Below are 71720 nucleotides of genomic sequence, written 5' to 3' on the forward strand. Positions count from 1 at the left end.
AGTAGCGGCAGCCTTAAGTCTTAATTGATGAGAGGCAGATGAGAGGGTGAGGAAGGTCCAGGCAGAGTTCAGAGGCCTTGAAGAGGAAGGCCACAGGAAAGGAGGGGACACTGGCCACTAGAACCGGGCAATCAGGGCAGGCCTTAGCATCCAGCCGGGTGTGGCCCCAGGCTGACCCACAGGGGAAGTGGCAGCCCCTAGCTTTCTGCATTTGGGGCTTTGAGAAGAAGACTGGGTGGGGAGAGATGGTGGGAACTAGCCTCACAGGTGTGGATGGCCAGGGAGATGGTGGTGTGGAAGGGGTTGCCCAGGAGAGAAGCCCAGTGGGGGCTGCAGATGAGGGCACCCAGCTGCCTCTGGGCCTAGCTGACTGACTCCTCTTTCCAACAACCCCAAGAAAAGGAAAGAGAGAGTCCTGATGGGAGGAAGCCCGGCTTCCTGCTTTGTGGCTGCTCCCCTCTGTTGACCTTTCCCGGCCACCATCCAGACCAGGACCCCTCTCAGATCTCAGAGCATGTTTCCCATCAGTTCCAAGCTGGTTCCTCTGCCCCCTGGTTGCCATGACATTTGATGTGGATGCGGGAGTGGGCAGCTCTGGGTGTTCCTTGCTGACACTGTTCACCCGGGGTTGGGGGCGCTGAGGGCCTATCTAGGCCTGGGGCCCGAAGGGCTGAGGCACCCCGGTCTTAAGCTTGGGAGGGCTCCAGCCCTCCAGCCCTTTGGGCCTGAGTTTCTCTACCCATGCATTGAGAAGGTTTGGAAGGCCCCTCCTGCAGGTCCAAGGCCAGGTAGGTAGACAGAGGGCTCTGTTTGTCCCGGAGCCTACAGAACTGCTCCAAGACAAGGGTCTTGGGCCAAAACGGAAGAGAGGCCATGACTGCAGCCCCTGCCCCACCCAACTTGAGGGGGCAAGAGTCCCCCCAGGGCCCTCAGAGATCAAGGCAGCTGTGGTCACTGGACGGAGATAAGGTAGGAGAAAGAGCAGAGAAAGAGGAGCAAGGGGGCTCAGGCGGCCTCAAGTGTTCACTGCCAAGTACTCCCAGGGGTAGAGGCTGCAAGCAGCAGGGGCTGTCCTGGACCCTACCCAGAGCTCCGTGCTGCAGCTACTTGTGCCGAGACAGTAATGCCAAGGTGCCTGGGCCACCTTGCTGCCCCAGGTGAGCAAGAAAATCCTCCCGCACACCTCACAGCCGTACCAGTCTGAGGCTGGCGGCCTACAAGACCCGAGACATTGTGGAGTGAGGGGAGGTCCATCTACTCCACCCACCCTCCACCTCCCCAAGACCTCTGGGGTCTCAGACACCACCTGGGAGAGCTGCAAATTCAGGAAAAGCTAGCCTCAGAGAATATAGAACCTGTCCTTAGGTCTGGGGATATGGAAGATGTAGCTCTCCCTTGGGGACTGGTCTAGGGGACACAGCACTGCCCTGGGTCTGGGGGATATAGCCCTCCCTGCACTGGGGTCTGGTCTGGGGCCCCGACGATGATCATAATGGCAAACTGGTCCAGATACCCAGCTGAGCCAGAAGCCAAGCCCTTTCCTGGCCTTGACCTGGGCGACTCCCACCCTCGGGGCCTGGGGAGGGGCAGGATTCAGCCAGTGTACAGCTGGCTGGTCTGCAGGCCCTGCATTCCCAGCACCCACTGGAGCATGTCCCTGCTGCAGTCCAAGCTTCAGCTATTCAAGAAATTTCCACTCAAGGCTGGGACCCACCCTCCCGACATCCTGGACCCCAAAGTCTGCAGGGCTGAGCCCTCGCCTGACCTGCTGCTCTGGAGGGCCCTGCCACCTGGGCCCATAGCACAAAGAGGGGGACACTGTGGGGGACTGTCCCTACCAGCACACCTCCGCACAGACCCAGCCTGGGAAGGTGCGTCACTGCCACCAGATGTGGCCCCAGGATTCCACCCAGCCATGTGGGCAGGGCAGGCCACGCACCTCAGGGGGCTCTCGAAAGGCACCTCTCATGGTGCCCTCGAGCTGCATTCAGTTCTCCCTTTTAGGAGCATACAGGGGGTTGGGGGGCTGAGGGACTCTCGCAGCTGCCTCCCAACAGGAGGGCCAGCTTCCCTGGGGCCTGCCTGTCTTCTCTGAGTCTATTCTATTCAGGGTTTGAGCATGCACTCACCACCACTGTTACCGGCTCTGTCAGCCCCTCTCAGCAGGGTCAGGGAGAGCAGACGTATGGCCCCAGCTCCCTCCTGGCCCTGAGCGGGTACAGGAATCCCGCCCAACCTCAGTCACTGAGACATTCCCCTGCACGACAGATCACATACTTGGTAGAAATCAGGCCCAGGCCACAGTGGAAGACCATGTGAGCCCAGATGCCCGTTAATAAAACGTTTACAGCCTCCGTGTCGTCCTCGGTGTCATGTGTTCATCACATGTGGCCCCGGTGAGCTATTTGGCATGGAAATTGCCCTTCCCCTCGGGGCCACAGAAATCTCACTGGCTGTGGCCACCATCACCAATGACAGTGACCAATGTCCTTCCTGGCTAGGGCAGGGGCTTCTCCACTCCACCCACCTGTTGTGTGACCTTTGGTGAGCTCTCTCACCCTCTACCCACACCCCGGAAGTGAGCTCTGAGACACACGCAGGGTGGGTAGGGAGCAAACACTGTAGGAGCACCATGATTGTGGATCTGATGCTAAATCGTGGCCACAAAGAAAAACTGGTCAGGGTGACACTCAAGGCCCCGCCCCTCCAGGACCACCGCCCTACCCTGGGCAGGAGGCTTCGTGGGTTGAGTGCCAGGACTCTGAGCTGGTGGGGCTGGGTCTTCATTGCTTTCCCATGCTGGTCCACACCATCCAGCCCCTGGGTAACCCTGAGTGTGTGGCCCACAGGAGAGAGGTTCCCCAACTCCACATACCAGAAGCTTCCAGGCCCAGAACCCGTGATCTGCTAAGAAGCATTGACTTAACAGTAGCCCTGGCCCCATGTCCCCTGTCCCTCTCAGCCCCATGTCCCCGTGTCTCTGTGTCCCAGGTCCCTCTCAGCAATCTCAGCTCACTCACACAGTCACACGCACACAGTCACACATATTCTTATACACACTTACATAGTCACACATGTTCACAAGCTCAGACATCAGCCCTCTTCACCTCCCCTCCTCCTCGACTTCTCTCTCCCTCCCTCTCCCCCTCCAACAATGGGTTCCCACTGCCCCTCCCCTCCTCCTCTCCCACTTCCCCCTCTCCCCACAGCTGGGTCTTCGGGAATGCCCTCTCTCCTGCACCATCAGTTGCTCTCTCTTGCTCTCTTGTTCGCTCTCATCTAGAACATGGTGCGGGGGTGGGGGCACCCTCTCCCTGTGCTCTTGTCTCTAGGATGCTCTTACGCTGTGTTTGCTCCCACACGTGGTTATGGATATGGTTATCCTGTACCCGTTTGTGTACTGCAGTTCAGACCTTGCTCTGCACCTGAACTTTTCCTCCAGTCTGGGCTATCGGGCTCCATGGGGCAGGCTCTCTGAGGACCTGCTTGGCAAAGCACGGACCAGAGAGGCAACAACACCATTCACTCTCTGCCCCTGCAACTCCTTGCTCGCCTGAGTTGTGACCAGTATTCAGGTGTGAGTCCTGTCCTACGGTGAGCAGCAATGGGGAGGTCACTCTGCCAGGCACCTGAGCACCTCTACGCCTCACACTGCAAGCCCATTTCCTGCTGGGGGCGGGTGTTTCCTCAGGCACTGGCTGGGGCTCCTTTGTGGGCAGAAAGTGGAGACGTCTTTTCCCCTTACTCTCTTCGCAGTGGCCAGCAGAAATACTTCTCCAAATATAACCAACATCGGTGGTCTGGTTTTTCCTTATGGTTTGTGCTCTTACGGTGTGTTCATAAAGTTTTTCACATATATATTTTCCTCCATTAAGCTGAGAGTTTCAGTTCTAAAGTTTACATCCTTAATTTCAGCATCTGCATATATCAGGTGCTCAACAGGTGTTTGTGAAATGAGTGAGTGAATGATTCTTTAAACAAAAGGTCTCTGGACTGCACAACCTCTCTCTGCCCCTTCCCAGCCTGTCTCCCCAAGGGGTCTACATTCCTGTCTCACTGGTCTTCAACCTCCCCCAGAAAGCCCTCTGTGGCCTGGCCACTGACTTGCTGGGGCCAAATCCACCTGCTTGTCCTTCCTTCTTTCTCTTGGTCACCTCAGAGCATTGATGACATTGTCCGCACTTCCTTTACTTTCAGAATGACTTTTTAAAGAGGTGAAATTGATTACACCTATTTATATTTTTAAATCAAGCAAAACTAAAATGTACCATGAGAGTAAATCATTACCCCAGACTCCTTCAGTCAGAAGTAAACCTTGTTTACAGGAATTGAATTTTAATCCAGGTCTTTTCCAGGCATCACACATGGTCCAGGGATCAACACATACGCAGAAGAAAGGAGAGAGCGGGAGGGAGGGAGGAAGGAGGAAAGGAAAGAGGGAGGAGGGAGAAGCCAAGTGAGGGAATGAGATTCGAAGATTTACTTGCTGAACTTGGGATAAATGAGATACACGCATGTTTCTAAATAATCCTTCTAGGATTAAAAGAGAGAGAATATGCGAAATGAGGACATTGGACTGGTCTCCATTCAGCCAGCACTGGTATCTGAGAATGGATCTGTCCCTCCTCCTGGCCCTCTCCTCCCCCGAATCCAGGTGTGCCCTCCGCAGCCTCCGGACTTGGCAAGCTTTCTACAATTTGCTACAATCCCTTGTCTTTATTTCAGTGGGCTCAAAACTCACTCCTTCCCCTCAACCCATGCTTTCTACCAAAAACTTCCCCATTCTAAGCTCTGTACTTTAATTTGTCTTTCCAGCGGCTGGATCTAATCACAGGGAGGGGACCTGTTTTGTATTGTTTTTCATGAGGGCCCACACATCCTGAATTTCATCAATCCTGAGACATCTGCCATCTTCCTTGCACCCCACCCTATTCACACCTCTGGGGTCCCCCCGCCCCTGCCCCAGACATCCCAAGGCTTCCTCCCCACTCTCTGGGTGGAGCCCTGTTCTCTGCATCCCCTGAATTGCTCTGTGCAGCACTTCAAACAGTTTACTAGAAAGGGTGTGTAACAGAAGTGAACTTTTTGAGAACTTGCCTGCCCAGAGTGCCTCTGTTCTGGTTTTTTTATGCAAGCTTGGCTAGGCGTGGACTTCTAGGTTGGAGATGACTATCCCTTGGAGCTTGGAAGGCATGGTTCCATTTTAGTTTAGCCCCCCCCCCCCCAAACTGCTGATGATGGCCAGTATCTGTTCAATCCTCAGGGCTCTATGTGCACATGAGTTAGGAATGATCTGGGTATCAGAAAACAAAACCCAACCAGTGGAGCCTAAGCAAACAGACGTTCATTTGTTTTATTTTATTTATTTACTTTTACTTTTTATTTATTTATTTTTTGGCTGTGCCACGCGACATGCGGGATCTTAGTTCCCTGACCAGGGATTGAACCCATGCCCCCTGCAGTGGAAGCGCAAAGTCCTAACCACTGGACTGCCAGGGAATTCCCATGTTCATTTGTTTTAAATCACATGCACAGAACAGAAACAGAAGAGGCAGCATGGGATTAGAGCAAGAGCTCTACAGGGTCACTGGGGACTTAAGCCTTTTCTATTTGTGTCCCTTCATCCTTCATGTTTGGCTTCTGTACTCATGATCCCAGGATGGCTGCTGCAACTCCTCCATCACAGCCTGTGTTTGAGGCAGGAAAAGGATGGAAGGGTATACAAGTGATGAGCGAAATGGGCATTCTCTTAGCAAGCTTTACCTTTTCATTAGAGAAAGGACGCGCTCCACAGGAATTTATCACCACATCTCCTTGGCCAAAACTGTTAGGTGACCACCATAGCTGGAAGATAGCCAACAAGAAGTTGGCCTATGTTTTTCTCACTAGATTTCTTGGGCTTTATCTTTCATTTTTTTATTTAAAAACAATTCTTATTCCACCAGCCATATTTTCATTTCCAATAGTTCACTTTTGTTTTTATTGTTCATTTTCCATAGATTCTACACTTGTTTTATGTAATTCCTCCACAAATCTTTCTAATGACACTGATGAGTTTATTTAAGACTCTTTTCTGTGCCCTGAATTGTTTCTATTTCTTCCGAAGTCATTTTTTGGGAATATCTCTCTAGAGTCCCCAGAGTGACTCTCTGAGCACTTTCATTCTGTCTAAAAGCCCTAGAATCCAGAAAGCAAGGAAATCTGCATAGACTGATGGGACAGAAAAGCCAACTTGGTGGGGGCGGGGGGCGGGGCTCCTCCTAGCCAAATTTGGAAAAATGTGAACACTTGAAGAGTAACAACGTCATTGCATTGTAACATTTTGAATTAAAAAAAAGAATCTGTGTGTCCTTGGCAATGGGAAAAAGCAAACAAAAGTTGGGGAGGGACATTTTCTTCATAGAACAATGACATGTAATACATGTAGCAGAAATGATGGAATTTGGAAACTGCCCTTTCACAGGCACCAGTGCGATCACTGCTTGGAGCAGAGTATCCATGAGTCACAGGACCACTGATGGAGTAGATTTCTCACCAGTCACAGGAAGACCACGTGCCTGCATGGCACAGAGAAAGGGCAGTTACCACTTCGCCCATGACCTGCCTCGGTATCCCTGAAGGGGCAAACAGGTACATCCTTGATCGGTCCTGGATCAGAAAACAAAAACCAAAAACAGCTACGCAGTGATGTTTGTTGTTCCACTGATGTTGAATAGTCAGTGTGAAGACAATAGGGAGTTATGTGGATGAGTGCTTGTGTTGCTGGAAGATACACTGGAGAATTACGGGGCTGAAGTGTCAGGATGTCACCAACATACTCTCAAAAGGTAAACATAGATGTGTATGTTTTTAGAGAGTAAACAAAGCAAACGTGACTAAATTAACAACTGTTGAATCAGTACAGGATACATGGGAGCGTGGTGGGTAGACTACCAGATGTCCCCAGGACCCCTGGCCCTGTGGCTTTAAACCACAACTCTGGATAATCTGTTATGCAACGATACATGACTGATGCGCATCGTAGGATGGTCACAAATTCTCTTTCAAAGTTGGGGAGAAAATCATGTGGCTATGCACAGCTGCCCCTGTGATAAAATCCGCACTGAGGTCTTGTTGGCTGGTCCCGGCCAGTGCTGCCCCCAGGACCTCGCCCCACTCTAGGCCTTGACCCTGCCAGTCCAGGTTTGGGACATCCCGGCACTTCCCACACAGGCTATGAGGGCTGTTCCACCTGCCTGGTGTGCTGCTCCTGTCTTCTCATCCCCCATGGCATCAGGGCCTCCCACTGTCCACCCCAGTATCATGAAACCCCAACTGTCCCTATGTTCCTCCTCTGGCCTCCTGCATCCCCTCCCCCACCTTCTCGTTCCCTTCCCCTCCCCCAACCTTCTTCCTCCTCTGCCTTCCTCCCTCTTCTCCCTCCCCTTGCTTCCCACCCATCTCCTCTCCCCTCTCAGCTTCTCCTCTCCCTTCCTCTTCTTTTTCATCTCTCTCCTCCCCTCTCTCCTCCTTTCTCCACTCCCCTTCTCTCCCCGCTCTGGAAGGTGGGCCTCTGGCTGCCCAGCTAATAACCACAGCAGGAGCCTCCCGGCTCCACTCCCCAGCTCCAGCCGTTTCCATGGACGAGGGCCCACACAAACACAGGATGCTGCAGCTCCCCCTGCCAGCCCAGGACCCCCCGCAGCACAGGGTTGGTGGCAGATGAGGTCATTGCCACAGGGGCCCCACAGGCCTGTTGGGGGGGACTATTTGTTTGGCCTTGTTTCTGTGGCAACCTGCTAGACCCCTCCTTCACTCCATCCACGGGGGTGTTTGCTGGTGCAAGGGACGAAGCTGTCCCTGAGCCCCCAGCTCCACCTCCAAGGTATGCATAGGGAAACTGAGGCGCAAGAGCCAGGCAGAGGCAAGCCCCTGCAGGGTCAGGACGCTTGTCCCCAGACCGGGGTCTCCCTCTGCCCGGGAACTCAGGCGAACATAGGCCAAGTGGGTCCGAGGCACACAGCCCGTCACCCAGAGCAGGGGTCCTGGCTCTGCCCAGCATCTGTCCTGCCCAGGGATCAGGACCCTGACCTATGTGCTGGACAGTGGGCCGAGAGGGTCCTGTCTCAAGAGAGGAGGCCCTGGGCAGGGAGCGAGGAGGGGCTCAGAGGGCAGGGCAGTTTCCAGAAGAGGCATTGTGGCCAGGCACTGGGGAGGAAACCACGGGCAGCCCAGGTGGGGAGGAAAGAGGCACAGTCACAGGCTGGGGTGGCTCTAAGAAGAGGGGGGTGGAGACAGGAAGCTGGAGGAGGAGCTGAGAAGCAGGAGGGCAGGTCGAGGCAAGGCTGTGTGTTCAGGGCACCAGCACATAAGCCCACGGCATGCTGTTGCCACTGTCCCGTCTGTCCAGTGGCCTTTGCAGCAGTCAAGAGCCTCCTTAGATGGGGGCAGTCCCAGGAGGGGTGGCGTAGGCTAGGCCAAGGGCATCAAGACGCCCAGAGCAGGGCCAGGAATGGGGGCTGTGTGCTCACAGTAGTGGGGTCCAGGTGGCCCTGGCCCGCCCACAGCCTCCCAGCTTTCCGTACGTCAGTGCTCTGGGCCTTCAGCCCTCCTGGGCAGCCTCCTTCTCACACCCCTCGTGGGCTGCCCCCAGAGCACCTGCTGTGCATGGCCTGGCCAAGCCCTAACAGAGCAGCAAGTGCCACTTCCTGTGGTTCCTACGGTCCCGGGGCCTGCAGGGTCTCACAGCAAGAGGCAACAGGCCCACCGTGGCCTGTCTGAGCTCTCGGGCCATGGTGAATTGGCCTCACTTTTTCCACCCTTTCCCTCCCCCTCATCTTCCTCTCCCTCCTCCCCTTTCTCCAACTCCTCCCTCCTCCCCTCCCCCTTCATCTTCCTCTCCACCTCATCCTGTCTCTGAAGTCATCCTGGAAGGCAGGTGGGATCCAGCTGAATACCTTCCCAAAGTGCAGGCCCGTCTGGGACGTTACCTAACCGCACCTTCTTACCTAATCCCCCAGCCATCTCCTGCTTCCTGCGCCTGCCCCCACCCCAGCAGGGCCAACCTGGGCTCGAGCCCAGACTTGCCTCTGGCCACCTGTGGTCTTGGGCTGCCTCCCCAGGATGTGGTCCTACAGGGCAGGCCTTCCCCTGCCTCAGATTCTGGGCGGGCCAGCACGAGCTTGTCAGCGGGAGGAGGCCAGAGACAGGGGCAGGAGAGACTACAGTCACTGGGCAAAACGGGTAGCTGGAAAGGAGAGTGACAGCCTGGCACTTTGTCCTCACAGTGCGCACATTCACACATACACACGCACAGACACGTGGACCCAGCGCCCCCACATGTTTGCACACAGGCACACAGACACAGACACATGCAACGTTAGCCAGGTGCACAGAGCTTATCCACTGCATATGGAACCCAGGATCGAGGGGAGACCTGGGTGCCCAGATAGGGATCCTCGGCAGGGGGCTGAGTGCCCAAGTAGGAGGAGGTTGGCCCTGGCAGGAGGCTGTGCATAGTGACCTGTCCAGCCTGTCCTGCCTGGCTGGCCCCTTCTCTCCTCTGCAGCCCCCACCCGCTTGCAGCCCTCAGCCTGCACCTGGGTTGGTTTCAGCTACAGTTTCAGCCACCCGTCACCCAGGAAGAATGGCCGCATTCAGGCTGCCTGCTCTCTAACCCAGGCAGCTCGCAACCCTCTCGCACCCGGGGCACAGAGGCCTGAGCCCTCTGCCTGCCCCTCCATAGCGGTGCCGGGCAGGTGGTCTCCGTTTTCACAACATGCGAAGATGGGGAGTTGCCCCCACGGGCCCCCCACGTGGCGAGAGGGCCCTCAGTCCCCCTCTGCCCTGTTGCCACCCACCCCCATCCCTCACCTGTGGATCCCGGTGCCTGGCTGAGGGGCCTCTTGGAGCTGCCAGGTCACCTTCGGCCTGGCAGAGGGTCTGGCCTCAGGAGGAACCATTTGGTCTCCAGTGGCAGTGTTCAGGAGGGCAGAGAGGGGGTACTGTAACCCTTCCGCCTGAGTACAGTGATTAGGCAGATAATTCCACGTTCCTCGTGCAGCAGCTCCTCTCCTGGGTATGCAGGGGGACTTGGACAAGACCCGAGGTGTCAGGGAGGTGACCTCCCAGGAGAGGGACCACCAGGGGTCCAGCAGGGCACATCACAGCTGTGGGGGAGGAGGACACACGAGATGGGCTCGAGGGAAGACAGAGGCCAGCAGGGAGGGTGGAAGGGCTAGGGACTGGGGACAAACTCGGTGGAAGGGGGTTGTGTTGGGCCCAGAGGGCCCCAGACTCAGAGCAGGTGGACGGACAGATGGACAGGCTGTGTCAGGGACTCAGTGCTGGGATGAGGCACAAGGAACCTGCTTCTGGAAGAGGTTGCAGGCTTAGAGTGAGGGAGAGAAAACTGGGGGTCGAGCAGGCATCCTGAGAGGAGGCAGAAGGCGCCCTCTGGCTAGCCAAGGGCCCCCACACACATGGGGGGTCACATGCCCCCGTGAGATAGGGAGAAGGTGGCCAACACAGGGGCCTAATTCATGTACTGCGGGATGGGCTGAACCTTCAGCCGCTCTCTGCAGGAAACAGGCCTTGAGGTGATGAGGGAAGAATTGCCAAGAAAGAGAAAGTCTTCTTTCCTAACTGAGCAAGAGAAGGAGATGTGCTCTGTCCTGTCCACCACAGCGCCTGGGCCCACCCTTGCTCCACACTCCTTTCCCTGCTCAGGGACCAGGTCCCAGGTCTCCTGGACTGCAGTGGTTGGGGCTCTGTCCCCCAAAGTTCACATCCACCTGAACTTCAGGATACGACTTTATTTGGGAAAGGGTCTTTGCAGATTATACTTAGTTACTTGAGTCAATGATTTCAAGATCAGAGCATCCTGGACTGTCTAGGTGGGCCCTATGTTCCATGGCAGATGTCCTCCTAAGAGACAGAGGGGAGAAGACAAAGAAGACACGGAGATGGCCACGTGAAGATGGAAGCAGGGACGGGAGTGATGTGGCCACAAGCCCAGGAATGCCTGGAAGAGGCAGGAAGGGTCATCCTCTAGAGCCTCCCGAGAGAGCTCAGCCTGCCCACTTCTGGCCTCCACAGCCGGGAGAGAACAAATTCCTGTTGCTGTAAGTCGTGCCCCTCACCCTGTTTGTGGTCATTTGTTATGATTGCCCCTTCACTAATACAGGGGACAAAGCCCCCCAGCAGTCCCCACACTCCTGCTCCAGAGGAGAGAGTGAAACAGGGCCTCAGCAGGCACTCTGGTGGAGATGAGGGTTTGGAGGCTCACTGAGAGCACTGCTTGAGGGTGTGCTGGGACAGAGGCCAAGCTCGAAGGAGCTGGGCATGTGGTCCTCCAGTGCCAGCCTATGAGAGGATCCATGGGGCCACTGAGTGACAGGGGACCTGGGATATGGTCCCTGCACATGAGAGCTGCTGCATCTCCAGGTGCTAACAGGGAACTACCACCCCCTCCCACCTCTGGGGAGGGCTGGGCTGGACTTGGTCTGTGAGAGGTCTGTAAACCCTCTCGTCTCCCTGGGCCCTCCTCCCTCAGGCCTCCTCCTCACACAGGCCCTTCTCCCCAGGACCACTGGAACCCCGCTGAAGGCAGCCAATGAGATGAGGTTATAATTTAAAAATACATTTATTTAGTGTTTCCATTTGTTTCTGTTCTGTTACACAAGGCCATTAAATAAATACATTCTCCAAGTCACTCGAGTACACACCTACTCGCTATACAGATGAGGTAGAGAAATCAACAGGCTCACACAAGACTTCTCTCGTGTGTGAATGCCCCTCTCCTCCCGCCCGCCTGGACCTGGCCTAACCAAGCTCGGAGTCACGTCTGTGCATGCTGAGAAGAGAGCAGGTGGCCGGGACCCGCCTGGCCCTCAGCATGGCTCTGCCCCTGCGGCCCTGGGGGGGTCGGGGGATCTGGACCCCGCCACAGAACATGTTTTCTTTTAGAGATCCTCTGCTGCACAGAGAGAAGCATGTTAATGAGAGGCTCCGTCAGCGGGAGTTGTTTCTTTGCTTAGCAAGACATTTTGATATATATTTATGTATAAACAAACCAGCCAGCAGACGTTTTCAATCTGCCTTGTTTAAAAAAATACTTTTCTTAATATCTATGACATAGAGCTAAATGTGGTATTTGATTAAAAAAAATCCTTCCTCTGACTTGCCGCCTTTCCAGACCCAGTAGTGACCGAGCTACAGTCTTGTCATAGAAGCATGGCCAGGTCTGCGTGCAGGTGGGAATGCTTGGGGACAACCGGGATGCACCCCAGCCTATCCTCACCCTCTCCAGCCAGGCGTGAAGGAGACTGAGGGGCAGACCCACATCGTCCACTGTCCCCTCCCAGGGGACGTGCCTTGGCTGCACCACTCTGTCAGCATGCACTTATTCATGGGGCTGTTCTCTGAACCACAGGAGAATAAACTTTACTATTTACACTATAAAACAGGGACAAAGAGACCCACATCCACATAAATAGGTTTTCTTTTAAAAACACAGTCCCCAGGGTTCCTGAAGCCCCCCTGGACTCCAAGGAATCCCTTCACTCAGTAGTTCCCGTGTCCACGCTGCCACCCAGCTCTGCGCTTGCCCAAACCCCAGTGCACACCCTCGGGGCACAGTCATAGAGCTGAGCAGGATGGGCCCAGGGCTGGAGGCCCCACCAACATGGGAAGTAGAGCTCCACACTTAGGAAGGGCACAGGGCAGAGGCCACACCCCAACCAACCACTGACCACAACCCAACACAGTGTGCATGATCACACATACCACACACATGCAGACATGCTTACGCACATGCGTGCACGCACACACGTATGCTCACACATGCACACGCAAAGCACAGACACCACACATGCACAAACATGTGCACATGGTCACACGCATACATGCATCCGTGTACGTACATGCACACCCATGCGCAGATGTGCTCATTCTCATGCGTGAACACATACCACATGCAGATAATATACGTGCTCACGCACATGCACTTATGCATACACACATCACATACTCACACACATGTACACTCATGCATGCACACAAACATGCTCATGCACACACACCACACACTCACGCATGCATACACACATGCACACATGTGTGCACACACCCTCAAACCAAATCAGGTCAGCGCTGGCCATCCTTTTCCCTTCCCTGCAAAATCAACAGCATGGCCAAGGAGAACGGCCTTCCATTTGCCACATCCTAACCTAGACTCTCTCCACCCATGTCTGTCCCCGCCCTGCCTCCCCCACAGTGACAGAGAGCAAGCTGTGCCTTCCTCATGAAATGAACCTCCAAGGGGCTGGCCCTGCCCCTCTGCCCATGCCCACCTCTGGGGGAGAACAGGCCACCTTCTGCCACCCCCAGCCCCAGAATCTGCATTGAGGAGGCTAGAGTGTGGAGCCACGTGCCCACAGGGTGCAGAGCAGGGCCCGTCCACTTCCCAGGTCAGCCTTGCTATGGGTAGCCGGCCTGGACCATGGGACCTGGCTTCCAGAAACCCTGAGGGTGGTGGCCAGACACAGCCTGCTTTACTTCTTCAAAAACAACGACAGCATGTCTCTCTGGATTTAGTGGTTTCAAACGACAAAGCAGATCAGGCGAACAGTTTAGGAGGGGGGGTGGAGGGGAGGGAGAAAGGGGCCCCTCCAGGCGAGGCTCTGCTGAGAGGGGGAGGAGCCACAGCCTAGGAGACTGCAGGGATGGAGAAAATAATAATTATATATTAGTTAAATAAAAATAACTTAAAAGTCACTGATATCACTCCAAAGAGAAGTACTTGATGTCAGAGGGGGCCGGCAGTAGAACCCCCGCACCTGGGCAGCCAGGCATCTGCTCTCTACCCTAGTGGTTTGACTCTAAGCCAGTGCTGGTGCAGGACAGGCCACAGGCAGCTCACACAGAGGCCGTGTGGTCACGAAGGTGTGCCCACTGCTCCTCAGAGGGCACCCAGCGCAGGAGGGCCACCTGGTGACTCAGGGGGACACAGCTTGGAAAGCATCTGTGCAAAGCTCTCAGGTCATGGGGAGGGACAAACAGAGGGGATGCAGAGGTCAGACTAGGCCTTTGAGATGGGGAGATAAAAGGGCAGAGATGGCCAACCCAGCCAACTCCCTGGCCTCTGCCCCTGCCTTGTAACCAAGTATACTGGGGGCGCCCGGGTCAAGGACTCAGCCCCTGCAGGTCTAGACCCCTCACATGGCACACACCACCTGTACCCCTGCAACAGCCTGGCCAGGCCCAGGGGCTCAGCCCCTGCAGGTGTACACCCCTCACATTGCACACACTGCCTGCACCCCTGCAGCAGCCTGGCCAGGCACAGGGGCTCAGCCCTTGCAGGTGTAGACTTCCTCGCGCTGGGTGCACTGCCTGCACTCCACATAGCAGCACCAGCGCACCTGGCACTGGCAAGGCCGGGTCACCACCCGACTCTGTGTGTTGTGACCACGCCCGCAGCAGATACTCTCGCAGTTCTTCTCACGGTGGCACCTGCGGCCGGCAGTGCCTGGGGAGAAGCGGCCGGCCAGGCAGAAGCTGGGTGAGTCGTCCAGGTGCACTAGCTCCGGAGTGCGGGGCAGTGGGTCGCCACCACCCGTCCCTGTGGCCCGGCCCCGCGGTGGTGAGATGGCGCCGGCCTCGCCGGTGGCCTCATTGGTGGTGCTGCCCACCTTGAGCGCTGTCTCGTACTTGTGCTTCAGGCGCTTGCCCACCTCATGGAAAGGCGCCAGCTGCCGCCAGCACGTCCGCACGGTGCACGAGCCTGACACGCCGTGGCACTTGCATGTGGTCTCCACCCCAGCCTTGATCACCTGGGAGGGAGGTGGGCATAAGGGCCACTCTGAGCAGATTGGAGACCAGTCCCCAAGGACAACCCTCAGAGGGGCTGGAACTGCCATTCACCCCAGGGCCAGATCTCATGGCCCCCCAGACCCGGGCCCAGGCAAAGGGGGTCACCACTGCTCATCACCCAGGCCCCCTGGTACCCACACATGTCCCTCCCTCTCCAAGTCATGAACCACCCAGGACAGAAACCCCATAGCCAGCACCACACCTTCAGAGAGGCCACTGCAGCACCCTGAACCTACCTCCTGCACCATCATGGTCCTCCCTTCCCATCCCTGCATCCCAGGCTGCCCTCTGCAAGGCAGGGCACACCTCCCCACTAGCCCTCCTGTCAGCACCCCCCAGGACCACACAGTCTGTCCTCAGCAGTCTGCTCCTTGAAAAAGTAAGGACAAGCAAGTTAGCTTGCCTAGTGGACAGAACTGGCCATGCCCCTGCCTGAGCACAGGGATCAGATGCTACTGCATGTGCAGGCACCATCCCCCACCCTGCTACTTGGAAAGTGGGAGAAAGCCTCCAGAGAGGTCCAGATGGGAGGGGGCTGCACCCACCACACACATGCAGGCAGGAGCAGGCATGGCCCAGCACCCACACTCCGCTTGGGATCTGGGAAGCTGCCCAAGACCCAGGCTGGGCCCTTCCCCTCCCAGGACTTGGGTCCAACCTGCAAAGCCGTGGAGTCAGCCCAGCTGTCCCACGGGGCCTCCTGCCTGACTTTCCACACTGGGGTCCCTAGAGGGACACGGGGAAGAAGAACGGCAGGGGAAGGGGAGGTCCCTCTCCAGTGGGCCCCAAGCCAGGCCTGAGCTCCCACACTGCCCCCAGGGAGAGTCGGCTCAAGGGGGATTAAGAAACATAGCTGCCCTCCAGCCAGGCAACAGAAGAGTCACATTTAATGATACTTTGCTGAGAAACCCGGACAAATTTAATTAAAACGAGGCTTACCCAGGACCAGTGGAGCTAATGGAGCACTTTCATATTCTGACTTTTCATTAATAGCTTACAAAAGAGCGAGTGCAGAGGAAAAGAAAGGGCCTCCCATGGGGGATTTAATCAGCCTGCACCCCTCCCCAGAGGGTGGAAGGAGAGGCAGAGCTCCTGTGGAATAGGGGGAAATTGATTCTTTAATAAGCCCACACCTCAGAACTCTGGCTTCTCAATAAAGAGGGGCTCAGAGTGAGGCTGGCATTAATTACCTCACGCCCCCCTCCAGCCCCTAGGCTGGGGCTCCATATCGCAAGGGCTGCCCAGCAAGCACGCAGCTCCCCCTCCCAGCCCCTGACTATCCCCCAGCTCAGGCTGGGCCTTGGGAGGCGTTTGACTGGCCAGCCTGTGCAGGGACTAAGAGGGTGGGGTGTTCTGTCCACAGTGAAGGTGGTGGGACCCGATGCCTCCTCCAGTGGCGTGGAGCCAAGGGGCTGGCGGGTGGGTAGAGAGTGGCTGCGGAGCCAGGTCCCCCCAGGTCCAGCCATGCCTGCAGCCAGCAGCTCCCAGAAGGGCCCAGCAAGAGAGCTGAAACAGTCCTTTTCACCTTGAGTCTTTTGTTTCAAGTTTCCTTGGAACAGTCCTGGCCACAGACAGGGTCCCTGAGGTAGCAGCCGCCTCCCCAGCTTGAGCCAGCCACACCCCCAGCTTTTCCCCGGGACCCCTGGACCACACACTTACCCGTTTGCTGTCCACCTAGGTCCCTGGTGACAGGACCACCCACCCCTCAGCCCTGGCGGGTAGGGACCAGTCCATTGTCTTCCTGGTTAGATGGTGCCCAGCAGGGAGACCCTCCCTGTGGCCTTGACCAGCCAGGACCCACCTGCCTGTTCACCAGCCAGCAGCAAGTAGGCCTTCTGGTTCCACCCAACCATGGGAGACCACGGGGCACCCCTCCATGGAGTTCCCCACCATGACAACTAGTATCCCTGCCCATCTGGTAAGTAATGAGCCTTATAAGCAGAAGGACTGGAGGCCCTGGCTGTCACCAGTGGCTGGAACAGAGCCCCAGAGGCAGCCGACTTCACCTCCTCCCAGCCCTCTCCACCACCAATGCCCCTCCCTCAGCCCCTGCACCCCAGCCCTTAAACACATATGCACCCTGCCCACCCCTCTGCACTTTCCCGCCCTGCTCCCCAACTCACGCCACCTGCAAGCCCACACCCACCCCATGCCCTGCCCTGTGCCCTGTGCGCCCCCCACCCTGCACCGTTTCCCACTCCGCACCCCACCCCGCTTGCCTTCACACCCACGAGGTTGTTGTGGAAATCCACACGGGCTCGCAGATCCTTGCTAGACCGCCGACCCAGGAACTCCTTGACGAACTTGCTGCTGTACTTGAGATTGTCCCCGCAGCCACCCCACTGCCAGGCCTCTCGGTTCTCCAAGTCAGGGGCCTCATCACAAGTGCAGCGCTCCATGCGGCCTGCACTGCACGCCTTGGCCAGTGCATGCGTCAGGCCAGCAGAGGAGATGGCGTAAAGGAAGGCTGTCTCCTTGAAGCCTGGGGTGGTGGGGGCAGGGGCAGGTCAGCAGGCCACAGCGGCCCCCGTCTCCCTCAGGTGCAGCCAAATCATGGCATCCCCAGGCACACATTCCGTATAGAGCAGGGTCTGCGGGAAGGATCCTTCCTGGTGTGTTCCATGCAGGGAGGGGCGTACCTGCCTGGGCTGCCATGTGCACCTGGGGACAGGAGGTGCTCCCTCGTGCCCCAGACATAGGACTGGTCAGGGGCAGGAGAGAACCCAGAGTGTACTGGGCCACAGGTGTGCCCAGCAATCGGAGACCCTATCCATCTGGGTCTCCAACCTACTAGACTGGCCAGGGCCCTCTGTGAGCCTTGCCATGCCCTGGGCCTCAGGTCCCTAGTTTTGTTTTTTTTTTAACATCTTTATTGGAGTATAATTGCTTTACAATGGTGTGTTAGTTTCTGCTTTATAACAAAGGGAATCAGCTATACATATACATATATCCCCATATCTCCTCCCTCTTGCATCTCCCTCCCTCCCACCCTCCCTATCCCACCCCTCTAGGTGGTCACAAACCACCGAGCTGATCTCCCTGTGCTATGCGGCTGCTTCCCACTAGCTATCTATTTTACATTTAGTAGTGTATATATGTTCATGCCACTCTCTCACTTCGTCCCAGCTTACCCTTCCCCCGTGTCCCCTAGTTTTTAAAACAACGCTGTTGAGAGACTCAGATGAGAGTCCCCCTCGGCACCCTCATGCAGAAGGAGACACAAGAGAGGAGGCTCCGTGCTCTGGGCTGGGGCACCAGCTGGACCCCTGCTCCTGTGCCCAGGCACCAGGCCTCAGCCACTGCCATGTGGCAAGAGCCATCAGAGCTGCCTCAGGCCTTGTCACAGCTGACCACATGTGCCTTGTGCCACCAGCAACTGTTTCATGCAGGTGTGAGAAGGGACCGGGCATGGGGGAGAGGGCAGGAGGCAGGGGAAGGGGGGATCGGGGGGGTCAGATCCCACCCACCGCCCAGTCACCTGGAACTCAGCTGAGGTGCTGCACTAGGGGCGCACACCAGGGCCAGGAGGTCCTGCCTCCCTGCTCCGGCCCAGTGTCCCAGCACACTCACCTCGCTTGAGCAGACTGGCCCGGTAGCGACCCTCCAACGTACAGTTCCAGCGCTCAAACCGGAACTGGTACTGGCACTCGAGAGCACTCATGCTGACCGCTTCCACCAGCGTCTCAGCCACACCGGGGTCCCGGCGGCACATGCGCCGCTGCTTGCGCTCCAGCTTCAGCCGGTCGCAGGCCTTGTAGTGTGCCTGGGCAGCTGCTTCCGGCTCCAGGGTCAGCGGGAGGATGGTCAGGGGCTCACTGCCCGTCAGCCTGGGCACAGAGAGGCCAGAGTGAGCCCTGCCCCAGAGGCAGAAGGTGTGCGCTGGGCGAGGGCTGCAGATGCTGGGGCAGCAGAAGAACCTGCTCGGCCGGAAAGCATGGTGGCAACTGGATAGGAGCCCCAGTGGGCCCACCTGGGGGACAGAAGGGGCAGCAGGCCCAGGGACGGTATAGAAAGGCCACAGAGAACCTGGCAGCGGAGGGTGGTGAGAAGGCCATGGGACCCTTGCCCACCAGGCATCCTCTCTGCACCCGCTTGCCCCCATATCCACTCACGCCCTGCCCTGCCAACTGCTTGTGGACCCCTGCCTGGCCCCCTGCACGCCCTGGGTTCTCACACTGACTGCCCAGTGAGCATAACTCAGGTATCCACACGGATGCTGACCACTCCCCAACAAGTCCCTTCAGGGAGTCACACCCCAGCTGTCACCAGCCTCACTGCCCAGGTCTGATGACAGGGGAAGGAACACACAGCTAGAAACTCATACACACACACCTGGGAAGACTGCCCAGCCCAGGGTATTGGCCAAGGGCAGACAACCAAGGCAGGGAGCGGGCACAGTTGCCTCAGGCCGCATGAGACGTACATCTACTGTACCCTCCCCGACCCACTCCCATGTCTGCTTACCCAGCTTGCTCTAGGACCCCCACACTCTGCCATCCCCAGCTAGGGGTGCCCCCCACGGCCCTGTGGTCCCTTGAGGATGGCCCTGGCTCACTCCCTGTCCTGCAGCCTGTGCAGATGGCCCCCATGGTTCCAATGGGGTCTCCTGGAATATGTGCACCAGAAGGCGCCTCTCGTCCCAGGACCCAGGTGCCACCCGGGAAGTGGGCTCCTGGTCCTTGTGCAACTCCACCCCTTCTCTTGGCTGAGCCAAGGCCCTGGCCTGGGTCCGTCTTCCTCTGTCTGGCCTGCCTGCCCTAACTCCTTACCAGCTGCTCCATCCAGGGACTGACTGGCTCTGGCCTTCTGCCTGCTCTGTGCTCAGAACCATGGGCCTCAGTGTCCCCAGACAGACAACTGCACATCTGGGCTCCAGGAACGTCCAGGCCCAGCCCCACCCAGACCTTCAGCCCTCAGGAGGGAGAGGTGCCCACCTGGACGTGAATGGGGCTCAGAGCCCACCACTAGAAACAAGCCCCAGCCCCCACCTCTCACCTCAGCCAACCCCAGGAACCAGGGGTATCAGGAGTTCACAGATACTGGAGCCCCACACCATGCCCCATCCCATTTCTTGCTGTCCTTCCAAAGCCCCCTCAGGGGTACGGTGACCACTGGGCTGACAAGGAGAGCTGCAGCTTTCTGCAGGGGAAGGGATGTGGGCAGGGCCTTCTAGAACCCCATCCTCTAACAGACTCCAGCAGTAATGCTGCAGGTTGAGGTTCCCCTGGGGACAACCTCGGGTACCACATTTTGTAGCTGCATGCACACACCCCCCAGCATGCCCTGCCCTGCCTAGTGGAGAGGGGAGTCGCTGCATATCCACCCTGGTAAGGGTGGGGCCCGTGCAAAGCAGAATCGGCCCTACCCTGAGGCCTCTGGATCCCGGTCCCTGAAGGAGTTGCCCCTGTCTCACCCTTGCTGATCAGCTCCCTGAGAACAGCAAAGCAGGATGCTGAGGCTTGGGAACCAGGCTGACAGGAGGCCCAGGCAGCATTGGGCAAGGAGGCTACCGGAACACCAGAGCTGACTGGTCAGGCCTAGGGGTGCAGAGCAGAAAGGACCACTACCCCCCACCTCTGCACACTTAGGTGCAGCATGAGTGAGGCCATGGTGGGCACCCTGAGAAGACCCACCCCAGGCCTTGGCCCTGCTCTCCACAGTGCTCAGAGCTAGTGTACCGGTGAGCTGTGGGAGAGCAGAGGTGGCAACTGCTCCCAACCCTGAGATCAAGGGCGTGGGTGAGCAGAGCCCACAGAGGCATCCCTGCCAGCTCAAGTCTGTGCAGACGTTGCTGAAAGACCCGTGCCCCTCTCCATAAGCAACACTCTGAATCAGGAGGCCCCTGGGTGTGCTGTGGGAGGCCAGCATGGGTGCTGGCTAGAGGAGAAGCTCCAAAGGTCCCTGAGACACGGACAGATCCTTCGTGGGCCACTGAGCTGTGGGGATGCAGAGGCAGTAAGACCTTTGGGGAGAAGACACGTGAGCTTGGAGCTGGGACGATGCATTGGAGGGGTAGCAGCACACGGCAGCCCCAGTTACCTGCACCCCTTATCTAGCATTAGGACTTCATGCCTAAGGACATGGGGATGTGGCAGAGGCTGACGTCAGGGGGCAGTTTTGTGGACTTCCAGGCCCCTGCCTGAGGACAGCTGCTGCACTGGGGCAGGGTGAGCAGGCAGGGGCCCGAGGACCCTGGGCTGGAGGCCGGAAGAGCCATACTCCTCACACAAAGACAGCTCACACAGTGGAGACTTGTCCCCAGACAGGAATGTCAACAGCTGTGCCCAGAACTGCGTGCCACATGGCTAAAGCACTGTAGCCTCCAACCAGCACATCCCCCAGGCAGGATTCAGATTAACCAAGCTCCCACCGCTGCCAAAACATTCCAGCATCCAAGAAGACCCCTACTGTAAGGCCATCCTGGGGGGACCTGGGGCCAGGCTGGAAACGGACGAGGAGAGGGAGACAAATGGCAGGTGATGCTGCCTTCCAGTCTTCCAGGAGGCATTGGGGGTGCCTGTGTCCAAACTCTGCACATGAGCACTGAGGACAGGGCCCCCCCGACCTGGTGCCAGCCTGTGTCCACACTGCACATGAGGAGCTAACTCAGGGGTCCCCCACACCCAGGGCCAGTCTACATAGCTACAGGTAGTTTCACTCCCACCTGGCCTCAGCATGTCCACCAGGGTATCAGAGGCAGCTCCATAAACACAGCCACAGGCAAGCTGACACTCTCCTGAGGCCAGGTGGGGTCTACATCTGTTCTGGGCAGAAGGATGTTGAGGAAGGGTCAGCTCAAGTCCAGGAATGGCCATCTGAAAATCGTGTGGCCACATGGCTGAGGCCTGAGGCCCAAGGGCCAGGCCTTTCCCCTGAGCCATCATCCAGCTCCCATGGTAGGCATGAGGCTGAAACCCAAGGGGGCAGCACTGCTCTACCCCCCGGCGTCCCTCATCCCAAGATGGCACATCCCCACCTCCCTTTATTGGGGGCCCAGCTGGCCCCTGCCCAGGCCCCCTTAACAGTCAGTGTGGACTCAGTGCAGCCAGCCTGTGAACTTATGGCCCGGAGTGCAGCAACAGAGGACAAACCCTCACGGAGGTGCAGGGGTGAGACAATGCATGGGGTACAGGGAAGAGGGTGGCCATCAGGTGGGTCCGGGCTCAGTGGAGAAGGTCCCAGGGGCAAGAGGCAGAAACGACAACACAACGAGGAACCCACAGAAGTGCTGGAGGAAAGATGAGAGGTTCATAAAACATTCTTAGAATCAGGGAGGCTTTTGTCAGAGTGACTCAGAATCCAAAATGCCTTTAAAATTTAATAAATTAGACTATCTAAATGTACAAGAGTCTCTGCACAGCAAAAAGTAGCATAGAACCCCAAGGCCAACAGAGGGAACGCTGCAGTTCAGATCCCAGGCCAAGGACCAAGTTTCTTTGCTTGTGTGTGGGCATGTGCATATGGGCACATGTGCATGTGCTGCATGTACATATGTGGACACAGGCATATCTTTTCCTCTAGATCAATAACAAAGGAATCAACTGTTAATTGGATACAGGATATGAAAATACAGTTCAAGGGAAGGGAATATAGCTGGCTGTTAAAAACTTATTTGCATTTCACTCAAAAAAATGCAAAATAAAACTATATTGAGGGCTTCCCTGGTGGCGCAGTGGTTGAGAGTCCGCCTGCCGATGCAGGGGACACGGGTTCGTGCCCCGGTCAGGGAAGACCCCACATGCCGTGGAGCGGCTGGGCCCGTGAGCCATGGCTGCTAAGCCTGTGCGTCCGGAGCCTGTGCTCCGCAACGGGAGAGGCCACAACAGTGAGAGGCCCGTGTACAGCAAAAACAAAAACAAAAAACTATATTGATAGGTTATTTTTCATTCATCAGAGGAGTACAAATCAATGTCTGATAGGATTATTGTCAAGGACACAGGGAAGGAGGTGTTCCTCCTTGGCTGGAATTCTGGACTGACATATCTATAAAAATTCACCCACCAATTCTCTTTCTAGAAATACAGACTACAGATATGTTATCTTAAAACATATAAGCAAAAAAAAAAAATTTAATGTCAGCAGCAAGAAAAAACGTACAAGTGTATGTCACTCACATGTTACCCAATGCAATGCTGTCGTGCAAAAACACTGGAAGCACTGTTTGGTATTCAAAAAGACTGGAGATTGGCTGAATAAATGGGCTCCATCCACTCCAGTATTCAGCAGGCCTCAGAAATGCCGCAGCCCACCTGCTGTGTACACTCAGTGCAAGGCACAGGCCTACCTCTGCAGAGTACCTGCGTGCACACCTGTGGATGCACGGGGCAACCCAGGATAAAGGCAGCCTGGGGCAGAGGAAACACGTTCTTCTCCCTTATGGCGTGTGAGCCACTCACACGTTGTCCCATGCACTTGTGGCCCATTCAAAATGACAAAGTTCAACATACAGCCAGTGGCATGGAGAAGTCCCTCACAGGCTCTCAGCCCTGTATGCCAGCCTGGAGCAATGAGCCTCTGCCCACACAGCCTATCTCCAGGGGCTGCGCCTTCCAGCCCAGAAAGCGCCCAGGCCACCCGGCACAGCACAGACCCTCCAACCACCCAGCTGCCCACACCAGTGCACCTGCCACTGTGCTCAACACAGCTGCCCCTCCCTCTCTGTGGGCATCTGGTCTGAGACAGGCGGGTCGATGGGCACATAAGCCTGCCCAGGAAGCCCATGGAGGACTTGAGTCCAGGTTGGCTGCCCTTGCTCCACCTGGCTGTCCTCTCCCAGCGCTGGACCCATTTCCTGGGAAGAAACGAGACCTAAATGTTGGTCTGGTACTTTACAACACTCAGGTATCTTCAAAAGATATAATACACACATGGAAGTGAGCAGCACAACTGGGAAACACAGCTCTCACCCAGCTCAAGAAACAGCCTTGTGCCCAGGCACTCTCAACTGCCACCACTAATGTCATAAACAATCTCCTAAACATCTTCCAAAAGCTTCCCCATCTTGCTGTGCACATCCAGCTCTCCATCCAGCTGACACCAACATCTGCCCATGAAGTATGGTGGGGCCAGCATCCCTCCCTCAGGATCCCAAAGGTTCCATCTCCTCGCTGCTCTGTGATGTCACAGCAGCCTCACATGTGGCTCATTTCCAGGCTCCACCCTGGGCTAGTGTCACGAGCTCCTGACGTTTTACTGGGATTCCGTCAGGAGCTCCTTCCAACAGATTCCAAGGGCACACGTTGGCTCTGCATTTGCACACACGTGACAGGGTTTGCTGGGGTGGTCATGACTGCTCTGTGCAATTTTTTAAAATAAATTTATTTATATATTTTTGGCTGCATTGGGTCTTCTTTGCAGTGTGCGGGCTTTCTCTAGTTGTGGCGAGTGGGGCTACTCGCAGAGCACGGGCTCTAGGCGCGTGGGCTCAGTAGTTGTGGTGCACAGGCTTAGTTGCTCTGCAGCATGTGGGATCTTCCCGGAGCAGGGATCGAACCCGTGACCCCTGCACTGGTAGGCAGATGCTTAACCACTGCGCCACCAGGGAAGTCCCCTGTGTGTGTAATTTTGAATCTCTCCATTGGTGAGAACAGCATCTCTCTCCATTTACTCAGGATTCCTTCCTGCCTCTCTCTGAAGTCTTACACGTTCCCCCACTGAAGTCTGAAGTCTTACAGCCTCCCACAGGGCTGGCCTGTATTAGAGTCAGTCTGTGTTCCAGAGTGATAGTGTATAAAAATAAAATAACTTTATAAAGTCAGTCTTCCCTCTGTTGCTGACCTACAAAAGTCCAACTGACCCTATGCTGATTTAGTATTTGGTGACCTTGCTATGTGTTGTAATTCATCTCTGATGATTTTCAGATGCTCTGTGTACAATCATGCAGTCTGCAGAGACACCAGTCTATTTTCTTACTATGCGGTTCTTCCTGCCTTGCTACACTGGCTAGGGCCATCAGCATAATCGTGCAGAATCTGCCAGCTACCCTCTGGGACCCAGCCTCCTGACCCCCAGCTCCACAGCCACCAGCCAGCACAGAGCATGTGTGGCCATGAAGTGAAGGAGAGAACTGTGGGCACCACCACCAGAAAGTGGGGACCCTCATCCTTGCTCATCTCTGCTACCCAGACCCACCCCTCCAGACGCAAGGGTGCCCTAAAGACTGGCACTACAAGGCGAGAGACCAGGAGTCAATGCACTCACAGAGCCAGAACGTGATTGCTACATGAGAGAAACGACTCCCATCATGCTTGAGGGTCTGTTAAGACAATTGGCATCACCCAGATTTAGACAACGGTGACGACAGGCATCCCTGTCTGACTCTTGGTTTTAAAAGGGAAGCTTTTGCCATTTCACCGTTAAGCATGAGGTTTGCTGTGTGTTTTTCTGGACACCCTGTATCAAGTTAAAGAAGTTCTCTTCTGCTTTTAGTTTGCTATGAATGTTTTTAAAATCACAAATGGATGTTGAACTTTATCAAATGTCATCCCTGCATCTTTTGATGTGTGATTTTTCTCCTTTAATCTGCTAAATTGAGGAATTTCACTAATTGATTTTTCTAATGTTAGACATTAAGCATTCCTGGAATAAACCCAGTTGGCCACGATGGGTTTTATCCTTTCTCTGTTTTGCTGATGTAACTTGATGATGTTTTGTCTAGGATGTTTGCATCCGTGCTTGTAATTTTCTTCTCCCATGCTCTTCCTGCTGAGTTTCAGCGCCTTAGCAGGAGTTTTTTTTTTTTTTTTTTTTTTTTAATTTCCTAGAAGAGTTGTGTCAGATTAGAATCGTGTCTTCTTGACTGTTTGGTGGAACTTGCCATGAAGCCATGCAGGCTGACCTTTTCTTGGTGGAAACATTTCTTTTCTGCTCCAATTTCTTTTTCTTTTCTTTTAGAACACCTTTATATATCAAGATATAATTCACTTACCATAAACTTTGCCCATTTAAAGTATATAATTCAGCATTTTGTAGTATATTTGCAGATATATGCAAACACCACCACAGTCAATTTTAGGATATTTTCATCACTGCAAAAAGAAACTACTTAGCGTACTCTTTAGCTATTACCTCCCTATTCCCCTCCCCCAACTCCTGGCAACCACTAATCTACCTTCTGCCTCTGTGGGTCTGCCTGATCTGGACATTTCCTATAAAAGGAATCAAACAACGTGTGGCCTTTTCTGACTGGCTTCTTTCACTTAGCACAATGTTTTCAAGGTCCCTCCGTGTGGTAGCATGTAATAATATCCCCTTGTATGGATATACCACATTCTATTTTTCTACTCCTCAGGTGATGGACGTTTGAGCTGTTCAGTCTTTTTATTTATTTTATTGATTTAATTTATTTTTTGGCTGCGTCCTGCGGCATGAGGGATCTTAGTTCTCTGACCAGGGATGGAACCCGTACCCTTGGCATTGGGAGCGCAGAGTCTTAACCACTGGACTGCCAGGGAAGTCCCTGAGTTGTTCACTCTTCAGCTATTGTTCATAATGCCACTATGACCACTCATGTACACATATTTTTGTGAACATATGTTTTCATTTCTCATGGGTATAAACCCAGGAGTGGAACTGCTAGGTCATAGAGGAATTCCATATTTAATTGTTTGAGGAACTGTCAGATTGTTTGCAACAGTGACTATACCACTTTACATTCCCAATGACCCAATTTCTTTGCTTACTATAGTGTTAGTCAGTATTTCTATATCTTGAATCTGTTTCTGTTACTTTTTTGGTTTTCTCCATTTCCTCTGAATTTGCAGATTTATCAGCATGGAACTGTTCATTACATTCCCTTGTTTTTGTTTGCAGAATCTGTGATGATGTTCCCCGTAGCTGGACACTAGCACTCTGAGCCTCCTCTTCACTGGGTTAGTCTCCTCAGGTGTTTCTAAGACCTTCCCAGAGAGGGATCTGTTCATCTCTAATGCACCTTTTTTTGTTGATTTCTGCACTACTTCTACTTTCTTTCGGTTTACCTTACTTCTCTTCCTCACTTTTGTGATGGACACTTGCTGAGTGCTTTCAAGTGTCTCTCCACTTCTAAAATATGCATTTAAGCTACCACTGTGGCTGCTTCAGCCTCTCCGAAGCTGCAGCCTCAGGGCACCAGACTGAGCCTGACACAGCCCCAGGTCACTGACTAAAACAGTCACAGCTCAGATCACTGTGCTGAGTCTGAGTCTCTCTCTACTCTCATTTCCCTCTTTACCTTATGGCCCATTGAGCTGGTGTGTTCTCTCTCCATCCTCTTATGTTCTCTATCCTTACATCGTGTGTCTCTCACCCAGAGCCTATAATTAGACTCAGGACGTGACCACAACCCCAATCACCTCAGCCTTATGCCTGGAACATTTCATCCACTGGGGTCCTGGGGTCTCAGTTTATCCTTTCTGCTGGCCATGCCTCTTCTTTTTCTTTTCTCCTCTCCTGCCTTCTTTTGGGTTATTTTCATTATTCTCCTTTTCCTTTTGTTAATTTGAAGTCATATATTTCCATTATTTTCATGGTTACCCTCAAAATTACAACATGAGTCTATAAGTTACCCATGTTCAATGTTGGTCAATACCACCCCCTTCTCAGTAATATGAGGCCTGAGAACACAACCTTGCTGACTCCCTGGAATTATATGCTGTTGTGTATTTTAGTTCTACATTTAGGACCCAACAGGAAGTTGTTCAATGCTCCCTCATCCCTCCTTCCCTGTGACCTTCTCCTTGCTGTTCACTCCTTTTTGTGTCTGGAACACAGCAGGGCCATTTCCCATGCCTAAGCTGCGGCGTCAACATTTCCTCCAGAGCAACTCTCAATTTGTCTGAAAATGTCTTTATTTCACCCTCATTTTACAGTAATCTTCACCGAGCGTAGAGTTCTTGGCTGGCAGTTATTTTCTTTTCATGCACCAAGGGGATGGTCCCACCACCTCCTGGCTTTGCTCTCAGTTCTGAACTTAGCTGTCAGCCTGACAATCCTTGGAAGGTAATCTGTATTTTGTTTTTTGGGATTGCTTTGGTGTTTTGCAGTTGCAATCTGTCATGTTCTGGCATGAGCTTTTTTTTTTTTTTTTTTCCTGCTTAGAAAGACACTGGGCCTCTTGAATCTTCTTGATTGTTCTGATCAGTTTCAGAAAAACTCTCAGCCATTCTCTCCATGTATCACCCCATCAGTTTCTCTTCTCTTCTACCTCTGGGCCTCTGGTGGAGCATGTGGGACCTCCTCACTGTGTCCCCAGGTTTCTCACCCTCTCTGCTTTCTGTGTATCTGCCTTCCCATGCCACACTCTGTGTAATTTCTCTTGACCCATCTTACAGTTTGCTAATTCTCTTCAACTGTTTATAATCTGCTTTCAAATCAGTCTACTACTTAAAATTTTTCCCAGTTCTATTTGGTTTTTCCAAACTTGCTGGGTCAGTTTTTGTGGCTTCTCATTCCTTACAGATATCCCAAGCTTATCTTGCTCCTGCAAGCACAGTGAGAGTTGTTTTATTCAGTGTGGGATGCTCTGTTTACTGGTCTGCTGCCATCATTTCTGCAAGTCCTTTGGCTGCATTTCCCTGCACACCAAGCTATCTCTGACCATATGCTGGTCGCCGTATTTGAGAAACTGTTTGCAGGAATAATCTGAAGCACAGGATAAAGGTCCCCAAATTCACAGCCACCTGGAACCTCAGAATGTGCCTTCTTTGGAATAAGGCTCTTTGCAGAAGTAATCAAGGTAAGGATCTTGAGACCAGATCATCCTGGATTAGGTCCCACGTTGCTGACGGCTCACCCCGCTGACGAGCTCTGCAGAGAGCACACTCCAGCCCTGGGGCAGCAGGAAAGAACCTAGGACAGACAGAGCCAAGTCCGGGGATGCCCAACCCCCTCTGTGGACCAGGCCTGAGGCTGTCATGCCTGACTGCTTGGGGACTACTAGCGCAGCCCCTCTGAGCACCCAGCCAGTCACACATCCTCACATCTGCCCCAAGGACAGCCAGGTAGCGGGACGGGCATTGTCGGAAGAGGGTGGGTGCAGGTTTGGCCCACGCTGGTACTGGAGCCATCCTTGTCCCACATCACTCAGCCCCTAGAACACCTCACCCCTTCTCACTCACAGTTGGGGGTAGGGGAACAGATTTCGATTGCCCTTCCTCCTGCCTACAGGCCCAGCCACCACAAGGGCCACCCTGCCCGCAAACCCAGCTCCCCGGGCATGGGGAGCTGAGACCCTGGGCTGGGCGGAAGGAGAAGAGGCCGGAGTTCCAGAAGCCACAGCGCCCTGCCAAGGAAACCTCAGCCCCACCAGACGGCGTTTAATTTCTGTGTGAATCAAATTCAAAACAAATTCCAGTGCTGAGAACTGGTTCTGAGATTAACCCTCCATCCTCCCGTGGCCTGCAGCCTCCCACCCAAGCAGGCGGGTGTGGGGTGGGCATAGACGCCACCAGAGCCTGGGGCTCCCCGAGAGCTCCACCATCACTTGGTGCCCTGCCGTGCCAAGGAGGAGGTGAGGGCCAAGGGATGGGGCTGAGCAGGGCGGGAGGGCAGCTCCCCGCATACAGGTCACACTGTGGCAGAGACCTTGTGTCTGTGACAGCTGTCACCTCCATCAGCTGTGAGAACTGCCAGGCCCCGACTTCCCCACCTCATGGGCCCCGAAGATTCCAGGGCACGAAGAGCTCTTGGTCAGTCCGCAGATCCATCACTGTCCAGGGGATTGCCTAGCTAAGGCCTGGCCACCCTGGGGGTCAGCTGGCAGACACAGGACTCAGTAAACTCCACTACACTGGGACCCACAGCACTGCCCACCAGGCCTGGCACCCCCAAGCCTAACAGAAAGGTCCTCATCCACACGAGGCCCCTGAAGCGAGCAGAACTCGTGGGACCCCCAGACTCTGAGGGCCACCAGCCAACTGCCCCCTTTCCAGAGCAGGACGATGGAGCCCAGATTGGACAGTGGCATGCCGAAAGCCCCCAGGAAGGTGGCTGAGGCTGCACTGGACCCCCAGATTCACTGACTGCCGCAAGGAGAAGACGGGCTGCAGTGGCTTCATGGAGGAACCAGAGTGACCAGGCCACCTCTGTGCCCTGGTCACCACACCCCCAGGCCTCAGAGATGGCTGTGGACCCACGACGGGGCTGCCACAAAGGACAAGATGCAGGGCAGGTGCTCGGAGAGCCACCGGACCCCACCACCACCGCCGCCACTACCAGCATCACTTTGATATCTGGTTTCCTTCCTGGAGCTGGCCTCCCAGGGGCCTAGCACCACGCCAGACACAGATGGGGAACACTGGGACAGCCTCAATCAACACCCCACCCTGGGGTGGCCTGAGGCAGCCACTGCTGCTCCCTCTGTCCAAGAGGGAGCCAGGTCTGGTGTGCTCTGGTCTGGGAGCCCCTGGCAGCCTCTACTCTCGGGCCAGACCACTTCCCTGGCCACGTCTACCTCAGGTATCGCTAAGAAAAACAAACGCAGCTTGAGGCTTGCCTTTTTCCATTCCCTCGTCCGGCTGCCGGTCTCGAGGTGCAGGGCCTGCCAGCTGGGCGGCCGGGTTTCCTCCTGTGGCTAGGGGCACCAGGCCAGCCAGGAACCTCACTGGGAGGAGCAGGGGAGCATGGCGGGCTGTGCCCGCAGGTCACAGAGCCAGATGGCCAGCACACCACCCAGGTTGATACTGTCCTGAGTGGGGCTGCCCTCCTCTGGAGACCCTGGACCAGCCCACAGATGTCCGTTAATGATTAGTCCCTGCAGGAAAACAGGCTGGTCATCGTCCAGCCCATGCTACCAAGCCCCACTCCAGAGGCCTGCTCAGACCTGCTATGCACCGTGGGCAGCCACCTGCTCCCACTTCCCCGACCCTCGCTCAGTGGGGTCCTCAACCCCCACCTCCCACCCTGGGAGCTCCAGCAGAGCCCTCTCCCCTCAGCATGGCACCACAGCAAAAACGCCCGCAAAGCCTCTGTCCAACATCTAGGCCCCATTGTCTTGTGTCTGCTGCACCTGGCCCACCATCCCTGCGCTGGAAGGTGTAATGGCCCAGTCAGCAAGTGTGGGTGCAGCGTGGTGGAGGTTAGGGCCAGGGGTGAGCAGGGGGCTGGGCCACCTGGTGAACGAGCACCTCAGACCCCACACCAGGCTCCTGGGTGCAGAGCCAGGAAGCGGAGGGGCCCCCTCACAGGCCTCAGAAGAGCCAGCCCAGCGCAGTTTGGAGGAGACACCACAAGGGAACCTCCTGGTTTCCCCAGAGGTGAGCTACAGGTAAGGAGTGATACTTCTGGGCTATGCTCTGGCTTCCTGGAAGAGGCAACAGCTGAGGCAGACCCAGGAGGATGGGTAGCCCCATGAGGACAGTGGCCCTGTTCCCCACCCACCAGAGGCTGACCTTCAAGCAGGGGCCTGGCCTCACCCACTTCCCAGACAACTGCGCCTCCTCTGAAACCTCCTGCAGTCTGCTGAGCCAGGGTGGGCACTGCAGGGGCACCCCCACCTCTGGGACAATACACAAAGGGAGCCGGGTGCCCCCCAGGCTGGGATTAAGGGGGCTGAGTGCCGGCCCTGCTGACAGGTGTCATTTTTCTACAGCCAGGAAAGCCAAGCCAGGCCCCTTATCAGCTCATCGCTCCTCCCCGAATTCAGGGCCCACAGCCCCCCGGGAGGAATCGTGTGTGTGCATTCTTTTCCAGGAGAAAAAATACCCACACACTTCTATTGTCCTCTATATCACAAGGCCCCTGGGGTGGGTGGTGGGTGCCACCCTCAGTCTGGGGCCACCCTGAGAGCCTGGGCAGGATCATGCTAGTGCCCATGGCTCTGGAGTCAGGTCCTGGACCACAGCGGCAAGGACGGGGGTGAGATTAGGCCAGCTGTCCTCCCGTCCAGACGGCCGCCGGCTGTGGCAGAACATCTGCTCACACAGCTGAGGGGAGCCAGATGGCGGCGGCTTCCTCCTCACCTCAGACCCCACCAAGAGGCCACCGGACTCCACAGCCTGTGTGCATGAGATTCCCAGCCCAGAGGCCCAGTCCTGGCCTGATGCTCCCACCTGCCTCTATCTGGTCTCTGTATTAGGGGGCCAGGGCAGGGCCCCCCCAGGAGCCTATGGAAGGGGACAATAGGCCAGGCAGGGGCCAACGGTTTGGGAGTCCACAGCCCCCCAGAGAAGACTGGCCAGGAGAAGGGGGGAGGCAGGAGGGACTCTGGAGACGAGAGATGCAAGGGGCAGTGAGCTCCCCAAGGGATCCCCTCTGCCTCCCCATGTCTGCCCTGGACCCATAGGCTGGGAACCTGGAACACCTAGGTCCCTCTACTGGCCACAGAGGTCCTGGACCATAGTCTAAGAAGAATCCCCCCTCCTTTGCAGGCAGGAAGCCCAGGCCCCTCCACACCCACCCCTCTATCCTCTCCTGTCCCTGGAGCTCCCTTCCCTGACCTGAAGCCCTCCCCACATCCCCAGGCACCTTCCCTCAGCCTGCTGCCCCTGCCCTGCATCCCTCGTCACCTGCTGTTCTGAGGTCTCACCCATAGGGCTTCCAAGGGGCCTCAGCAATCTCCCTGCCAGCCCCTCAGCTGCCCTGGACACTGTGGATAGGGCCCCATCGCCTGGGCCCTCCCCCACCTCAGCTGCCAGTGCAGGCCTACCCTCTCCTGACCCTCTGAAGCACACTGCTCTCCATGGCCTCTCCCTCAAACACCAGACCTGAGGCCTTGCAGGACTGTTTCGGGCATGTCTGTCCAGAGGTGGGTCTCCATGGGTAGCACCTGCCCTGTTGCCCAAACCCACGTGACTCCCCACGCTCCTGCCTGCTTAGCTCACAGCACCACCACCCCTGGCCGGGGAATCCCCTGGGACACCTCTCCCTCTGTCAGCCCCTCCCTAGCCCCAGTGGACTCTGGGTCTCCCCAGCCTTTCCCCTACAGGTGAGCCCCAGCCCTCAGCCCCATACACAAGCCCGCCCAGCCCCTGTCAGAGCTGTATCGTTCTCTCAGCAGGGCTCCATCTTACCCCTTGCCCACTCACAGGCTCACCGTACAGCCTTGTCATTCTACCACCCTACCATTAGGCTCGCTCCTGCTGCCCAGGAAATCTTCCCTCCTTCTTCCTACTCTAGGGACCAGCTGGGAGCCCCTCCTCCAAGCAGCCAGCAGGCACGTGGCCACACAGGACTGCCAGCTGAGCCCCAGGCTCAGTATTCAGAGAAGCAGAGGAGATGCCCTCACCTCCTGGCACTGGGCAGTCGACCCTCCCTGACCCGCACTCAGAGCCCTCCCTCACCCCAGTGACAGCAGCCCCTCTGGGGCAGACCTCGAGCACAGTGCCAGGGCCCCCAGCTAGCCCCAACCCCAGACCAGGCTCCAGCAAATGAACAGCCACCTGCGCCCTGGCCCCCCACATAGTCCACTGGGGGCCAAGCAGGGGGAAGATCTGTTGTGAAGACCCATGGGTGCAGCCCCTGTATGAAGGGGTGAGAGCATGCCAGCTTACAGGTCAAGAAAAAAGGTTTTCCTCAGTCCAAGAATAGATCTAGAACATTTAAAGAGCTCTTACAACTCGACAGAAAGACAAACAACTGAGCCAAAAAGTAGGTAAAGAAACTCAATAGACATTTCCCCAAAATAAAACATTATAAATAGCCACTGTGCACATGAAAAGATGCTCAACATCACTAGTCATCAGGGAAATGTAAATCAAAACTACAACGAGACACCACCTCAAATCGACCAGGGTGGCCAGAATTTAAAAACAAACAAAAAAATATGTTTTCTTTAAAATCAGAGAATTAACAAGCATTGGCGAGGAGTGGAGAAATTGGAACCCTCGTGCATTACTGATGGGAATGTAAAATGATGCTGTGGAAAACAGTTTGGTGGCTTCTCAAAAGGTTAAACGTAGCATTACTATATGATCCAACAATTCTACTTCTAGGTATGTACCGAGAAAAACTAAAAACATACAGCCAAAAAAAACGTGTACACCAATTTTCACAGGAGCATTATCCACGATAGCCAAAAGGTTGAAACTACCCAAGCGTCTATCAACAAATGAATAGGTGGAAGAAAACTGCCCTATGTCCAGCTAGTCAAATATTATTTAGTCACAAAAAGGAATGATGTACTGATTCTTGCTACAAAGGTGAATAAATCGTGGAAACAGTATGCTCGGTGAAAAGAGCCAGACGCGAAAGGCCACATATGGTATGATTCCATTTATATGAAATGTCCAGAATAGGCAAATCCACAGAAACAGAAAGTGGATTAGTGGTTGCCAGGGGCTGGGGGAGGGGGGGACGGGATATGAGGTTTCTGGGGTGATGAAAATGTTCTGGAATTAGATAGCGGTGCTGGCTGCACAGCCTTGTGGGTATATTAAAAACCACTGAACTGTATACTTCAACTAAGTAAATTTACAGGATGTGAGTTACGTTTCAATAACAAAAAGACCTTTGGCCCTAAGGCCAATTGCCCTCCCCCATGTGCAATGGTCCAGAGCACCTCAGCTGCCTTTCAAACTGGCTCCCAGCACCCCTCATGGGCTAGGGAAGCCCTTAGTGTCACGCCTGGTGCTGCCTCTTCCATGCAGGCCTCCAGGCTACTTGGACCAGAGAGTTGGGACGAGCCCAGACCTCACAGCAGTGCCCCACTCCCCCACATCACCCTGCAAATGCTTCCTGTATAATGTGGAGTGCTGAAGCCAACACCACGAAAGAGCCTCAGGGCTCACCGTGCCCCTTCTTACTTCTATAGAAGATTAATCACGTTGGAAGCCTCAGGCCTCCGCTGGCCTGTGCAGCCCCTGGATGCCTGTCTAGCAGTTTCCCCAGGGGCCTCTGCAGGGGGCTGGCTCAGCACACACACGGGACCTCTAAGAAAGAGGCAGCAAGGTGCTGGGGAGCCCAGACCCTGCTCTGGCAAGCACAGATCCCCCACATCCCCAGATCCAGCCCCTGGCTCCAGGCTCAGGGGAGCACAAGGGTGGCTTGCCCCAGGGCCTGGGGCATCCCTTCCTGAGCAGGTTTCAGCACACAAGGCCCACCCTTTAGCTCTATATTCTCACCTGAGGATAACGCCAAGAGAGGAGCAAAGTATGGGAGAGCCCACCCAGATCTATGGGGTGGGGCAGGGGGCTTGGTGGTTGGCAGCAGGGAGGGGTGTCCAAGTTTGTATCTCAAACTTGCCACAAGACCTTGGGACAGTCTTTTCCTCCTTAGAGCCAGGCTCCACTTCCTTCCAAGAGAGCATCAGGCCAGCTGTCTAGGCCCCCAGAGCAGAGACATCTCTGTAGCCCCAGGAGAACCAGATGGAAACACCACCTGCTAATCACACCAAAAAGAATGGTCAGGCCAGGGAGGAAGAGAGGAGAGCCCCTTTCCCATGGCAGGCAGGTGAACTAGAGGGCCCTGCCTGGTGGCCAGAGGCTGAGCAGGACAGCAGGAGCAGGGCGGGTTGGGTTGCAGCCTGGGGGGGGGGGGGGGGGGGGGGGGGGGAGGGCTCCCACCACCCACGTGATCCTCCCCCAGGCCAGCCTCTCTGGGTTTCTGGGCTGTAACTGGAGCTGCCCTGCCTGTGAGCCTCTGTGCCAGGCAGAGCTTTCAGAGTGGGGGAAGGGAGAGGAGGGCTGGATCCCAGCTCCTTCCCCCTGTTCCCTCTGTACTTGGGGTGGGGAGGGAAGCCCCAGCACAAGGCACAGAGAGGCCCCCTGGCTCTGGCCCAGCCCTGCCTGGCCCTGCCTGCCTTGGGCCATCTCCTCCTCCCCCTCTCCTCTGGCTCCTGCCCCTTTATTAAGCCTGGAGAAAGGGCCCCAGACCCAGGCTCAGCCAGTCACTGCTAGCCAGAGGCTGGGCCTCCATGCCTGGTGCTATCCTGAGTGGACTCCAGCACCAGGTCCCTTACCTTCTCTGCCTGTGGGGCTGGCACAGAGCCTGCCATCCTCCAGGACCTCCATCCACCAAGCTGAGTCTTGTCTCTCTTGTCTGGTGGCAGGGGGAGGGGGGAAGTGGGGTGTACCCCCAGCAGAGGCAGCAGAACTGCTTTCTATGCTACCCACGGGGCAGGACTTGGGAAGCCTCATTTGAGGGGGCCTTTGGGATTAAAGAGCAGGGCCAGAAGGGCTAGCTGGAGAAGCCACAGGGGCTCCAAGCCCTCCTGACTTGCCACACAGCCACTGGCCACACTTCCCTGAAGGTAACAAAGTGCAGAGAAAACACGGAGAAAAAGAGGGATGCTACAGGGGTTGGGATGGAGGGCGGGAGCCAGGACCCTGAACGCCACCCTGTGGGTCTGATCTTCCCAGAGAGAAAAGGCCAGCAGCAGGGAGACTCCAAGCAGAGCACAGCGTGGCGCACACAAGCCTAGGGTGTGTCTGAAGCCTGGTGAGCAGACCCATGGCTAAGCCCGGACAGCGAGAAGGCACAGCTGGCTGACAGGCCATCGTGACTCACCGTGGACCTGCAGCCAGACAGCCAGCCTCTGACCCTCCCTCTGCCCGAGAGGGTGAGGCAAAGGCTGCACAGATGGCATGCAGGGGCGTGCCAGCCTCTGCACAGCCTGGGCCCCAGGCGGGCCAAACCCACAGCCACAGCTCTGGCTGCGGGGTGGGGTCTCCAGGGTAAGGAGACAGGGAGCTGACCCTGGAAGACAACCCAGGAAAAAAGAACAGGAGAAGGGGGAGGGGGGAGAAAAACACAAAGGGAAAGTTTCCCATGAAAATATTTTATTTTCTTTGAGAACAGGATACACCTGCAGGGCTTCTCGCCCAGTCGGCCTCTCCCCGCCCTGGCAGTGCCACATTTCTGGACCAACGGGGCCCTCTGCCGGCCAGGACGCTGCGCGCCGGCGCCTGGTCCAGGGGAGAGGGAACAGGTGACGACGGGTGGAGGGCGGCAGCCCGGGAACGGCCGCAGGGCACGCAGGACAGGGACTGGGCAGGACGCGAGGGTGGCCTCGGCTCCAGGAGTGGCACGGGGTAAGGAGGCGGGGAGACTGGGGAGATCCGGAGGGCTGCCCACACGATGCCACCCAGACCCCGGTGTGCCCATCTGCAGAGTACAGCGAGGGTCCCCAAAGCTCGCCCGTCTGGACATCCCAGATCTGGGAGCGAGGAACGAGGAAGGGCAGGAAGGAACGTCGGAGAGAGACGAGCCCAAACCACACTAACTGCTGCTGCGGAGAAGCGCGCAGGACAGCGACCCTGGAGGCGGCGGGAGGCAGCATTCACGGCTGGGCTGGGCCCTGCGCACCGGAGAGGTCCCACAGACGCGCTCCCGCGGGCCGGGGCCCGAGCGAACGTCAGAAGCAAAGCGCAAGAAAAATAAAATTCCTCCAGTCTGGAGTTTTTTTTTTCCCTTTGGGGCTCAGAGCAAGGAACATCTGGATTTTGTACGTATTTTTTTGTTGTTGTTAAATTAACTTCTCGAGGAGAGAAAGGAGGGGGAAACTGCAAGGGGGGGTGGGTGTGCAGGGGCCAGGGAGGCTCCAGACGTTTGGCAAGAAATCCTGGCCTAAGGGAGCCGATAACCAGAGCTTGGTCCCGGAGCTCCAGGGAGCCTCACGCACGGCCGCGGGAGCGGCCGCAGCGACTACGGCTCCGGGGTCACGGAGGACCGGGGCCTCACGCCAGCCCGTCGGGTACGCCGGCCCCTCTCCGCGCTCCGCGCCACGGGGACACCGACTCGCGGACCCAGCGACGCGGGCTCCGCAAACAAACAGCTCCAGGCAACCCGGGGGCCCTCGCTAGCCCGGGCACCGCGCCCCGCGCACCTGGGTCGCCCCCGCCCTCGCGCCCGCGCCGGCCTCGGGCACGGCCCGCCCGCCCCGCCCGCCGGGCTGCCGAGGCACCTACCCGAAGTAGGCGGCCGAGGGGCGCAGCGCGGCGAGCAGCAGCGTCAGCGCGAAGGCCGCGGCCAGCCAGCGCGCCAGCAGGGGCCCATCCAGCATCTTGCCGCGCCGCGGCGGCTGACCATCGCGCTCCCGACCCCGCGCTGGGCGCCCCGCAGCCGCCGCCCTCTTATAGCGCCCGGAGCGCCAGGCCGGGGGCGGGGCGCCGGCCAGCTGGCCCGGCCCCGCCCGCGCCCGGGGAGGGGTCACGCCGGCGCCGGGGGCGGGCCGAAACCCGAGCCAGCGCCCCGCCCAGCCTCGTTGCTGCCCGGCCACTCGGGTCTCAGGGCGCGCCTCGCGCGTGGGAAGGGAGGCACGCGAGGGGGCGGGTGGGAACCGGGGCGGCCGGAAGGGGCGGGAGCGTGGCGGGGGCCGGGGGAAGGGAACGAGCCCCGGGGCGGCTGTGGGGGTGGAGCCAAGACGGAGCGTTGGTGGCCTGGGGCAAGACGGCGGGGCCGGCGTTGGGCGGCTAGCCGGGTGGGAGCAAGCGGGTGGGAGCGTTGGGGGACCTGGGGGTGGGGGACTTGGGGCGGCCGCGGGGGCGGGGTGTGGCCTGGGGCGGGGCCAAGGCGGAGTTCTTGGCTGCGAGGCAAGGGGTAGTGCCGCAGGGGACTCCGGTGTCAGTCCGGAGCTGGAGCGCGCGCGTCGGCTCCCGGAGGAGTTTGCATGAAAGGGGAGACAAGCCAGCAGGTGATGCCCCTGCCTTTTGCGAAGACTGACAGTTCAGGAAGCGAGGCCAGAGGGGCTCTGCTCCCTGGTTTGTTGTCCTGGGAATGAGGCGACCTGATGAGGGATGGTGCGGGCCGGGTCGCTCAACATTTTGGGACCTCTCTCTTCCTATCCTTAAATCAAGGGAGGTGAACTAGAGGCTGAGGTCACTGCCAGCGCTGATCCTCGGGTGACCTCCTTCTCAGAACCTCTGTACTGTGAGAACTGGACAAAGGAGTCTTGGCGCTGCTAGAGGCAAGAGGAGTTGCCAGGGACACGGAGGAGAGATGACGCAGAGCCACTGCTAAAGCAAGTCAGTGTCCGAGAACCGAAAACCAAAATTAAAACAGGTAACACGAATTACCAGACACAGGATGGGGTCAAGGAGAAACCTTAGAAACCCCTGAGCCAAGGGTTCTCCATGTCAACAGCCACAGACCAGGGAGGAGAGCACTGCTCTGGGGTCCAGGCTGTGGGATAAGTGTCCACGAAATGCCAGCCTGCGGATGACACTAGAAGCTCCATGGGCCCACTAGGCCAGGGCTGCCAGAGCCCTCAAGTCCTGGGCCTGAAGGGGAGAGCCCAGCTCCCTATCAGACATCTGTACTCAGAGTTGCTGCTTCTGGGCACAATGACCCAGAGTCTGGGAGTCTGAGCACCCCCCAAAGGCTGGGCTAGTGGGCTCTGAGGATCTACTGCTTTGTGACCTGTGTCAGGACAGTGCTGCGACGCAAAACAGGAGGGCCAAAGATGTACCCTGACAGTGGCCCGTAGAGCAGGACATATCCTTGGGCTCTCACCTCTCTTAAAAGGCCACCCAGGTGAGCATACCCCATCTTTCCTGGGGACCTGGGTGCTTGGCTGGGTGAGAAGAGGGTGGGGAGAAGATGGGGCCTGAGCAAATCACTTCCTCTCTGGGCCTCAGTTTCCCCATCTGAGACCCATCCAACTCCAGGGAGTCGTGTTTCTAAGTTGTAATGTCACACTGTAGAAACCTCTGCCCATAGTTCTGCCTCTCTGTGGGTGTGACCAGCCTCACATCATTCCCCACTCCGGGGACTCTTCCTGTGGGAGGGGGCCCTCCAATGCCCTCATCTGCTCACACCACACTCGGCCACCTCACCAACAGGGCTGGCACAGCAAAGAGAACACCAACCAAAGCAGCCCCAGCCCACCTGGACTGCAGGGCTTGGGGACACCCTGTCATCCCCACCTCCGAGGGCCTCAACACAGCCCCCAGGGCCTCCACCTGAAGGGCTGGCTCCCACACCCGGGAAGTGTGAGGCATGGGGTGAGGGGACGCAAAGTGATGACATGTTTAAAGGCACAGAGATTACGTCCAAAAAAATGAAGTGTGAGATTGTAAATGTGTGTCTGGAAGGCGCTGTAGGCCTTATAGAGTTCCATTCTGTGGGGAGTGGAGGGTTCTCTTCTGGCCACCCAGAAAGTCCCAAGGAAAGAGGCAGCCAGCTGAGGTTCCAGCCAGTGACTGGCAGGGCTATAGTTGGCAAAAAGGGGACTGGAGAGATGAGCACCATCTGTGGAAGGGGAAGGAAGACTGGGGTTCTGCTTTCACTGGGGGCTGTCAGCTCATAGCAGCTTGGGGGGCTATCCCAGCCAGACTGAGTGGCCCTATGGCACCTGATTTTGAGTGCTAAGCCTCCCCCAGGTATCAGCAGGGGAGGAATTCTGAGAGACCCCTTCAGTCCAGGGAGTGAGAACCAAGGTCTATAGGAGGACCAGACTTTGCCGGTCCATGCAACATGGGAGTGGAGTGGAGGGGGGGTTGGGGGGGGCAGTGCCCGGTGCAGAGTGACGTTGGGAATACCCCTGAGGGTCTGGGAGAGGCTGCCCTTGCCCCCTGTGCCTGGGGTGACGGCAGCAACTGAGGTGGTGCCACCAGCTACCCCCACCCCAGCTGGACCTGGGGACACAGGTTCCCTCACCCAGGAGTCTCCCAGGCCTCATACCTCCCCATCAGGTCTGACCTCCTCACCCCGCCCCTGCCTGCATTCCCATCTCCTCCATGGCCAAGGTGGCCCTACTGCCTACAGACCTCAAGGCGCCCATGCAGTCTGGACCTCTTTGGAGGGGGCCAGGTGCTTCCCACCTCTGTGTCCACAACTCCTGCCTCCCCCACACCCAGCCCCAGCCCACCTTTGCAGCTTCTGGTCACCTGCAACACCTCCCCTGGCCATCCCACGTTGGCCTCGCCTCACTGTGTCTGCCCAGCGTGGAGAAGGAAGGTAAATTAACGTGGAACAGCCACTGACAGACCAGCACCTGGTTCAGTTGACCCTGGATGGTAAACTGAGGCCTAGAGAACTCGGCAAATTAGCTCAAAGGACACAAAGCAAGTGGGGGTGGGGCAGTGGCAAACACATGATCCCAGTCTCCTGCTTTCACCAGCTAAGCCACCTCCAGATAATCTTGCTGGCCTCAGCACAGCATGAGGAGGGTGTGTTATCCAAGGAGGTCAGAGCTTTTTCTTCCAGCATAGCATGCTCTGGCCAATGGCAAAGTGGCCCCGTGTTTCTGTTAGAGAAACCTCGGCTTGGGGCTTTTTTTATTCCCCCTGCCATGGCCACCCAAGCCTGCTTGGCACAGGCCAGCTTTCTGGGAAAGGACATCCAGAGTATGAGGCAGGACAAGCTGACACTAATAAGGGGGCTGCAGCCACCCTGTGCAGCATGAGGGAAAGCAAGGAGTGGTCCAGGCTGGGCTGCGTCTCTACCCTGTACATGTTCCTAACCAGAGTTATGGCAGTGCTCTCCAAGGGGCTGATGGGCACAGCTCCAAGAGGACCTCATCAGCGCCAGGGAGGGGTGTGTACTGTGAAACAAAGCCCACCCCGAGACAGGAAAGACAAGGGTGGTAGGTTGTGACGGCTCACTGGCACTTTTGCAAACATCCAACTTCATGGAGACCTTGGCGCTGTGAACTGCCAGAATCATGCACAGCAGTGGGTCCTGAGAATGTTGACACCCAGCCATGCAGAGGGGGCTACCCAGGTCTCAGCAGAACAGCAAACTCCTGCAAAGCTGGGGGTGCCCACCATGACCCCAAGCTGGGCAAGGGCAGCCCACCTCCCTGGGCCAGGCCCACCCGACATCTTTAAGGCCTAGTTTGGATGCAGAAGCAAGGCCTCAATTGTCAATTCAGTGGCTTTCTCAGTCGCCTCCTCCCAGGGCCAGAGACAGAGACCGAACGCACAGAGGACCGCCTTCCCAGCTGATGCCCACCCACTCTTCAGCCACTCAGGCCTCAGTTGCCCAGCCAACAGCATGATGAGAATGAGGTTTGGGGAGGATCTAGGAGGGCCAGACTGGGGAGCTTGCGCTGCCCAGATGCTGCCCAGAACAGGGAGTGGTTCTCTCAGGTGGTCTGGAAGGAGTGGGTGAGCAGCTGCTTATCAGAAAACATTGCCTAATTGGGGCCTAATTGGGAAGGTTTATGGTGCCAGTAAGGGGGGCTCCTTGGGGAGATGGTGAAAGCCACTCATGAGTCATTTGAAACTGAGCCGGACAAAGAGCTCAAGGAGAAATGATCCCACCCAGCCTGCTAGCCATGGGTAGAATGAGCTCATGGGCTCTGGGATGCACATGCGTGCATGTGTGTGCACGTGTGTGTGTGTGAGAGAGAGAGAGAGAGAGGGAGGGGAGGGGAGGAGAAGAGAGGAGCTGGTACTCATACAGCTGGTACTCAGAAGCTGAGCCCTGCAGAGCCTCCACTGTGGGCCCCATCACTGCATGGCCAGACTGCCCCCTCCAGGTCGGGGAGGGAAGGGCCCAGTATCTCAGCCAGCGTCCTGGCTTAGCATCCTCACCCAGCATCCAGGCCAGCATAAACATACCTTCTCTGCAGTGCCCAGCACAGGACCTGTCCTGGGACAGATGCCAAATGGACATGGAGCTTATTCTTCACAGTGGGACACCATCTGTTCACACCACTTCATCCTCTGTGAGATGTGTGTTGGAGACTTGGATGCATAATAAACATTTTAACATGTTTATTCAAATGTTTAAAACTTGTTTTGAAAGAAATGTAGATTCACATGCAGTTGTGAAAAATAATAAGAGACTCTTTGTACCCTTCACCGGGCTTCCCCTAATGGACAATATGACAGCCAGGAAACTGACATTGACAAAATGCATCGACCTTGCTACATGAACTCATCTGTGGCATGTGTGTTTAGTTCTATGCACTTTTATCACACATGGAAGTTCATTTGTCCACCACAGTCACACTGAACATCTCCATCACTCATGGAGATCCCTTATGCTGCCCTGTTATAGCCACACACCCCTGGCGTCTACTAATCCACTCTCCATCTATCATTTTGTCAGGTCAGGAATGCTATATACACGGAATCATACAGTAACCTTTGGGGATTGGCTTTTGCACTAAGCAAAATTTCCTGGAGATCCATTCAGGTTGTCAAGTGTATCAACAGCCCCTTCCTTTTGATTGCTTCATAGGATTCTACTGTATGGATATACCATTCACACACTGAGGGACATCTGGGCTGTGTCCAGTTTCTGGTTATTATGAATAAAACTGCTGTTAACATTTGTGTACAGGTTTTATGTGAACATAAGTTTTATTCGTCTGAGATAAATGCTCGGGAGAGCAATGGCTGGGTCATATGGTAGCTGCATGTTTAGTCTTGTAAGAAAATGCCAAACTGTTTTCCGGAGTGGCTGCACTGTTTTACATTCCCACCAGCAATGTACAAGAGATCTAGTTTCTCCACATTCTCACCAGTATTTGGGGTTGTCACTGTCTTTTTATTTTAGTTGTTCTTATAAGCATGCAGTGGCATCTCATTGTGGCTTTAATTTGCATCTCCCTAATGGCTAATAATGTTGAACATTAATGGATTTTATTGCCTCTTTGGTGAAATGTCTATTCATCTTTTGCCCATTTTCTAATTGAATTTTTTAACATTGAGTTTTGAATGTTCTTTATATATTGTAGGTATGGTTTCTTTTGTCAGATGCTGGTTTGCAAATATTCTCCCAGTCTGTAGTTTGTCTTTTCATCCTCCTCACCTGGGCTTTTTCAGAGCAAAACCTTAATTTAGTATTTCCTTTTATGGTCATGCTTTTGGAGTTATGCCTAAACTCTTTGCCTAAGCCAAGATTCTGAAGATTTCTTCTATTTTTTAAATAAAAGTTTTATAGTTTTACAGTTTACCTTTAAGTCCATGATCCATTTTGAGTTTTTATATAAAGTGTGAGGTTTAGGTTGAGGTTCATTTTTTTGTCTATGGACATCCAGTTGCTTCAGCACCGTTTGTTATAAAGGCTTCTTCCTCCATTGAACTGCTTTTGTACATATTTGAGCGCAGCTATTTCTGGATTCACTGTTCTGTTCATGTATGTGTCTAACCCTCTGCTGATACCACACTGTCTTGATTTCTGGAACTATATAGCAAGTCTTAACGTTGGATAGGGTGATTCTTCCACTTTGTTCTTCTTTTTCAAGACTGTTTTAGGTATTCTAAGGCCTGCACCTTTTCATATAAGTTTTAGAATAAGCTTGTGTGTGCCTACCAAAAAAAAAAAAAACCTTACTGGGATTCTGATAAGAATTACATTAAACCTATAGACAAATTTGGAGAGAATTGGCATATTTGCTATGTTGGGTCTTCTAATCCGTGAATACAAAATGTGTATTTATTTAGGTTTTCTTTGACTCCTTAAAATCATCATTTTGTAATTTCAGCATAAAGATCCTGCACGTTTTGTCAAGTTTATAACTGAGTATTTCATTTTCTTTGGAGTGATTATGAACAATACTGTGTTTTACATTTCAGTTTCCACATGGTTGTTGTAAGTATATGGAAATGTGATTGACTTTTGTGTGTTGATCTTACATACAACCATACAGAGCTTACTTAGTGCTAGAAGGTTTGGCTTTTTTCTTTTGAAAGGTTCATTGGGATTTCCTACATACAATAGATAATTGTGTCATCTGCCAATAGAACTTCCAATACTATGTTGAAAAAGAGTGGTGAGAACAGACATCATTGTTCTCGAACATTAGGGGGAAAGCTTTCATCTTTCACCTTTAAGTATGATGTTAGGTGTAGGGGGGTTTTTTAGGTGTTATTTATCAGTAGGGAAAATTCTCCTCACTTCCTAGTTTGATGAGAGTTTTTTTCATAAGTGGATGGGTTTTTTCAAACGCTTTTTCTATATCAGTATAAGCATATGATTTCTCTTCTTTAGCCTGTTGATGTGATGGATTACATTGATGGATTTTCAACGGTTGACCAAGACTTACATATCTGGAATGAATCCCACTTGGCCATAGTATTTAATTCATTTTATACATTGCTAAGTTCATTTTGTTAATATTTTGTTGAGAATTTTTATTTCTAAGTTCATAAGTGATATTAGTCTGTAGTTCTCTCCAGCTCTGTCTCTATCTCTGCCTCCCTGTCTCTCTCTATCTCTATCTCTCTTTGGTACTGTCTTTGCCTGTTTTGGGTATCACACAGGGTAATACTAACTTCCTAACATCAGTTGGGATCTATTCCCATCTCTTCTATTTCCTAGAAGAAATTGTATAAAATTGGTGTAATTTCTTCTGGTCATGGGGATTTCTTTGTGGGGGTGCTTTTTATTTACACCAATTTTTGAAATGGTTATAGGACTATTCAGGTAGCTTATTTCATCTTGGTTGAGTCTTGGTAGTTTATAGTTTGTGAGGAATTGATTCATCTCTTCTAAGTTGTTGGATTTATAAGTATAAAGTTGTTCATAGCTTGCTTTATTATCTTTGTAATGTCCCAGGGTCTGTAGTGATGTCCCCTGTTTCATCCTGATTTTGGTGATTTGTGTCTTCTCTCTTTTTACATTCTTCAGTCCTGCAAGAGTTTATAAACAATTTTAAAGACTAGCTTTTAAAAATTGATTCCTCTATTGTTTTCTGTTTTTTATTTCTTACTTCTTGCTTTGGTTTTATTTTGCTTCTCTTTCTAGTCTCTTGAGACAGGAACTTAGAATGTTGACTTGAGACCTGTCCCCTTTTCTAATGTAGGCATTCAGTGTTATAAATTTTCCTCTCAGCACTGTTTAGCTGCATCCCACGTATTGTGACATGTCGCACTTTCATTTTAATTTCCAAATATGTACACAACAAACAACAGAGCCTCAAAATCCATGAATTGAAAACTGATAGAGCTGAAAGGAGATGTAGACAAATCCACAATTATAGTTGGAGACGTCAACACCCCTGTCAGCAATTGATAGAACTACTAGACAGAAAATTAGCAAAGACATTTAAGAACTCAACAACCCATTGACCAAGAGAGTTTGATAGACGCCACCCAAAGTACATTCTTTACAAACACCCATGGAACATTTGCCAAGATGGACCATACCTCATGGTGTGAAATAAACCCCAACAAGTTGAAAAGAATTGTAATCATACAGGGTGTGTTCTCTGACCACAGTGGCATTAAACTAGAAATCAGTGCCACAAAAGACATCTGGAAATCCTCTAAACACTCTGAAACTAGACAACACACTTCTAAATAATCTATGGGTCAAAGAGAGTCTCAATGGAAATCTTTAAATATGTTTTTAAAATTTTTAATTAAAGCAGAAATAATCTACCCCCTATTTGGAGAAAAGGTTTCATTTCTATAATCTACTCCAAACCAACTTTCTGAATGGTCTCTTTTCCTCCCTTGGTTTATCCACAGCTAACAGGGACAGTGCCACTCCAGAGACACTCTCACATCTGTAGGGCAGACAGAGAAAAGGGGAAGGCACTCAGACTGAGACACCATTCCACCTGGACCACAGGTTGGGACTCGGTGGAAGGGGAGCTATTTGTACTTAGGGGTTATACTGGAGTATGCCAGGTGCAGGGCCAGTGTCCCATTTTTGAAGTCCCATCCTCATGGCTGGGACTCCCGCCCAGCCTGCAGTCTCCCTGTTGGGGCTAGGGAGCACGAATCCTGCATCCAGGCTTTTCCTGGCCCCTTGCACCCATGCATTCCTACCCCCCCAGGGAACAGCCTCACTCTCCCATCCAGGCCTGGGTGGAGTTCTGACGCCAAGACCATCATATTCAGTCAGGTGCCCAGATAAGATGCCCTGAAAGGTGTTCCTGTTCCATGGGGCTCACTGGCCTCCCCGGTGGTTAGCATGTTCCCCAGTGCCTGGCCCCAGAATTAGGAACTCACCCCAACAATTTCAGGTTCCTCTGAGGCCGCAGGGATGACTGTTAGGCTCAGCAACAGGTTCCAGACTCTGCTAGCTGCCACTTCATCTCTTGGAGCCCTGACTGCCAAATATCACCATTTGCCAGGTTGGACCTGCATTTCCCATGGCTTCTTCCTGAAGATTCAGGCAGCCTGGACACCCCAGGAACATTTTGTGTGGGATTTGGAACGAGTAAGTGGAGGAGAGCTATGTGCTTTTGTGCCCAAGGGGTGGATGCCAGGCCTGGGTGCTCCCCTGTGGTCAGTGAGGCCCTCCAGCTCATGCTGGACCTCCTGGATTGGCCAGGGTGTGCTTACCACAGTACAAAGGGCAATAGCACATCCTGCTAAGACACCTCCATCTGTCTCCATTCCCTCCTGGATTTCCAAATGAACAGCTTCATAGAGACTGTGTAACCATCTCCAAAACTGCATGAGGTCAAATCTTTGTCATGAATATGAACGCATCTCTGAACAGTTTACGTCTGTGCTCAGACCCTACAGTTTGATGACAAAGACTTCCTGAGATGCCAGTTAACTTGGTGGCTGGTAAAGGTGCTATTTCAGTGTCAGTGAGGGAGGCTGCTGGTGTCATAGTAGGGCTGCCAGGGAACAGCAGTCATCCTTGAGAGTCCAGGCCCAGAAGCTGGTCCCACCCTGTCTGTGTCCCTCCCAAATGCCAGGGCCAGCCCTAAGCCCAGTGTGAGGATGGAAGAAAGCATAAATGTCCAGCAGGGTTGAAAACTGATTTAACAAGAACTAATGAACTATTTGAAAAAGAAAAAGAAAGTCACACCCTAGCTTTGCCATAAATAATTTTCAGAGGGATCAGAGACTTTAAAATAATGAAAATATAGGACACCTTTTCATTGAAGGGTTAGAATGATTTTTGTAAGCATAAGTAGAAAACATTGGTAAAATGATGCACCTTTTTAGGCCACCTGGCAATATATCTGAAAAGTTTTAACACTGTCAAAACTTTGACCCAGTCTCTGGGCTTTTATGCTAGAAAAGGAACAGAGATTCACAAACATTCTGGGAGGGGATAGGGATCAAAGCATCATTTTTAATAGTACGAAATTACAAACATTATAAATGTCTTCCAGAGGAGATCTGTTTCCAGGAATGTTTAACTGCTTAAAGATACAAGAAAATTTCTGGTTAAAGATGGCTGTTGGGGCTTCCCTGGTGGCACAGTGGTTGAGAGGCCACCTGCCGATGCAGGGCACATGGGTTCGTGCCCTGGTCCAGGAAGATCCCACATGCCCTGGAGCGGCTGGGCCCGTGAGCCATGGCCGCTGAGCCTGCACGTCTGGAGCCTATGCTCCGCAACAGGAGAGGCCACAACAGTGAGAGGCCCGTGTACCGCAAAAAAAAAAAAAAAAAAAAAAAGTTGGCTGTTGGATGTTTTTTCAAAATGGCGGAGGAATAGGAGAATGTGGAGTTTATCTCTCTTCACAAATGCATCAGGAATATACCTACAGATGGAACAATTCACACAGAGCACTGGCTGAACACTAGCAGAAGACCGTGAACACCGGAAAGGACAGGAAAGATCCCTTCATAACCAGATAGGATGAAAGAAAGAGAAGGGGAAAAGAAGAGGAGAGGAAGCGGGATGGGACCTGTGCCCCTGGTGGGGAGCTGAGGAAGAGGAGAGGTTTCCACATCCGGGGAAGCCCGCTCATCAACAGGGAAATCAGTTGGAACAGAAGGAGCATCTGAGGCTGTCAGAGGAGGGTGAAACAGCTGGTCTGTGGCAGACAGGACAGAGTGTGACCTACACAGATGGTTCATGCCACAGCCCTGTGGGCCCCAGACTGGGATGTGTGTCTGCCAGTGTATAAGGGCTGGGAGCTGGAAGGTGGAGATTGGAGAGCAAAGCCGGGGAGAAGACTGCCATTGGCTGCGAGGAGACAGCCTTAGGGGACAGGAGGGAGGTAATCCAGAAATGGGAATGCTTATGGAGGAAATCCAGACTGCCACAGAACCAAGGTGACACTGTTGAGTGATGTGCAGGGGGTGGAGCCACAATTGCAGCCTCTCTCTTCCCACGTGCCAGCCTCTGCCCCCACCAGGCACTAAGAAAAGGCCTCTGCCAAGGCTGGCACACACGTGCCTGCCTCCAGGTGCTAGGAAAAGCCCCTTCCAGGGCTGGCCTTCTCATGCCTGTTGCTGGGCAATAGGAAAGGCCTCCACCAAGGCTGGCACACACGTTCCTGCTGCCAGGCACTAGGAAAAACCCCTACTAGGGCTGACCTTCTCGCACATGCTCCTGGGTACTAGGAAATGTCCTGCAAAGGCTGGCGCACACAAGCCTACTGCCAGGCGCCAGGAAAAGCCCTTACCAGGGCTGGCCTTCTTGTGCCTGCTGTCAGGCATTAGGTAAGGCTCCCGCCAGGGCTGATCCTCTCACAACAGATGCCGAGTGCTAGGAAAGGCTCCCACCAGGGCTGGATCTCTCGCACCCGTAGCTACCAGTTTCCCCGCAGACCTCCTCACCATCCAGATGGATCTCTCGCAGCCGCCAATCCCCCACCCACCAACGCACCTGTTGCCACTGGGGCTCCTGTGACCCCAGAAGTCATGCCACCTCTGTGTCCTGTCCTCACCAGGGCAGACCGACACACAGAGGTGGGGCTAAAACCACAGCTGAGCTCCACGGGCGGGGCAGCTAAGGAAGAGGAACGAAAATCTTTCTGTGCAGCTGCACAAGCCATGGATTAAATTCCCACGATCAGCTTGGTAAACCCTGCATTTATGGAATATCTGAATGGACAACCAGTGTTCCCACAACAGAGGCTGGTCTATGGGGGTAAGTACATGCGAGAGTTGGGCCAGGTCACAGTCTGAGCTGCCCCCACAGTGCCCACAGTGGGTCCAGAGACCTACCTAGAGGTATTAGAGGGCCTCCTGGGGAGGCGGAGGTTGGCCGTGACTCATGGTGAGGGAAAGGACACTGACAGCTGAGACCCCAGGAAAATATTATTATTACTAATATTTTTAATCTGTTGTTCTGTTCTTATTTATTATTATTTTATTTTTTAATTAAAAAATTTTAATGGTCTTAATTTTTTATTGTTATTTTTTATTTTTCTATTTTTACTTTTTCATTGTTTTGTGTTTTTTCCTTGTTATGTTTTGTTTTTAATTTTTTAAATCATTTTTGTGCATCTTTTTTATCTTTTCTTTGCTTTTTTTTGTTTGCATTCTGCTTCTGTTTTGTTTCTTGTTTTTTGTTAGTTTTGGTTTAAATTGTTTGATTTTATTTTGGCATTCTTTTCTTTGTCTGGTTGTTCTCTGGTTCTTTGTTTTCTTTGTTTTTGTTTCTTTTGTATGTGTGTGTTTCTTTGTTAGTTTTTGTTTGTTTTTGCTTTTACCATTTGTCTTGGGTTTTATTTGTCTGTCCATTTGGTTTCTTTTTTTCTTTTTTTTTTTAACTGTTGTTACTGTTTTTTGTCTTTGTCTTTGCTATTTGTCTTGGGTTTCATTTGTCTGTTTGTTTTCTTCCCCTTCCCTTTTTTTTTTTTTTGCCACACCATGTGGCTTGCAGGGTCTTGGTTCCCCAGCGGGTGGTTGGCCTGAGGCTCTGGGATGGGAGTGCAGAGTCCAGGATGCTGGATCGCCAGAGAATTCCCAGCCCCGGGAAATATTAATCAGCAAGAGCTTCCAAGGAAGTCTCCATCTCAACTCCACCCAACTGGCCCCACCCAACTGCCTGCAGGCTCCAGTGCTGGAAGCCTCACACCAAACAACAAGCATGACAGGAACACAAACCCACCCATCAGCAGACAGGCTGCCTAAAGTCATACTAAACTCACAGACACCCCAAAACATATCACCTGACGTGGCCCTGCCCATCAGAAGGACAAGATCCAGCTCCACCCACAAGAGCACAGGTACCAGTCCCTCCCAGCAGGAAACCTACACAAGCCACTGGACCAAGCTCACCCACCAGGGGCAGACACCAGGAACAAGAAGAACAATGACCCTGCAGCCTGTGGAAAGGAGAACTCAAACACACTAAGTTGGACAAAATGAGAAGACAGAGAAATATGTTGCAGGTGAAGGAGCAAGATAAAAACCCACAAGACCAAATAAATGAAGAGGAAATAGGCAATCCACCTGAAAAAGAATTCACAGTAATGATAGTAAAGATGATCCAAAATCTTGGAAATAGATTGGAGGCATGGATCGAGAAAATACAAGAAATGTTTAACAAGGACCTAGAAGAAATAAAGAACAAACAAACAGTGATGAACAACAAAATAACTGAAATGAAAAATACACTAGAAGGAATCAATGCCAGAATAACTCAGGCAAAAGAACGGATAAGTGAGCTGGAAGATAGAATGGTGGAAATAACAGCCACAGAGCAGAATAAAGAAAAAAGAATGAAAAGAAATGAAGGCAGTCTCAGAGACCTCTGGGACAAAGTTAAATGCACCAACATTCGAATTATAGGGGTCCCAGAAAGAGAAGAGAAAATATCTGAAGAGATTATAGTTGAAAAGCTCCCTAATATGGGAAAGGAAATAGCCACCCAAGTCCAGGAAGCACAGAGAGTCCCATACAGGAAAAACCCAAGGAGAAACACACCAAGACACGTATTAATCAAACTAACAAATTAAATACAAATAAAAAATATTGAAATATTGAAAGCAGCAAGGGAAAAACAACAAATAATATACAAGGGAATCCCCATGAGGTTATCAGCTGATTTTTCAGCAGAAATTCTGCAGACCAGAAGGGAGTGACAGGATATATTTAAAGTGATGAAAGGGAAAAACCTACAGCAAAGATTACTCTACCCAGCAAGGCCCTCATTGAGATTCAATGGAGAAATCAAAAGCTTTAGAGACAAGCAAAAGCTAAGCAAATTCAGCACCACTAAACCAGCTTTACAACAAATGCTAAAGGGAATTCTTTAGGCAGGAAACACAAGAGAAGAAAAAAGACCTACAGAAACAAACCCAAAATAATTAAGAAGATGGTAATAGGAATATACATATTGATAATTACCTTGAATGTAAATGGATTAAGTGCTCTAACCAAAAGACACAGACTGGGGTCTTCCCTAGTGGTGCAGGGGTTGAGAATCTGCCTGCCAATGCAGGGGACACGGGTTCGAGCCCTGGTCTGGGAAAATCCCACATACCATGGAACAACTAGGCCCGTGAGCCACAACTACTGAGACTGCGCATCTGGAGCTTTTGCACCACAACAAGAGAGGCCGTGACAGTGAGAGACCCGTGCACCGTGATGAAGAGTGGTCCCCACTCACCGCAACTAGAGAAAGCCCAAACACAGAAACGAACACCCAACACAGCCATAAATAAATAAATAAATAAATAAATAAATAAATAAATAAATAAAAGACACAGACTGGCTGAATGGATACAAATACAAGACCCATATATATGCTGTCTACAAGACACCCACTTCAGACCTAGGGACAAATACAGACTGAAAGTGAGGGGATGTAAAAAGATATTCCATGCAAAGGGAAATCAAAAGAAAACTGGAGTAACAATACTCATTTCAGACAAAATAGACTTTAAAATAAAGACTTCAAAGAGACAAGGAAGGTCACTACATAATGATCAAGGGATCAATCCAAGAAGAAGATATAACAGTTGTAAATATATATGCACCAAACATAGGAGCACCTCAAGACATAAGGCAAATGCTAACAGCCATCAAAGGGAAAATCGACAGTAACACAATAACAGTCGGGGACTTTAACATCCCACTTATACCAACAGAGAGATCATCCAGACAGAAAATAAATTAGGAAACCCAAGCCTTAAGTGACACATTAGAACAGATAGACTTAACTGATATTTATGGGACATTCCATCCAAAAGCAGCAGAATACACTTTCTTCTCAAGTGCACATGGAACATTCTCCAGGATAGATCACATCTTTGGTCACAAATCAAGCCTCAGGAAATTTTAAAAAATTGAAATCGTATCAAGTATCTTTTCCATCCACAACGCTATGAGATTAGAAATCAATTACAGGAAAAAAACAACCTGAAAAATGTAAACACATGCAGACTAAACAATATGCTACTAAGTAACAAAGAAATCACTGAAGAAATCAAAGAGGAAATCAATAAATACCTATAAACAATTGACAACAAAAACACGATGACCCAAAACCTATGGGATGCAGCAAAATAAGTTCTAAGAGGGAAGTTTGTAGCAATACAATCCTACCTCAAGAAATAAGAAAAATCTCAAATAAACATCCTTACCTTACACATAAAACAACTAGAGAAAGAAGAACCAAAAAACCCCCAAAGTTAGCAGAAGGAAAGAAATCATAAAAATCAGAGCAGAAATAAATGAAATAGAGATGAAGAAAACAATAGCAAAGATCAATAAAACTAAGAGCTGGTTCTTTGAGAAGATAACCAAAATTGATAAACCTTTAGCCAGACTCATCAAGAAAAAAAGGGAGATGACTCAAATCAATAAAATTAGAAATGATAGAGGAGAAGTTAAAACAGACACCACAGAAATACAAAGGATCATAAGAGACTACTACAAGCAACTATATGCCAATAAATGGATAACCTGGATGAAATGGACAAATTCTTAGAAAAGTACAACCTTCCAAGACTGAACCGGGAGAGAATAGAAAATATGAGCAGACCAATCACAAGTAATGAAACTGAAACTGTGATTAAAAGTCTTCCAACAAACAAAAGTCCAGGACCAGATGGCTTCACAGACAAATTCTATCAAACATTTACAGAACAGTTAACACCTATCCATCTCAAACTCTTCCAAAAAATTGCAGAGGGAGGAACACTTCCAACTCATTCTACGAGGCCACCATTACACTGATGCCAAACCCAAAATATCACAAAAAAAGAAAATTACAGGCCAATATCACTGATGAATATAGATGCAAAAATCCTCAACAAAATACTAGCAAACCAAATCCAAAAGCACATTAAAAGCATGATACACCATGATCAAGTGGGATTTTTCCCAGGGATGCAAGGATTCTTCAGTATATACAAATCAATCAATGTGATACACCATATTAACAAATTGAAGGAGAAAAACCATACGATCATCTCAATAGATGCAGAAAAAGCTTTTGACAAAATTCAACACACATTTATGATAAAAACTCTCCAGAAAGTGGGCATGGGGGGAACCTATCTCAACATAATAAAAACCATGTATGACAAAGCCACAGCAAACATTATTCTCAATGGTGAAAAGCTGAAAGCATTTCCTCTAAGATCAGGAACAAGACAAGGGTGTCTACTCTTGCCACTATTATTGAACATAGTCTTGAAAGTCCTAGCCATGGTAATCAGAGAAGAAAAAGAAATAAAAGGAATCCAAATTGGAAAAGAAGAAGTAAAACTGTCACTGTTTGCCGATGACATGATACTATACACAGAAAATCCTAAAGATGCCACTAGGAAACTACTAGAGCTAATCAATGAATTTGGTAAAGTTGCAGGGTAGAAAATTAATACACAGAAATCTCTTGCATTCCTATACACTAACAATGAAAGGTCAGAAATATAAATTAAGGAAACACTCCCATTTACCATTGCAACAAAAGGAATAAAATACCTAGAAATAAACCTACCTAAGGAGGCAATAGACCTGTACGCAGAAAATTATAAGATGCTGATTAAAGAAATCAAAGATGACACAAACAGATCGAGAGATATACCATGTTCTTGGACTGAAAGAATCAATATTGCCAAAATGACTATACTACCCAAAGCAATCTACAGATTCAATGCAATCCCTATCAAATTACCAATGGCATTTTTCACAGAACTAGAACAGAAAATTTTACAATTTGTATGGAAACACAAAAGACCCTGACTAGCCAAAGCAATCTTGAGAAAGAAAAAAGGAGCTGGAGGTATCAGGCTCCCAGACTTCAGACTATACTACAAAGCTACAGTAATCAAGACAGTATGGTACTGGCACAAAAACAGAAATATAGACCAATTGAACAGGATAGGAAGATAAACTCACGCACATATGGTCGCCTAATCTATGACAAAGAAGGCAAGAATATACAAATGGAGAAAAGACAGCCTCTTCAATGAGTGGTGCTGGAAAAACTGGACAGCAACGTGTAAAAGAATCACACCATACACAAGAATAAACTCAAAATGGCTCAAAGACCTGAATGTAAGGCCAGACACTATAAAACTCTTAGAGGAAAACATAGGCAGAACACTCTATGACATAAATCACAGCAAGATCCTTTTTGACCCACCTCCTAGAGAAATGGAAATAAAAACAAAAATAAACAAATGGGACCTAATGAAACATAAGCTTTTGCACAGCAAAGGAAAACATAAACGGGATGAAAAGACAACCCTCAGAATGGGAGAAAATATTTGCAAACGAAGCAACTGACAAAGGATTAATTTCCTAAATTTACGAGCAGCTCACGCAGCTCAATATCAAAAAACAAACAAACAACCCAATCAAAAAATGGGCGGAAGACCTGAATAGACATTTCTCCAAAGAAGACATACAGATGGCCAACAAACACATGAAAAGATGTTCAACATCACTAATTATTAGAGAAATGCAAATCAATACTACAATGAGGTATCACCTCACACCAGTCAGAATGGCCATCATTTAAAAATATACAAACAATAAATTCTGGAGAGGGTGTGGAGAAAAGGGGACACTCTTGCACTGTTGGTGGGAATATAAATTGATACAGCCACTATGGAGAACAGTATGGAGGTTCCTTAATAAACTAAAAATAGAACTACCATATGACCCAGCAATTCCACTAGTGGGCATATACCCAGAGAAAACCATAGTTCAAAAAGACACATACACCCCAATGTTTATTGCAGCACTATTTACAATAGCCAGGACATGGAAGCAACCTAACTGTCCATCGACAGAGGAATGGATAAAGAAGATGTGGCACATATATACAATGGAATATTACTGAGCCATAAAAAGAAACAAAATTGCACTATTTGTAGTGAGGTGGATGAACTTAGAGACTGTCACACAGAGTGAAGTAAGTCAGAAGGAGAAAAACAAATAGCATATATTAATGCATATATGTGGAATCTAGAAAAATGGTATAGAATGATCTTATTTGCAAAACAGAAATAGAGACACAGACATAGAGAACAAACGTATGGATCCCAAGGGGGTAAAGGAGGGGTGAGATTAATTGAGAGAATGGGATTGATATATATACACTATTGATACTATGTATAAAATAGATAACTGGGACCTCCCCAGTGGCGCAGTGGTTAAGAATCCACCTGCCAATGCAAGGGACACGGGTTCGAGCCCTAGTCCAGGAAGATCTCACATGCCATGGAGCAACTAAGCCCGTGCACCACAACTACTGAGCCTGCACTCTAGAGCCCGCGAGTCACAACTACTGAGCCCGTGTGCCACAACTACTGAAGCCCACGCACCTAGAGCCCATGCTCTGCAACAAGAGAAGCCACTGCAATGAGAAGCCCGTGCACCGCAATGAAAAGTAGCCCCCGCTCGCCACAACTACAGAAAGCCTGTGCGTAGTAACGAAGGCCCAATGCAGCCAAAAATAAATTTTAAAAATACATAAATTTATCTAAATAAATAAATAGGTAACTAATGAGAACCTACTGTATAGCTCAGGGAACTCTACGCAGTGCTCTGTGGTGACCTCAATGGGAAGGAAATCAAAAAAAGAGGGGATATGTAAATATGTATAGCTGATTCACTTTGCTGTACGGTAGAAACTAGCACAACATTGTAAAGCAACTATACTCCAATAAAAATTAATTAATTAAAAAAAAGAGAAGAGGGCTGTTGATCCCACATATTGATTTCTTCTTCCTCCTAAGACCACACTAAAATGATAATAAGTGAATAAAAAGACATGAGGCCCATGGAACAAAGTGATCCAGAGAAGCCAATGAGGGATTACAACAAATTTTTGAAGGAAAGAAAACAGGTGGGTAAGCCTGGGTTTGCGGAGTGTAGTATAGGTTGGGGTCCAGCAGACCCCCAACTGAGAAGACAGCTGGAGTCCAGGGAGGCTGTTATGGGCTAAATTGTGTCCCTCCCCACTCCCCGTTCAAATATTGCCCCAACCCTCAGGACCTCAGAGTGGCTGTATTTGGATGTAAGACATTTAAAGAGGTGAAGAAAGTAAAATGAGGCCATCAGGGTGTCCCTAATCCAAGGGAGGAAGTGGAGATGAGAGCAGGGACCACGCAGGATGAGAACGGAGGAGGGGGACAGGGCGGGATGGAGGGTCCTGTCCAGGGCATACCACTCTGCTACATCTGCAGGCAAGTCTTAGCCTTCCCAGGCCTCAATTTGTCCACCTGTAAGGTATGAGGGCTCGTATTTGAACTGACATTCTGCTATTCTCTGTTACATAGCATGGCCTGGCAGGGTAAGAAAGGTTAGAGGTGAGAAATTGGCATCTATCTTCTCTATGTCATGATTTTTTACCAGGATCAGCAACAGGTGGAGACTGCTGCTATCTGAGTCACCTTTGACATAACCGGGCTTCTGGGGCCCAGGGCCCAGGTGACCTGCGGTGGGCCTTCTGTTAACTTCAGGGTCTTCCTCAACCAGGCCAAAGTGAGGCCCATCCTGGACAGCTGAGCTCCCCACTGTGGTTTTCCTGTCTGGCCAAAGCAAGCTGAGATGCCTGGAGGTCAGTGAGTGAGGGCCGGGGATGGGGGGAGGGTGAGTCAGACAGACACCAGGAAAGAAGATCATTCAGGGTCTTGCACTGAGCAAGTGGTCACACAAGTCTGGAGCCCAAGGCTCCCGAGTCCCTTGGGCTGCTGCGCTATCAGACTGCGGGCAAACAGAAGAAGGAACCAGGTGAGAGAAGCATGTGCTTAGATCAGAGAGCTGGTAGTGGTGGGGCAGGCTCTGGCCATCCCTGCAGGGAGAACTGACAGGCCTCTCAACACTCCTGTGGGTGTACGAGGAAAAGAAGAGCCAGACAGCTCCAACGGTGGGCTGCTATCAGCTCAGATGGGAGGACTAAGGGACCAGCAGTTTCGGGGACACAGTAAGTGTGAGGTGTCAAGTTGATTATCGACATCAAGGTTAGAATTGAGGGAAGGTGGTCATCAGCGTATCAAAGGCATTTAAGGGAACAGATTTGAGATTCCTGTCACACTGGTAAGTTAGAACAAGCTGCATCCCCCATCTTACAAATTCAGCCCTGTATTCCAGGGACCTAGCACATCTGCAACAAAGCAATCAACAACAAACTGCATAGCAGCTACAGAAACTCCACCAGCACCTTGGACACCTGAAAACAGCTGTGGAATTGCACTTGGTGGAAGCAAGTCCAAGGTGGCAGGGAAAGGCCATTGTGAGCCTGTGGACACTGCATGTCCATCAGCATAAGGACTTGCTTTGAGAAGACTTTCCCCAAACTCATAGACAATGAGGATTTTGCTACCTGAAACCACAATGGTGAGAGTCACACAGCCCATTCTTTCTTGAGAGATAGGAGTCCCATGGATCACTCTGACATGGACAAGCAGTGTTAGTTTCCAAACCTGGTGTGGCAGGCAGGGTTCTAGGGTGCCCCCCAAGATTCCCACCCACAGGTGTTCACACCTTGCCTAAGCCCCAACCCTTGAGTGGGAATGAATCCATGATTGTGATGGGGTCTTGCTACTGACCAGTTGGCTTTGAAAAGGCTGAGTATCTAGGTAGGCCTGACCTAATCTGGTGAACCTGTAGATGGGACTGGTCCTCTCTGAGGTCACAGAGGTTGGAGGTGTGAGTGGGCCCAGGGAGGGCCAGAAGATGAGAATGATCCTTAGCTGCTGAGAGCAGTCCCCAGCCAACAGCAGTGAGACAACAGGGACCTCAGCCCTAGAACCACAAGAACACAGGTTTTGCCAACGACCCACAGGTGTTGGGGTAGCTCTTTTCCTGGTCCAACCCCCAAGTGAGAACACAGCCTGCCTGCCCCTTGATTTCAGCTTGGTGATACCCTGCTCAGAGGCCACACTGCATCCAGATTCGATCTATAGACTGAGATGATACATGAGTCTTAAGTGCTGACCCCGTGCTAATTTGTTATGTGGCAAAAGAAAACTAACTCAACTGTTACAAAGCTTAGATCAAGGGGTTTCTTCCGACATGACTTTCTACAACAATCTCAACTTATGGGTTCCAGCAGGTGAAGGCCATTTGAGCAACATTTCTCCCCAGACAGTGCCATCCATTCCCAAGTGACCGTTACTTGCTAACCTCTCCTTCTCTCCAGCCCCTATCCTGCCCCACCCCCACAAATACCACTGGGAGCCCCAGTTGCTGACAGCACACAGACCAGAGCTGACCCTGATCTCCCAGACCCTCTCAGAATCACTCAACACAACACCAGACCCTTTAAAAGGCCCCTCCTCCTCCCTAGGACACTTCGAGACTCCCCTTGGCATGAGGCCTCCCCAGCAAGTCAATGCACTCAATGTGGCTTCATTACAAGGGTGCCCCTGGTGGTCTTTACCTACCAGGCTTTATCAGCAGGTAGGAGGAGCACTTTGAATGTTCTGATCTTGTTTTCTCCCACCACCTAAATCTGTCCCTTGGACACAGAGATCAGTCATTCATCCTGTTCCTTGGTTCTTCTGTCCCTAGATAAACTAATCCCAGGGCCATGCAAAAGCCCTGCGGGGGGTTGTGGGGGAGGATTAAAACCAGATTACATCTCTAGGCAGGTAGAGGCAGCTTCTTCCAGTCCTGTGTTTCCCTGAGTGTCAGGTGCCTTCCGTGCCACCAGAGCATGGAATGACAGCAACTGCAAATGTTCACAGCGGCTTTTGGGGGTCTGGACCCTTTGTTCTGGAGCTCATCCTATGCCACCTTCTTAAAATCATGAATTGACCCAGACCACGTCTGCCTCTGGCCCTTCTCAACTCACACTACTCGGCAGAAAGCTGGAACCACCAGAGGACAAAGAGCTGAAAATGCCAGCCATCTCAGGATAAAGGTCACTGGACACCATTCACCATCTGAAGCAGAAGTAGCATGATGCCATTACCTAAGGAGATAACATGAATCATGAACAGGAAATTAGTTCCAAAAGGATCAAGTGAGACAAAAAGACTTGAGAGGTGGAAAGAAGACAGCCCACCTGTGGCCTTGGGATCTGAGAAAAGATGCAGAAGTGGGTCTCATGGTTTTCTTTTTGCCTCCCAGTTCCCAGCCTGGGTGCTGGAGAGGCCAGAAACCCAAACACAACAAAGGGTGCATACCAAAAAAGCCCTAAGAAAATCTGCTTGTCTCTAGCAAGAGGACCAAGAAAAGACACCTTAACAAGATAAGACATTTTAGATGGTAATTGCTCAATCCCAGCCAGACACCATGGGAGAAAACATGCCCACCACACCCCTGCCATCAAGGTGGGACCCTTGACCTCCTCCTCACCCAGACATAGTGACACTCTCTTTCCCACTCACCAGGGTGGTGTGAGAGAAGGCCCTCGATGGGAAGCCAGGTGAACACCACCTTCCAGGGGTTACAGGCTCCTACCTCATCCTTCTGGTGTTGGTGGAAGCCTGATGAGGAGCCATACACTGGCAGTAATAAAGCAGTGCCTCTCCTTCTCCACTGATCAGTATCAGAGGAGGCCCGCTAAAACAGACTTAAATGTAATACCCTACATTCATGGTACCAACACCCAGTAAAACCTCAACCTAAATGACAGAGACAATCAACAGATACTGACACCAAGATGACACAGATGTTGAATTTATCTGACAAGGAATTTAAAGAAGCCATCAGAAAAATGCTTCAACAAGCAATTACAAATGCACTTGAAATAAATGAAAATATAGAAATTCTCAGCAGAGAAACAGAAGATATAAAAAATAACCAGGGACTTCCCTGATGGTGCAGTGGTTAAGAATCCGCCTGCCAATGCAGGGGACACGGGTTCAATCCCTGATCCAGGAAGCTCCCATGGAGCAACTAAGCCCGTGCGCCAAAACTACTGAGCTGAGCCTACTCTTTAGAGCCTGCAAGCCACAACTATTGAGCCCTCATGCCACAACAACTGAAGCCTGCATGCCTAGAGCTCGTGCTCCACAACAAGAGAAGCCACTGCAATGAGAAGCCTGCACACCTCAATGAAGAGTAGCCCCCGCTCGCCGCAACTAGAGAAAGACAACATGTGGCAATGAAGAACCAACACAGCCAAAAATAAATAAATAATTAATTAATTAAGAAAAAGAATGACCAAATGGAAATTTTAGAACTAAAAATGCAATTTAAAAAACTCAATGGATGGGCTCAACCACAATTCTAAGTGAAAAGAATCAGTGAACTTGAAGATAGAATATTAGAAACCACCCAATCTGAACAACAGAAAGAAAACAGACTGTGAAAAAAATGAGCAGAACCAAGGAAACTGTGGGACTATAACAAAAGATCTATTTGTGTCATTGGGCTCCTGGAAGGAGAGGAGAAAGAGGGCAAAGCTGAGAAAATTTTCCCAAAGTTGGTAAATGACATAAACCTACAGATTTGAGAAGCTGAGCAAATCCCACGCACGATCAACCCAAAGAAGGCACTCCAGGACACATCATAGTAAAACTTCTGAAAACATAAAGACAAGGAAAAAGTCTTGAAAACAGCAGGAGAAAAGTGAATCCTTACTGATAAGGGGAAAACCATTCTAATTATAATGTATTTCTCATCAGAAACAATGGATGCCAGGAGGGAGCAGCACAACATTTTTCAAGTGCTGAGAGAAAGAATTGTCAACCCAGAATTCCATATCTAGCAAAAAAAAAAAAAAAAAATCCTTCAATAATTAAGGGGAAATGAAAACATTCTCAGAGAAAAGAAAATGAGAATTTGTCCCCAATAGACCTACCCTGAAAGGGTGGTTAAATCATGAAACAGAAAGGAAATGGTGAAAGAATGAATCATGGAACATTAAGAAAGAAGAAAGGGTGAAAATATGGATCCTATAATAGGATTTTCTCCCCTTCTTGAGTTTTCTAAATTGTGTTGATAGCTTAAACGAAAATTATAACATTGTTTGGTGTGGTTCTAAAAGTTTAGAGAGGAAATGTTTAAGACAGTTGTATTATAAATGAAGGATGTAAAGGGAAGTAAGTTTCTAGACTGTACTTGAATTGATAAAAACATCATATCACAGTCTACATCAGCAGACTATGATGTCGTATAAAATATAATACCTAAACCAACCATTTAAAAAGCTAGACAAAGAGATATACTCAAAAGCACAGTGCAAAAACCAAAATGGAACTCTAAAAAAATTTTCAGGTAACCGACAGGAATGTATGAAAAAGAAAACAGAGAAACAGAGGAAACAAACAGAAAACAAAAAATAAAATGGCAGACATAGCCACAACATATCAATAATTACACTAAATGGAAATGGCCTACTTTATTTTTAATAGCCAAAAATCCCAAACAACCAAAATATCCCTCAGTAGATGAATGGTTAAACAAACTTTAGTACAACAATTTATTGTAATACTTTAAAAAACTATTGATCCACACAACAACTTAAATGGAGCTCAAGGACAGTGAAAAAGCCAATTTCAAAGGTCACATGCTGTGTGATTCCATGTATGTAACATTCTTGAAATGACAAAGTTATAGAGCTAGAGAACAGATTAGTGGTATGAGGGTAGGAGTTTGTGGGGAGGGGTAGATGGGACTATAAATAGGTCGCACAAGGGAGAGTTGTGGGGTAATGGAAGAGCTCTGTATCTTGATTGCAGCAGTAGTTCCATGAATCTACACAGGTAGATGAAATGGAAAACTACACACAAACATCATATCAATGCCAATTCCCTGCCTTTGATATTGTACTATAATTATGTAAAAATAACCATGGAGAGAAACAGAAAAAAAGGGCACACTTTATGTACTGTTTTTGTGAATCTATGATTATTTTTAAATAAAAACATTTTTTAAGTGGTAAGAGATTTGAACTGACACATCACCAGAGAGGATGTAGAGAAGCCAAACTGGTCCGTGAAAAGATACTCACTAGTATTAGCCATTGGGAAATGTACATGAAAACCACAGTGAACTGTCATTACACACCTATTAAAATGGCTAAAATAAAAAACAGTAACAATAAAATGCAAAATGCTAGCAAGAATGTGGAGCAACTGGAACTCATGCTGCTGGTGGAATGCAAAATAGTGCAGCCACTCTGGAAAACAGTTTGGCGATTTCTTATAAAGTCAAATATACACTTATCCCTGTTCCTAGGTATTTACTACCAAGAGAAATAAATCTTTGTTCACACAAAAATGTGTACAATTTACCCTAGATAAATGAAACACTAATGCTTATAGCAGTTGTATTCATGATTACCAAATACTGCAAAGGACCCAAATGTCCTTTGGGACAGGAGAACAGGCAAACAAACCGTGGTGTCTCCATACAGTGGAATACTCCTCAGTGATAAAAAAGGAATGAACTATTGTAAATTTAACAACTTGGATGAAGCTCAAAAGCAACATGCTGAGTGAAAGAAGACAGTCTCAAAGGTTCACATACCATATGATTCCATTTATACGATATTCTCCAAATGACATTATGGAGATGGAGAAGACATCAGTGGTTGCAATGGGTTATGGGTGAAAGGACACACATAAGGAGTTGTTTGTGGTGATGGAGTAATCCCATATGATTGTGATGGTGGTTCTACACACGTGGTAAAATTTCATAAAAACACACGTGCATGTGCACACACACACACACACACACAAAGTGAGTGCCTGTAAAACCTGGTAGAATCCAGAGAAGGTCTGCAGCCTAGGAAACTGAATTATGCCAATGTCAGTATCCTGGTTTTGATAATGATATATATCATTATATAGTTATATAACAGATTATCACTAGAGGAAGTTTGGTGAAGGGTACATGAGAATCCTCTGTACTATTTCTCCAACTTCTGCTGGAACATGGGGGGTTTGCAGAGCGGACCCAGGGAGGGGACAGCTGTTGGCTGTGAAGAGACAGCCTGAAGGGACAAGAGTAAGGAGCTCCACAACTGGAAAAGTTTGCAGAAGAAGCCTGGGCCACCATAGAAGAAAGGCACCATTGTTGCATGGTGTGCAAAGGGTGGGGCCACCATTGCAGCCCCCTTCCCCACCTGCCAGCCCCTCCCTCCACAGGCCCTAGGAGAGGAGCCCACCTGAATGGGCTCACCCACTCCTCAAGCCAAAGCCTCCTCCAGCAGCTCAGGCCCAGGAAGACCCAAGCATAGTCCCTGCCAAAACCTCCTTGGGCCATGCTGGTCCCAGTGACCCATACACAGCCCCCACCAAAGCCTCCTCCAGCCCGCCTCAGTGTCCACACCCATCAACACCTCCACCACTGCTGATCTGCTTGGGCACATGCACTCTGGGGCAGCCTCAGGAGCAGACACTGGTGGGAGGAACACACACAGAGGTGGGGATGAAACCACAGCTGAGCCCCAGGGGCTGTGCAGCTAAGGAAGAAGAGCTGAAATCTCTCCTCATGGCTATGTGAACCACGCCGTTACACCTCTGCTGATGGCTTCCTAAATTCAGTGCCAGTGGAACATCCGAACAGACAATGGATGCTCATGCAGCTGAGACGGATCTGGCTTTAGCAGCAATGGGCTTTGTGGGCATGTACATGTGAGGGTTGGGCTAGGCCAGAGTCTGAGCTGCCTCCATAGTTCCCACAGCAGGTCCAGGTGCATGACTACTGTAGTCCTGGGACCAGACCTTAGGGGATCTGCACCGGTGGCCTGGTGAAAACAACACCTGAGAGTCACCAGGACCATTTGCCAGCATACCCACAGTTAAGGTGGGACCGAGAGCAGTGCCAACAACAGTGTACTTTGTGAGCTCACATAACAGGCAAAAGGGGACACAACAGAGCACACTCACAGGTGAACAGCCCCAGACAAGGAATACTCAGAGGCTTCTCTCCCAGTGGGAATGCTCCGATCCCACCCACCTCACACCACAGATCAGAAACACAGCTAAGAAACAGATCTCGGTGCCTCTACTTCAACAACTAGGAAACACACAATGCCCATGATAGGTCAATAACAACCACAGAGCAAAGGGGAGGCCCCTCTCAATATCCACCTCACCCACCAGCGGTCAGAGGGGAGCCCCCACCAGAAGCAAGAGGAACTATGATCCTGCAGCCTGCAGAAAGGAAACCACAAACACAATAAGACAGACAAAATGAGAAGACAGAGAAATCTGCTGCAGATGAAGGAGCAAGATAAAAACCTACAAGAAGAACTAAATGAACAGGAGACAGGCAATCTACCTGAAAAAGAATTCAGAATAATGATGGTAAGGATGATCCAAGATCTTGGAAAAAGAATGAAGGCACAGATTGAGAAGTTGCAAGAAGTGTTTAACAAAGACCTAGAAGAACTAAAGAACAAACAAACAGAGATGAACAATACAATAACTGAAATGAAGAATACTCTAGAAGGAATCAATAGCAGAATAACTGAGGCAGAAGGATGGATAAGTGAGCTGGCAGATAGAATGGTGGAAATAACTGTCACAGAGCAGAATAAAGAAAAAAGAATGAAAAGAAATGAGGACAGACTCAGAGACCTCTGGGACAACATTAAATGCACCAACATCGAATTATAGGGGTCCCAGAAGAAGAAGAGAAAGAGAAAGGGCCTGAGAAAATATTTGAAGAGATTATAGTCAAAAACTTCCCTAACATGGGAAAGGAAATAATCAGCCAAGTCCTGGAAGAACAGAGTCCCATACAGAATAAAACCAAGGAGGAACACACTGAGATACATATTAAACAAACTAAAAAATTAAATACAAAGAAAAACTATTAAAAACAGCAAGGGAAAAGCAACAAATAACATAAAAGGGAATCCCCATAAAGTTATCAGCTGATTTTTCAGCAGAAACTCTGCAGGTCAGAAGGGAGTGGCAAGATATATTTCAAGTGATGAAAGGGAAAAACCTACAACCAAGAATACTCTACCCAGCAAGGATCTCATTCAGACTCAATGGAGAAATCAAAAGCTTTACAGACAAGCAAAAGCTAAAAGAATTCAGCACCACTAAACCAATGTTATAAAAAATGCTAAAGGAACTTCTCTAGGCAGGAAACACAAGAGAAGAGAATAAAAGAGGAAGTGAAGAAAGAACACCTACATAAACAAACCCAAAATAATTAAGAAAATGGTAATAGGAACATACATATTGATAATTACCTTAAATGTAAATGGATTAAATGCTCCAAACAAAAGACATGGACTGCTGAATGGACACAAAAGCAAGACCCATATATATGCTGTCTACAAGAGACCCACTTCAGACCTAGGGACACATACAGACTGAAAGTGAGGGGATGGAAAAAGATATTCCATGCAAAGGGAAATCAAAAGAAAACTGGAGTAACAATACTCATTTCAGACAAAAATAGACTTTAAAATAAAGACTTCAAAGAGACAAGGAAGGTCACTACATAATGATCAAGGAATCAATCCAAGAAGAAGATATAACAGTTGTAAATATATATGCACCCAACATAGGAACACCTCAATATATAAGGCAAATGCTAACAGCCATCAAAGGGGAAATTGACAGTAACACAATAATAGTGGGGGACTTTAACATCCCACTTATACCAACAGAGAGATCATCCAGACAGAAAGTTAATAAGGAAACCCAAGCCTTAAATGACACATTAGACCACATAGACTTAATTAATATTTATAGGACATTCCATCCGAAAGCAGCAGAATACACTTTCTTCTCAAGTGCACATGGAACATTCTCAAGTATAGATCACATCTTGGATCACAAATCAAGCCTCGGTAAATTTAAGAAAACTGAAATCATATCAAGCATCTTTTCCAACCACAATGCTATGAGATTAGAAATCAATTACAGGGGGACTTCCCTGGTGGTGCTGTGGTTAAGAATCCACCTGCCAATGCAGGGGACATGGGTTTAAGCCCTGGTCCAGGAAGATCCCACATGCCACAGGGAAACTAAGCCCATGTGCCACAACTACTGAGCCTGCACTCTAGAGCCTGTGAGCCACAACTATTGAGCCTTCATGTCACAACTACTGAAGCCTGTGCACCTAGAGCTCATTCTCCACAACAAGAGAAGCCACCACAATGAGAAGCCTGCACACCGCAACAAAGAGTAGCCCCCTCTCGCCACAACTAGAGAAAGCCCATGCACAGCAACGAAGACCCAATGCAGCCAAAAATATATAAATAAAATAAATAAGTTTTTAGAAAAAAGAAATCAATTACAGGAAAAAAATTGTAAAAAGCACAAACACATGGAGGCTAAACACTGTGCTACTAAACAACAAATGGATCACTGAAGAAATCAAAGAGGAAATTTAAAAAAAATCTAGAGACAAATGACAATGAAAACACGTTGATCCAAAATCTATGGAATGCAGGGACATCCCTGGTGGAGCAGTGGTTAAGTATCACCTGCCAATGCAGGGGACACAGGTTCGATCCCTGGTCCAGGAAGACCCCACATACCGTGGAGGAACTAAGCCCATGCACCACAAATACTGAACCTGCGCTCTAGAGCCTGTGAACTCTATAGCCTGCACACCACAACACTGAGCCTTCAGGCTTCAACTACTGAAGCCTGCACTCCTAGAGCTCATGCTCTGCAACAAGGGAAGCCACCACAATGAGAAGCCCGTGCGCCACACTGAAGAGTAGCCTCTGCTCACCACAACTAGAGAAAGCCCGCATGTAGCAACAAAGACCTAAAGCAGCCCAAAAAATCAAATAAAATAATAATTTAAAAAATAAAAACAAAACCTATGGAATGCAGCAAAAGCAATTCTAAGAGGGAAGTTTATAGCAATAAAATCTTACCTCAAGAAACAAGAAAAATCTCAAATAAACAACCTAGTCTTACACCCAAAACAACTAGACAAAGAAGAACAAACAAAACCCAAACTTAGTAGAAGGAAAAAAATAAAAACCAGAGCAGAAACAAAAAATAGAGATGAAGAAAACATTAGCAAAGATCAATGAAACTAAAAGCTGGTTCTTTGAGAAGATTAAAAAAATTGATAAACATTTAGCCAGACTCATCAAGAAAAAAAGGGAGAGAACGCAAATCAATAAAATTAAAATGAAAAAGGAGAAGTTACAATGGACACCACAGAAATACAAAGGTTCATAAGAGACTACTATAAGCAACTATAAACCAATAAAATGGACAACCTAGAAGAAATGGACAAATTCCTAGAAAGGTATAACCTTCCAATACTGAACCAGGAAGAAATAGAAAAAATGAACAGACCAATCAAAAGTACTGAAATTGAAACTGTGATTTAAAAACTCCCAACAAACAAAAGTCCAGGACTAGATGTCTTCACAGGAGATGTCTATCAAACATTTACAGAAGAGTTAACACCTATCCTTCTGAAACTCTTCCAAAAAATTGCAGAGGAAGGAACACTCTCAAGCTCATTCTATGAAGCCACCATCACCCTGATACAAAAACCAGACAAAGATATCATGAGAAAAGAAAATTACAGGCCAATATCACTGATGAACATGCAAAAATTCTCAACAAAATACTAGCAAACTGAGTCCAACAATACATTAAAGGGATCATACACCCTGATCAAGTGGGATTTATCCCAAGGATGCAAGGATTCTTCAATATACACAAATCAATCAATGTGATTCACCATATTAACAAACTGAAGAATAAAAAACATCTGATCATCTCAATAGATGCAGAAAAAGCTTTGGACAAAATTCAACACCGATTTATGATAAAAACTCTCCAGAAAGTCGGCTTAGAGGGAAACGACCTCAACATAATAAAGGCCATATATGACAAACCCACAGCTAACATCATACTCAATGGTGAAAAGCTGAAAGCATTTCCTCTAAGATGAGGAACAAGATGAGGATATCCACTCTTGTCACTTTTATTCAACATACTTTTGGAAGTCCTAGCCATGGCTATCAGAGAAGAAAGATAAATAAAAGGAATCCAAATTGGAAAAGAAGAAGTAAAACTGTCACAGCTTTCAGATGACATGATGCTATACATAAAAAATCCTAAAGATGCTACCAGAAAACTACTAGGGCTCATCAGTGAATTTGGTAAAGTTGCAGGATACAAAATTAATGCACAGAAATCTCTTGCCTTTCTATACACTAACAATGAAAGATCAGAAAGAGAAATTAAAGAAACAGTCCCATTTACCATATCATCAAAAAGAATAAAATACCTAGGAATAAACCTACCTAAGGAGGCAAAAGACCTTTACTCAGAAAACCATAAGATACTGGTGAAAGAAATCAAAAATGACACAAACAGATGGAGAGATATAAAATGTTCTTGGATTAGAAGAACCAATATACTCCCCAAAGCAATCTACAGATTCAGTGCAATCTCTATCAAATTACCAATGGCATTTTTCACAGAAGTAGAACAAAAAATTTTACAATCTGTATGAAAACACAAATGACCCCGAGTAGTCAAAGCAATCTTGAGAAAGAAGAACGGAGCTGGAGGAATTAGGTTCCCTTGTTCAGACGACACTACAAAGTGACAGTAATCAAAACAGTATGGTACCAGCACAAAAACAGAAATATAGACCAAATGAACCGGATAGGAAGCCCAGAGATAAACCTATGCACATATGGCCACCTAATCTATGACAAAGGAGGCAAGAATATACAATGGAGAAAAGACAGTCTCCTCAATAAGTGGTGCTGGGAACACTGGACAGCTACATGTAAAAGAATGAAATTAGAACGCTCCCTAACACCATACCCAAAAATAAACTCAAAATGGATTAAAGACCTAAGTGTAAGGCCAGATACTGTAAAACTCTTAAAGAAAACATAAGCAGAACACTCTTTGACATAAATTGCAGCAATATCTTTTTCAATCCACCTCCTAGAGTAACAAAAATAAACAAATGGGACCTAATTAAACTTAAAAGCATTTGCACAGCAAAGGAAACCATAAAAAAGACAAAAAGACAACACTCAGAATGGGAAAAAATATTTGCAAACAAAGCAACTGATAAAGGATTAATCTCCAAATTATACAAACAGCCCATGCAGCTCAATATCAAAAAACAACAAACAACCCAATCGAAAAATGGGTGGAAGACCTAAATAGACATTTCTCCAAAGAAGACATACAGATGGCCATCAAACACATGCAAAGATGCTCAACATCACTAACTATTAAAGAAATGCAAATCAAAACTACAATGAGGTATCACCTCACACTGGTCAGAATGGCCATCTTCAAAAAATCTACAAACAACAAATATTAGAGAGGATGTAGAGAAAAGGGTACCCTCCTACACGGTTCATGGGAATGCAAATTGGTACAGCCACCATGGAGAACAGTATGGACTTTCCGTAAAAAGCTAAAAATAGAGCTACCATATGATCCAGCAATTCCACTCCTGGGCATATATCTGGAGAAAACTATAATTCAAACGGATACATGGGGCCTTCCCTGGTGGCGCAGTGGTTGAGAGTCCGCCTGCCGATGTAGGGGACACGGGTTCGTGCCCCGGTCCGGGAAGATCCCACATGCCGCGGAGCGGCTGGGCCCGTGAGCCATGGCCGCTGAGCCTGCGCGTCCAGAGCTTGTGCTCCGTGACGGGATACTGCAGCACTCTTTACAATAGCCAGGATATGGAAACAACCTAAATGTCTATCAACAGAGGAGTGGATAAAGAAGATGTGGTACATGTGTACTCAGCCATAGAAAGGAAAGAAATAATGCCATTTGCAGCAATATGGATGGATCTAGAGATTGACATACAGAGTGAAATAAGTCAGAAAGAGAAAAACAAATATCATATAATATTGCTTATATGTGGAATCTAGAAAAATGGTACAGATGAACTTATTTGCAAAGCAGAAATGAAGTCACAGAGGTAGAAAACAAACTTATGGTTAGCAAGGGGAGAAGGGGGTGGGATAAATTGGGAGACTGGGATTGACATATATACACTACTGTATATAAAATAGATACCTAATTATTTTATACTGTGATAATGCGAGGAGGACCAGATCTGCCCTGGAGTGGAGTTTGGGACAGGAGGAGATTCAACCTCCTCCTTGAAGCATTTCCTGATAACCCAGACAGAAGGGCTCTCTCCCTCTTGGAGATTTGAAAACTCTGAAAGATTGTATCTTGTTCAATCTTTAAAAAAAGAAAAAAATCTTATGGGAAAATTGAAGAGCCAAGTGAGCCTCTTTCTGCATCCCCTTTGCACTAGAATCTGTCCCATAACTAAATAGTCATGAACAGTGGGATGTCCACCTACCCTGGGTGTGGGCAATAAGGGAGAATATTGTCTGTACAGAGTTTTAAAGCAAATAAAAGTTGGTCTACTTTTAATGATCACCATGTACCAGCAATTCTGAAAAATATCAGTGATAAAATGTTCCCCCATCCCCAAATATTTTGGTCTAAGTTCTAAATAATGACCATGGTTACTCCTAAATTTTAATAATATGTATGTAAGTTTCAAATTAGCACATTTTCAGTACTTCCCCTTTAAGAAACATTGCATCTACTTGAAAGTTAACTCAGAGGACTTCAAATTCAGCTATATGTGTTCACTTCAAGAGCAAATTCATAAATGTTCAGAATCACATGAGCTTGCTCTAGGCATAGTTTGTGTCTCCAACCCCTGTGGTACTATATATTTCTACATTTAAACAGTAGATTTTAAATAAACAATGATACCACAGTGATTAGAGAGACAAGAAACAAAATGTGTGTTGTTTCATTTCTTTCATTCTATGCAACCATTTTGAATATTTATTTGTTTAAAATTTAAAACAGTGAAACAGAATACAAACTGTGAGATACAATTGTTTTCTCATGCATGAACTAAAGTTTATATCTGAACTGTTTTATTGATTAATATCTTTATAATTTATAATCTTTAAAGTGTTGTTTTAAAATTAAAGAATGGATCAAGAAAATAAAACTTTACATTAGCGATTAAAAAATAATAGATACCTAATGAGTACCTACTGTATAGCACAGGGAATTCTACTCAATGCTCTGT

General features: G+C 50.4%; 1 protein-coding gene across 2 annotated transcripts; it reads right to left on the reverse strand.

Annotated features, from left to right (window-relative positions):
• Window positions 1–11322: 11322 nt before the first annotated feature.
• On the reverse strand, window positions 11323–37851 carry WNT9A (Wnt family member 9A). Of its 2 annotated transcripts, XM_027096363.1 has the most exons (4): window positions 37671–37851; window positions 18421–18677; window positions 17070–17332; window positions 11325–14810 (listed from the first exon to the last, which is right to left on the reverse strand). In XM_027096363.1, the coding sequence occupies exons 1-4, from the start codon at window positions 37763–37765 to the stop codon at window positions 14328–14330; spliced, it is 1098 nt and encodes a 365-aa protein (XP_026952164.1). In that variant the 5' UTR covers window positions 37766–37851; the 3' UTR covers window positions 11325–14327. The 2 variants fall into 2 exon arrangements, with proteins under 2 accessions (XP_026952163.1, XP_026952164.1); XM_027096362.1 differs by lacking the exon at window positions 37671–37851 and having other exon boundaries at window positions 11323–14810; window positions 18421–22561.
• Window positions 37852–71720: the final 33869 nt, after the last annotated feature.

The sequence above is a fragment of the Aethalodelphis obliquidens genome, unplaced genomic scaffold (genome assembly GCF_003676395.1).
Source record: "Aethalodelphis obliquidens isolate GAN/ISIS:26980383/991018 unplaced genomic scaffold, ASM367639v1 scaffold102, whole genome shotgun sequence".
In the NCBI taxonomy this organism is placed as follows: domain Eukaryota; kingdom Metazoa; phylum Chordata; class Mammalia; order Artiodactyla; family Delphinidae; genus Aethalodelphis; species Aethalodelphis obliquidens.

What these genes read in the sequence shown, in the direction of transcription:
- WNT9A (XM_027096362.1), bottom strand. Translation starts at nt 18,952, where the DNA reads ATGGGGGCAAGCGGGTGCAGAGAGGATGCCTGGTGGGCAAGGGTCCCA. An exon ending in GGCCAGTCTGCTCAAGCGAG is followed by an intron (nt 17,333 to 18,420) that starts GTGAGTGTGCTG and finishes CCACCACCCCAG; the next exon opens with GCTTCAAGGAGACAGCCTTC. An exon ending in ACAACCTCGTGGGTGTGAAG is followed by an intron (nt 14,811 to 17,069) that starts GCAAGCGGGGTG and finishes CCTCCCTCCCAG; the next exon opens with GTGATCAAGGCTGGGGTGGA.